The sequence below is a fragment of the Cyanistes caeruleus genome, chromosome 11 (assembly GCF_971803275.1).
Source record: "Cyanistes caeruleus chromosome 11, bCyaCae1.hap1.1, whole genome shotgun sequence".
NCBI classification, from domain to species: domain Eukaryota; kingdom Metazoa; phylum Chordata; class Aves; order Passeriformes; family Paridae; genus Cyanistes; species Cyanistes caeruleus.
This window is the reverse complement of record NC_141711.1, coordinates 21,781,639-21,851,880: the sequence shown is the minus strand read 5'-3', so window position 1 is coordinate 21,851,880 and position 70,242 is coordinate 21,781,639. Positions and strand designations below refer to the sequence as shown.

Below are 70,242 nucleotides of genomic sequence, written 5' to 3'. Positions count from 1 at the left end.
CCGCTCGGGCTGCAGCCAGTGCTGGCTGCCACTAAGGCTGCCTGGCCCAGAGCAGCCCCAGGAACAGCGGGCAGAGGCAAAGCAAGTTCACAATATTTGACAATCATTTCATGATAGGACAGAGGTTATTTAAGAGCTCATGTAAAGTTTCATGGTAACAGTGATGTTACTGGACAAGCAAATTTGCTACAATTCAGTGTTAAAACCAATCCAACCTGATGAAATTTTGGCTTTGGCCTTGAGACTTTGCTCTTTGTGTGAGCCCTGCTCTGGATTGACTCCCAATCCGTCTTGGAGCCAGTTCTGGGTGAAGGCTCATCCGAGACCTGACCCTTGGCAGATTTGGGCTCCAAGGGGCAGCTGAGGCTGCACTGCATGTGACTAGGCTGCATGGCTCCAATATAAAGGGCTTTGAAAAGTGTAAATTACTATATTTTTACTACATAGCTTTGTGTATGAAATTAATTCACTTATTTGAAACCTAGTTTTAAAAATCTTCTTTTCCAGTTCTTTCTCCAGTTATTTGATATAGTTTGTTATTATCCCATGGCAGAATTACGAGGCTGTAAGTACTATAAAATGAAATAATTTTTACACTCTTTTGTCTTTCACAGACTGTTCAAACTTATGTAGGCTTTGTCAGGAAAATTAATCCACGAACACCAGAGGTTTATGTCCAAAAAGGAGACAGAGGAGTCCTTTTTCTTTATTCGAATAAAGGGAGAGACCATGGGGCATTCCCCTGGGATCTCTCAAATTTTTGGAGGGCGCAGCCTCCTTTTTATCCTAATTCCCGGCCACTTGTCCCTTCTCCCTTTCCCCATAGGCTGAGGTACTTGAGAGGTACAGGCTTCCCGGAACGCCTGATACCGGCGGTGATACCTTCCCCCCCCCACCCCCAATGCATAATCCCTTCTTAACTTTTATGGAATTCATAGTGTTCTTTCAGTGCCTCTTTGATCTTCCACTGGAATCCATCTCATTGTTTCTGTCATCTCTCACTGATAGCTACATCTTATCAACTGACCCACAGCTTGTTTGTAAAGACAAGCTCATCATTCCTCTCAATCCCTCCTCTTTTAATTTCTGTTAATAATTGTCTTTACAAACTTTAGTTATCATTGACCTAATTTCTTGTTCTTGGCTCTTTTTTGGCTTTGCAATTATTTGCAGTGGCATTACTTTCTGCTTTTTTGTAGCTATCTCTGGATCAGTAGGCACGGCTACTACCTACATTCCTTTGATCACATGTTGAATGAGTTGTATTAAGCAAGGGATCATGCATGGTAAAAAGATTAGAGTTGCTACAACACATAAGAGGAAAAAAGCATTTGTTTGACTTACAGGCTACCAGGTAAATATGAAAACATGTCCCATTCCCATCCTTTCCATGTTTGGACCGGTACATGGGCTAACTTTCTTATTCCTTTTGTTATTTGTTTTACCATTTTTCCATTGTCATCTATTTGCAAACAGCAGTTTGAGTCATTCAATTTTCCACACACCCCCCCTTCTTCTGCTAATAAATAGTCTAATACCATCCGATGTTGAAATATTGCATTTCTCATCTGAGTAGACTGGTCAGCAAGAAGGTCAAGAGCTGTAGCTGTCTGGTTGATTATTATTTCAAAGACAGCTTGCAACCTAATTATCCGATTTAGATTATAAATGGGTTCTCTGGCACCTGATATTAATTCATTTGGGTTCCAGGTAGCTGGTCCATAGTGTTGTATGATTCGTTCAGGTGGCCATTCATCTTTTCCCCACTTTTGGGTGCTCTTTCCAACCAGGGATGTATCAATGGACCGCTTCTCTCTAATTAGATCATCATATACTTTGATTCTTAACTGATTTCCTTGAACTTGTGGTAGCAGAAAGAACAATGGTCTAATATACCCCACATAACATATCCCTGGCCAGTTTGGAGGTAGCCTGCAGTAAGCATTTTGGCCACAAATTCAGTAGTGCCTCTTTAGAGCCCAGGTCCCTTTAGCGAAGGGACCTTTCCAATTTTCATCATCAACTGGTGGGTCAAAATACAGCTTGCTTCCAGGGCCTAGGGGTCTACCCACAATAGTTGCCTCGCTGTAAGAATCACAATATTTACATTTCCAAGCTCTTACATGAGGTTTCTACTTGCAATCACATCCCAGATCTGTTCTATTAGATCTGGACCAGTGTTCGAGCTCCACTCTGGTGCTGCCACTTCCACTGATAGTCTCGGACAACATGTGTCTGACTTGTGGAATTATCCCAGGGGCAGCTTAAAAATAAAGGGTCAAAAAACTTATCTTTCCCCACTGCTTTACAGCCTTCAAAATCTTTTTGGTAATTATGGAAGGAACACTTTACCCAGCTACCATTAGTGAGCTTAACATGAGTTTGATTCCATCTGCCTCGATATCTGGAACAGTCATAAGGAGGGCAGTTGGGGGTCCAACAATCTAAACCTAAAGTCCAGTCACAAACGCTCTTTCCCACATATGTGCTTCCTGTTCTGTTTAAGCAATAAATGCCTCTTTCAGAAGAATGAAGCTGCCATGGACTTCTTTCTTTGTCTCAAAATCCAGTTCTATTATTGACTTCACTCAGGGTGCTAACCCACCATTTAGGCTCGACTGGGCTGGCCACCCATGGCCAGCTTTCAGATCCTCCTGGCCCTCCACAGACCCAACAGTTTTTAAGGTTAAAGGTCTTTGCTACTTGTTCTCTTAAAGTAAAAAAAACTTATTTTCCCACTTTAGACTCCAACTTAACTGAAAATATAAAGGTAAAATTATTAAGAGAAACATTCTAATAGTGTTATAATCTAATTTCTAATTTTCAATTTCACGTTGTCTTCTACACCACCTGTGGCAAGTGAAAGCACAGAAACAGCTTAGCATAAAGAAAGCAATGACAGCCAGGATTGGCTCCCAGTGGCTGGAGATTTGAGAGTAGGGATGCAGACTATTTCAGCAGGCAGTCTGTGGGGAGGCACTCGGGGCTTCCTCCGATGTCGACGCACCAGCTACTGCTCTGGTCCACTCCTGCGGTGTGTCAGTCGCGGCTCCCCATCCTTCTCCTCCAGCTGAGATGTCCAAACCTCTGGGGCCTCAGAGACCTTGATTCATGTTCAGCTGTCTTGACGGCTGTTTCTGTGGTCAGCAACAGCTGGAAAGGTCCATGCCACTTAGCCACCAGTGGTGCTTCTTTACACTCTTTAACTAGGACTCAGTCTCTTGGTTTTCACTTGTCTAAAGGCAGGGTCTGTGCCAGCAGAGTTTCCTGTCAAATAAATTTCACAAGAGACAGTATCCAGGCCACAAATTGTTCTAAATATACATCACTTAACTCTACTCCTGACTCAGGCCAAGAATTACAAGAATAAGGAATTCTAAACTTCAGTTCAAAGGGAGATAGTTGAATATTTCTCTTCGGTCTGGCCCTTACTCTTGCTAAAGCTAGGGTCAAGAGCCACACCCATGGCATATCAGTTTCTATCACCAGCTTTAGAAGACGCTTCTTTATTTTTCCATTCATTTTTTTTTTTTCAACTCGACCTGATCTTGTTTTAAAAAAAATACTTTAATAATTGACCCTGTAGTTACGGAAACACCTGGGAACACTTCTGGCTACTCATAACAGACATACTATTACCAAAAAATCTCTTCACCCGGGGCATCTCAGTAAAATCCACTTGGCACCTCTGGAAGGGACTACAGCCCAAGGCCTCCCGCCCCTGGCCAGTTTTCTTGTAACTTTGTTATTTGTCTTAGCACAAATCAAACAACTATCAACAGCTCGTTTTGCCAGAACAAAAAGACCCACAGCAGCATACATTTTGAGGAAGGCTTCTGCTATCCCTCGGGAGCCTCAATGACTCCCTTCGTGGAGCTGTTTTAGCAGTTGTGAGGCTAAAGCTTTCGGTATCCACTGCTTACTATCCCTTGTAAACCAATTACCCCCTCTTTCTTCTGCCCCACTCTTGTTAACTATCTCAAGTTCTTCTGGTGGAAAAGACAGCTTCTCTGGCAAGGGGGCAGTTACTGGGAGCAAGGGAAGTAACTTAGAGATTTCTGGCAACAATGCAGCTTTCCGAGCTTCTTCATCAGCCAGTCTATTTCCTACTGCCTCTTCCGAGCACCCTGCCTGGTGTCCCTTGATGTGTATTATTGCTACTTTTTTGGTAAATTCACCACCTCCAATAGGCGGGAGATTAAATTCTCATGAGCCAACGTTTTTCCTCTGCAGGTTAATAAACCTCTCTCTTCCCACAGTTTCCCAAATGCGTGTATCACACCATATGCATATTTAGAATCAGTAAAAATATTTACTGTCTTGTCTTGGTATAACTCACAAGCTCTCACGAGGGCATACAGCTCGGCCGTCTGAGCTGACCAGGTGGCTGGTAACCTCCCCCCTTCCTTTAATTGCTTTCCACTCATGACAGAGTATCCTGTAAATCGTCTTCCTTCTATCACCTTTGAAGACCCATCAATAAACACGTTTTCCCCCTCAGGCCATGGGATGTCTCTCAGATCATTCCTTGCCCTAGTTTGTAGATCTATTACTTGAATACAATCATGGAATTTTCCTTGGCTCCCTTCTTCAGGGCCATTCAAACAGGAGGCTGGGTTAAAACCTTCCTTGTTTTTAAATTCTAAATTTTCTTGTTCTAATAGACAAGATTCATATCTTAGCAACTGAGAGCTGGTCATCCACTTAGAGGCTCTCTCAGTTAACAACGCTTTAATCTGGTGTGAAACTTTAACAATCAGATAACCCCCCCTTGTCAGCTTTCAGGCCTCAGCCACCATCAGAGCTGTGGCTGCGCAGTTCTGCAGACAATGGGGCCAGATTCTGGCTACTGGGTCTAACATTTTAGAAAAATAGGCAACAAGTCTCTGTGTTCTCCCATGCTCCTGAACTAAAATTTCTTTTGCGTGACTTTGTATAAACATGATTTAGTTCAGCAGCAAGTAATGCCACTGCTTTAAGCCAATTACATTACATTTCTTTATTTATTCCTTTTTTTCTTTTTAGTAATTAACCACTCCTTATCTTAATTTTTGCATTAAGTCCATCTTAGGCATAGGGAGATGACTAACAAATTAACTTCCATTAAGGAAACTCTAATATTTATAACATTTTATAACTTTTAACATTTAAAACTTTTATTAAGGAAAGAAACAAAATACTTTCCTTTAAAGTTTTCTTATAATTTCCACAGAGGAAGTGCATGACAAATACTCAGGCTTTCTATAGGACACTATTTTTACAAGGTTGCAGTTACAGAATTTGCTTTAGGGCTACAACAAACCACAGACTGGTGGGGGTGTTCCCCACAAGGTATGACTTGCAGCATTGGCTTCATAACTGAAACTTGCCAATTCTGTCTTTTTACAAAACATACAAAAAGCAGAGGGGTGTGGTCCCCTCCAAACTGGAGCCATTCTGCACAAAACTTCATGTAGACAAATTAATTAAATCTCCAAATTAATTTACTACAATTTTTACAATTCTTTCAAAGAAAGATGGTTAAACTTCTGAGCCCACAGAAGAAACTACAATTCTCACAACTCCTTTGAACGATTAAAAAATTCTTTAGACAATTTTCCCCCTCGGGGATAAAAATTAAGGTGAATCGAGAGGTCTTTGTTTTTACTAAGACACACACCTCTCCTCGATCCAGACCCACTTTAAAAGTTGACAACGGCTCTAGGTTGGTGGATATAATGAGAGCCTTTGACACTCTTAACAATCCATTTCTCTTATCTTCTGGACTTTCTCGGCAGTCCAGCTGTTCTTGGTTTTTTTTTGTTTGTTTGTTTGTTTGTTTGTTTTTTTGCAGACATTGCCGTTTTCAGTGTTGTACGCCCTGAAGACAGCACACTGATCCTTTCCCAGCCACTGTTTGGCTTGGGTCTCCCTTGCTGGGGAGAAAAAGCCTCTGCCACTTCCTTGTGGCCGATCCCGTCCCCTCTGTCCCGGGGGACCCCTTGGACCTTGCGGTTTTTCTTTCTCTGGCCTGAAAAAGGCTATCACCTTCGCCTTTCCTCCTTGTGCTCACTGTTTATCACACACTGAATACCAGAGCCAGTCCCTGTTCTGCCACATTGTCCAAACAGCTCCTCCCTGCTCCAGTACTCCCGGCGGGCACGGCTGGCAGCACCACAGGCGGCCAGGGCGTCCCACAGCCTCAAAGGGCCAGCAAGCTGCTGCTGCCCCTGTCCAGGGCCAGTGGGGTCAGGCACTGCCCAGTGCTGAGTCCCAGCAGCCTCACAGGCCCCCAGCCTGTGCTCCTGGTCCTGCACCTCCACTTCTGGTCCCTGCTTCAACCATATCTCTCTACACTCTCCATTAACCAATTCTGTTCCAGCACACAAACACAATCCATCCATCTCCTGCTGCCAAAGACTCTTTCTTGACTTCCTTTATTGCCCCCCTCCACCTCGGGCGTGGATTCTCGAGATCCCTTCTAGTTCCAGGCATTGATATGATATGCTGCTCCCTTCCCCCTACACCACTGTTGTTCTCAGGTGGAGCTGTAGGGACAGCATTTCCCTGATCCCTTTGCCCTGGAAGGTGAGGATACAGGGACCTGCAGCTGGCCTTAGGTCAGCTGGTACCACCAGAGGACAAGACGGGGGAAGGTGCGGAAAAACATTTTAATCTTCACTGTTTTCGTCTTCCCCACCCCCCGTTTTTCCTCTTCTCCTTTTTTTTTTTTTTTTTTTTTTTCTGAACACATAGATTTCTTTCGTTGTTTGTTTAAACCATATCAATCCACATTCCCTTTTAATCCATTTTTTTCCCAATTCTCCTCTAGATACCTTCACAGAACTCAACACAAATGAATTCTGTTTTCTAAGGTGGCCATACAAGTCCATTTGGCATCTTATACTCTGGCCATACATAATAACAATATTTTACCATCATCTCCATAGTTACCTCTGTGTAAATGCATAATCTGTCCCAAGATCTCAGCATTCTCCCCAAGGGACTCTCCGGGGCTATTATGGGATCGTCATCCCTTTTGCCGAGACCCCTTCCCGGCTGTACCCTTGCAACCCTCCATGGGTGTTCTGTTTAGTCTGTGCTACCCTCCCTGGGTGCCCTCCCAGGCTTGCCTGTGCTACCCTCCCTGGGTGCCCTCCCAGGCTTGCTCCCCGAAGATCCCATTTTACTCACCGGTGAGGTTTTCAGTGGTCCTTCCCTGTGGACCCTTCACGGACCCCCCTGGTCCGCCACTCGTCTGTCTCCTGGACAGTCTCGGGAACCCAATCGATCGCCCGGTGCTGGCCGCCACCAAGGGGAGCTGGCCACCAAAACTGGGTGAGGCGCCTTCAGCTGCGCTCGCTGCCCGCCGCCCCGGACGGTGGAAATATCCCGGACCGAGCCCCCAAAAATTGTCACGAAAATTAATCCACGAACACCAGAGGTTTATGTCCAAAAAGGAGACAGAGGAGTCCTTTTACTTTATTCGAATAAAGGGAGAGACCCCAGGGGAATGCCCCATGGTCTCTCCCTTTATTCGAATAAAGAAAAAAGACTCCTCTGTCTCCTTTTTGGACATAAACCTCTGGTGTTCGTGGATTAATTTTCCTGACAGCTTGATGTGACCAACAGAAGAGTTTTGCTCTGCTTTTAATTCAAACAAGGAGCAGAAAACAATCTCTTCACTTCATAGCTTATGCAAACTACCAGGGTTCTTTTTTTCCGGCTCTGGGCTGGAATTTAAAACTATCCCAGCAACAAACACTCCTGTAAATTAACTGATATAAATTAGGGATTTGGTGTGATTGCTCACTAACCCCTGAGCCCCTCCGAGCTGCAGCTCCCTGTTCTCTTTGCAGACAGAGGCTGGCTATGGATGACAGTCGTGCGTCTGGCCTGCTGCACAGCACATCCACACAGGAGCTAAGGGATCATCCTTGCACAGCCCATCCTGGAAGAAGAGAGTTCACTGATGAATCCGACACCGTTTTATGGCATGGCAGCAGAATAAAGGCTAGAATTGGTCCTGTTTCAAGCCCTTTACATTTTGCTGTGTGTAATGGAGACAGGAACTACAAGTTTCCTATTCATGCACAATTTGCTGTCTGAGAGCACACAGTCCTCAAGGTCACAGGGGCTTGCAGATCTGTGTCTGAGATGACTTTAAAAACAAAACCAACCTTTATGTGCAACACCTGTGCTTCAGAACTTTACAATACAAATCACAAGCTGATTCCAGCCGTTAAGTGGGAAAAAACTAAACCAAAGAACAAAACCAAAATTCTGACCCCAGAAAACAAAGAAAAGAACCACTAAGAAAAAAAACAGAACCAACAGAAAAAGCCCCACAAATCTAGAAAAAAGATAAAAATCAGGTGAAGGAGACAGAGATCCAAGACCAACAAATGGGCAGAGGAACTACAATAAGACAGGTAATAAGAAGGGGCAGATAAGAAGTGGCTATGGCACCAAACTAGCCAGGGCATCTGAGATACTCTTCTCAAAAGCCTTCTGAAAACCATCTGACACAAAAATAAACAGAAAATAAATTATGATGTCTGTGATAATGGGGCTCTGCATGTTTAGCTGTAATCTGTCCACTGTGTGTAACTTCTGTTTTCCTTGTTAATTCACATCATCTGGCAAGGTTGTTTTTCTGTCCAAAGAAAAAACACTGCAGTGCAAAGGAAGCCAGCTTGGAAAATATTAAAAGCGGGAGGTAAAAATATTATGTTGTTTGGTTTGTTTGATGTTTGCTTGTGGATTTTTTGTCTATCTTTGAAAGCAGCTCCTTGGATGTTAATGCAAGCAAGAAGCCTGTCTTGGTTCTGGAAGACAAGTGTCTGCTAGGGAGAGTAGGAACCTCCTTTGGGATGAAAGAATGTAGATTCCCCCTCCCTCTAAATTATTATAATTTTGAAATCAAGGGGTCTTTAGGCAGAGATCTGGGGATAGGAATAACAGTTCTTTACTAGTATATATAACAAGGCAAGCAAACAACAATAACTACAGCATTAGCAAGAAAACAGAATCAGGGACCCTGTGACAGCTTTCTCAGCTGAGACAGGATGGAGGAGAGGCTTTGCTTCACAAACCCCCTCGGGCGGGCAGTCCCGGTGCTCCTGCAGGGCTCTGAGGAACAGTCGGCTGGAACAGCAGGGATGAGCTGAGATTCTGGGCTGGTGGCTGGGGTGTATCAGCAGCTCCGTGGCGGTGGCTGGCACTGCCACACGTCCCGACAGGACAGGAGGTGCGACGCTACCAATGAAGAGGGGAGGAGAAGAAGCAGCAGCTCCATCTGGGTGATGGCAAAATTCCCCTCTCTCTCCCACAGCAGCTCCGTGCCCCAGTAAAACGAAATGTCTTTCCCCGAAGCCAAAAAAAAGCCCGCCAAACTGTCTCCACCCTCCTTTCCTGCCCCCTTCCCCCCCTGGGCCCGGCCACTCTTTGTCCTTTTTCGAGCACCCACTAAGTACCCACAGTTAAGTTGTCCCCGCAACTAATGGGTAAAAATTTCACGGGCAAGCCAGAAAAACAAAGGACACCTAACCCTCAATAAAGTCCATTGTAAAGGGCTGTCTTTGCTAAAAACCTGCCACTTCTGTGATGCAAGACAGAAACAGCTTCCCTTGGGCTACAGCTGGAAGGCTTGAAAATGTGTTCCAGAAACTCGTGATATGACAGAGTCTGATGAACACAATTTAATGTCATGAACTGCAAGATGTAAGTTACCTGATAAAATAATCCGAGTATTTCTATGGCAAGCAGCAGGAAAGGGCTGTGCATTGGAATGACAGGAAACAGCCCCAGAGCGCATGATGGACAAGTTTCCCAGCCAGAGCAGACCAGAAGCACTGGGAGCACAAAGAGACACACCCAGGAGGCCCAGCAGCTCCTTGCTGAGGGCCCATTTCATGCAAGGACTGGCAGTCAGAATATTAAATCAATTAAAAATAAAAGGGTGGGGGCAGGCAGCAGTGAGGTGGCCTCAAAGGTTCACTCTGCTTTTGTTACTGAGAGGAATGACATGTTTGTCTTTACAAGGAAGTTGTGGTTCTGCTGATAAGATGAAAATTATCACTGAGAGATTACAGAAACAATGAGATGGTGTCCTGGGTTGATTATGATGTTAAATTGTATCCCCATTCGTCCACCTAACCCAGACACAGGTTCTATATTCTTAAAATTCCATCTGAGAGTAAAAGTGAGTGGAAAAGAAGCACCAAGTCTGTTATCAGACTGTACTTGCTCCCCCCGCATCGGGAGTTTTGACTACAGCACAGACAGACAACATGACACAGAGTGCCTTGGCTTTCCAGCTAGCCGGAGCAGAGATGTCTTCCTGGACTGTTTTCTTTCCCTTTTTCTGAAACGAATTGTTGTGAATTCATGTTGTAAATATTGGCTTTTCACAATTATTCTGATAAATATATTATATGCTTTCACTATATTCTTTTCTCTCTTAGCAAGTTATAGGCTTAGATAGGAATTCTGAATGGTAAGGATATGTCACATCTGGAGAAGGCAAGATAACTCCAACAGGCAAGACAATGGGAGGATCAAGCTGTGGAAAACAGGCTATTATCAGCAGCAGGAAATGGAGAGCAAACTGTTACCAAAAAGCCGGTACCAGGATGTTGGCAAGGGGGAAAGATATGAAGCCCATCTGCTCTCTGAGGAAGGATAAGGGGCCTGGACTATTATCAACAAGTGACCATCTGCAGCAGAAAGGAAACCAAAAACTCCGAAATAATGCTGACCAGCTAGACCAGCAAAAATTATGCTGACCAACAGAAAATAAAATTGAAAAAAACATGATCCAAGAAGGTGGAACCAGGGAGGGGATATGCTTGAATATGCATTAACCTCTCGCAGCAAGGATGGGATAAAAAGGACACTCCTGAAATACCAGGTGTGCTGTTGGCAGCGCGCCAAGGCACCCGGCCGTATCTCTTTGCTTTACTTTATGTCTCTTATTGTCTTTATTAAACATTTTTAAAATTTTACAGGAGTGAACTTCGTTTTTCACAGAATCGAACCTGCTCTGGACTGGGGACTCGGGAGAGCACTGGGAGCTTGCACCTGTGGACTACCGGGAGCCCAGCCTGGGCAGTGGCATTTTCCAGCGCCAGAGGGACTGATAACAGAGCGAACACCCACAGGAAATAGACCCTCTGAAGTTTGTCATCTCTTCTGAAGGGCGAGAGGTTTTGTAATTTGATATCGTTCATTTTTGTGCTGGGTAGTGCTGTGCCTGTGAAATAAACAGGTTTTTTCCACTTCTCTCAGAGAAATGTCTTCCTGAACTGGTTGAGGGGTGGGAGAAAAGGGCCATGTGGGTTTGCTTCCCGGGGGGGGCCCCATTGGAGGTTTTCTCCCAAATTTGCCCTAAACCAGGACAAATACATTCGTTGGTGCCCAGCACGTGGCACGAGAGTGGAAAAACCCTGTACTGATTGTACTGAAGTGGCAATTACTTTGTATTGTGATAAGTGTAATAAATTAATCTATGAGTAAAAATTCATAAAGGGTATAATAAAATATATATGTAGTTGCGATGTCATAAAATATACAACATGTAATGGGAATAAGTCCTTCTCCGGATCTGGTCGTGATTCTCCTCCGAGAGGCAACAGATTGCAGCCAAGCACCCAGATAACAATCGCAAGCAGGCACATCAGCCCCGAAAGAATAGACAGGACACGGGCCATCGAACGAACAAAGGAACGGGCCCAGATGAGATATCACCGAACCTGAGCACCTCCGCCCTGCCCACCTGTGTTGGAGAAATGGAAAAACTAGACAAAAGAAGAGGAGACAGCCGAGATCGACATCCATCGGCTCCAGGATGGGTCCCGTCACTCCACCCTAATGGCCCGGACCAAAATGATATCAAAAAGACATCCTGGACCTCTTTACGTATGAGGAGCCTCTGCCCAACGTCTATTGACCCTATTCTCCAGTGCCAGGAAATCTATTCTTCGAACAATCAAGAACCTCTTAGCAAAGGGTGCCTGCTTGGAATTTGGCCTCGGGACACAAACTTCCTATAAAAACCCAGGCCAAGGGACTCTCAGGTGTGGATTTGGGAGCACCTATACCTTGCGTATAGACCCTGTCCACCCAGCGCTGCGCTGCTTATTTTATTTTGGTTTTTTCTCTTTGTTCGAATTTATTATTGTTTGATAATAAATTTTCTCTTTTATATAACCCGAAATTGCCTTTGCATTTATAACAATAAGATAAAGCAGTCCCTAGCCATCCAGCCATGCTGTTTGAATTAATAATATCTTTAGGGGTGCAGGCCTTCATGTGTTTCTGGTCGCTAGGCTTTTTTGAGGTTTTAATACCTTTATGGTCCCTTGGTTTATTTTCTTATCCACAACTAGCCCCGGTATTGTCCCTAACACATAGCTTTTACAGTAGAGGGGCACGGATTAGAATAGCTATTGGGCTGGGCCTAGTGATTATGATTTCCAAGAAGTTTATTCAAGTGCTGCAGTCTGTTCCAAATATAAAGGATTCATGGGTATGGTTATGCACCCAGTTTGTTAGAGGAGGAGTAGGGAATGAGGCTTTTCAACCTTTCCTTTCCTTCTTCTCTGAATTGGTTACATCACTATTGGAGAGTGTTCAGTTCCCCCTGAATGTTAAAGAGACCATCTTTCTGGCATTTAATCTGGTAAGTTTCCTCTATACAGTCTTCAGCCTCTCTAGAATGAGGGCTGAGATTTCTAGAGGGACTGATGACACCCCAGAACCAAGCATGGAAAATCCTGAGTGGGGTGGAGAATGGGAGGATATGGGCCAAATCATGAAGGAATTTTCTGACCCTGTAGGTTGGGACTTTCCACATGAGCAAATTCTGAATCCAGCTGAGGTGGGGAAATACCTGAAAGAGAAGTTTTAGGATGATTCCAAGGAAAAAAAGATCATTGCAGTAAGCTGGGACCTAGCATATGCTTATCGCACATTGCTGGATACTGTAGGGCAGCAGACAGAAGAAAGGGGACAGAGAGATAAATCAACAGTTACCACAATTACTCAGGCTGCAGCCAACCCCCTAGTTACAAAAGTAGTAACTAAACCAGACAGCAAGCCTCAACCCATGGCTGTTGCTACTAGCACAAGAAGTAGAAAGTGCACAGACAAAACTGATCGACCAGTGGATGATGATGATGATGATGATGCAGGAGAAGGACCCTCAACGCCTCCTGACACAAAACCAAGAGCCAAAGCAACTGGCACAAGATCAGAGGCTAATATTGAGTCCTTTTCCCTGAAAGATCTTCGTGGCCTAAGGAAGGACTACACTTGACAACCTGATGAATCTATAATTAATTGGTTAGTCCATCTGTGGGACACCACAGGTGAAGCTACAGTTCTGGATGGCACTGAAGCGAGGCACCTGGGATCCCTGTCACACGATCCGGTTATTGACCAGGGGATGATGAGAGGGGCTAACCCTCGCAGTCTCTGGGCACGGGTCCTTGAAAGTGTAGCCCAAAGATATCTGTGTGTAGATAATCTTTACATGCAGCAAACACAATGGAAAACCATCGAACAAGGGATCCAAAGACTGAGAGAAATGGCAGTGGCAGAGAGTGTTTTTTCAGACGACAGACCAACTAAAAATCCAGACTTGGTGCCATGTACATCCGTGATGTGGCAAAAATTGGTACAACTTGAGCCACAAGAACATGCATCTGCGTTAGCAATGATGAAACGGGATGAAAGGGAGGAGACCGTGCTGGATATGGCGAAGAAGCTTCGAGCATACGCAGATGCCGTGCATGGCCCCACACATGCAAGAATCGCAGCTGTGGAAACAGGTCTGCAGAGATTAGAAGATAAGATAGAGGAGAATCACAAGAAACTTAGAGATGAGATTAAAGAGGACCTTGTCCAAATCTCAGCAGTACAGATCAGAGGTCCTGGCACTCAACGCAGACGTTCCCCAGATCGGGAGAGAAGGTATACCCCGCGAGCTGAACTGTGGTTCTTCCTGCGTGATTGCAGAGAAAACATGAGGAGATGGGATGGGAAATCTACTGCAGCTCTGGCACAACGGGTGCGTGAACTGAAGGAGGAGAAGAGTCACAAAGGAAGTTCCACCAAAAGCGAAGCAGCTCCAGTTGCACGTAGCCGAACTGCCAGGTATGATGATGATGACATGTCTGACCCCCTTGAAGGAACATCCAAGACATATACCAAAGGAAAGGATAACCAAGCTTAGAGGGGCCCTGCCTCTAGCCAGGTAGAGGCTAGAGAAAATCGTGTTTTTTGGACTGTATGGATTCATTGGCCTGGCACATCAGAACCACAACAATATGAGGCTTTAGTTGATAATGGTGCTCAGTGCACACTAATCCCATCAAGACACATAGGGACAGAATCTGTTTCTATTGCTGGCGTGACGGGGGGATCACAGGATTTTACCTTGGTGGAAGCAGACGTGAGCCTGACTGGAAATGAATGGAAGAAGCACCCTATTGTGACAGGCCCAGAGGCTCCATGCATTTTGGGCTTAGACTACCTCCTAAGTGGGTATTTCAAAAAGACCCAAAAGGACTCAGGTGGGCATTTGGGATAGCAGCTGTGGAGACAGAGGGCATCCAGCAACTGAACACGTTGCCTGGACTGTCTGAGAATCCATCTACAGTAGGACTCCTGAAAGTGGAAGAACAGCAAGTACCAATTGCCACCTCGACAGTGCACCGCCGACAATATAGAACAACTCGAGATGCTGTGATCCCCATCCACAATATGATCAGAGAGCTGGAGAGCCAAGGGGTGGTCAGCAAAACCCACTCCCCCTTCAACAGCCCCATCTGGCCTGTGCACAAGTCTGACAGAGAATGGAGATTGACTGTGGACTATCGTGCATTGAATGAAGTGACTCCACCGCTGAGCGCTGCCATGCCGGACATGCTGGAGCTCCAGTACGAGCTGGAGTCCAAGGCAGCGAAGTGGTACGCCACTACTGACATTGCTAATGCATTTTTCTCCATTCCCCTGGCAGCAGAATGCAGGCCTCAGTTTGCCTTCACCTGGAGGGGAGTGCAGTACACCTGGAACCGACTGCCCCAGGGGTGGAAGCACAGCCCTACCATCTGCCATGGACTGATCCAGGCTGCCCTGGAAAAGGGTGAGGCTCCAGAACATCTACAGTACATAGATGACATCATTGTGTGGGGGAACACAGCAGCAGAAGTGTTTGAGAAAGGAGAGAAAATCATCCAGATCCTCCTGGAAGCTGGTTTTGTCATCAAGAAGAGCAAAGTTAAGGGACCAGCTCGTGAGATTCAGTTCCTGGGGGTAAAGTGGCAAGATGGGCGGCGTCAGATTCCTACTGATGTCATTAAGAAAATTACAGCAATGTCTCCACCAACTAATAAGAAGGAAACACAAGCTTTCTTAGGTGCCATAGGGTTTTGGAGAATGCATATTCCTGAATACAGTCAGATTGTGAGCCCTCTTTACCTGGTCACTCGGAAGAAGAGTAATTTCCATTGGGGCCCTGAGCAGCAACAAGCCTTTGCTCAGATCAAGCAGGAGATTGCCCATGCAGTAGCCCTTGGCCCAGTCAGGACAGGACCAGATGTGAAGAACGTGCTCTATTCTGCAGCCGGGAGCCATGGTCTGTCCTGGAGCCTTTGGCAGAAAGTGCCTGGGGAGACTCGAGGCCGACCATTAGAATTTTGGAGTAGAAGATACAGAGGGTCCGAAGCCCATTACACCCCAACAGAAAAAGAAATTTTAGCAGCCTATAAAGGAGTCCAAGCTGCCTCAGAAGTGATTGGCACTGAAGCACAACTCCTCCTGGCACCCCGACTACCAGTGCTAGGATGGATGTTCAAGGGAAAGGTTCCTTCCACCCATCATGCAACCAGTGCCACATGGAGCAAGTGGATTGCTCTTATCACGCAGCGCACCCGTATTGGTAAACTGAACCGACCTGGGATTTTGGAAATAATTACAAACTGGCCTGAAGGTGAAAATTTTGGTCCCACAGATGAAGAACAAGAGGAAGTGACAAGGGCTGAAGAAGCTCCACCATATAACCAGCTGCCAGCAGAAGAAACACGCTACGCTCTTTTCACTGATGGTTCCTGTCGCATCGTAGGGATGAACCGGAAGTGGAAAGCAGCCGTATGGAGCCCCACACGACAGGTTGCAGAGGCCACTGAAGGAGAAGGTGGATCAAGTCAACTTGCAGAACTCAAAGCTGTTCAACTGGCCCTGGACATTGCTGAAAGAGAGAAGTGGCCAAAGCTCTACCTCTACACGGATTCATGGATGGTGGCCAATGCTCTGTGGGGATGGTTGGAGAGGTGGAAAGAGGCTAATTGGCAGCGTAGAGGAAAACTAATTTGGGCTGCTAAAGAGTGGAAGGATATTGCTACCAGAGTAGGGAGACTACCAGTGAAAGTCCGCCACGTAGATGCCCATGTCCCCAAGAGTAGAGCTAATGAGGAACACCAAAATAATAAGCAGGTAGATCAGGCTGCAAAGATACAAGTGTCAAAAATAGATTTGGATTGGGAACATAAGGGAGAGTTGTTCCTAGCCCGATGGGCTCATGATGCCTCAGGTCATCAGGGTAGAGATGCCACCTATAAGTGGGCACGAGACCGAGGGGTGGATTTAACTATGGACAGCATTTCTCAGGTTATTCATGACTGTGAGACATGTGCTGCGATCAAACAGGCCAAGCGGTTGAAGCCCCTCTGGTACGGTGGATGGTGGTCCAGATACAAGTATGAGGAGGCCTGGCAGATTGATTACATCACACTGCCCCAAACCCGCCAAGGCAAGCACTACGTGCTCACGATGGTAGAAGCCACCACAGGATGGTTGGAAACCTACCCTGTGCCTCATGCCACTGCCCGTAACACCATCCTGGGACTTGAAAAGCAGGTCCTTTGGAGGCATGGCACCACTGAGAGGATTGAGTCAGACAATGGGACTCATTTCAAGAACAGCCTTATAAACAGCTGGGCTAGGGAACATGGCATTGAGTGGGTGTACCATATCCCCTACCATGCACCTGCTGCTGGGAAGGTGGAGAGGTGCAATGGACTATTAAAAATCACCTTTAAGGCACTGGGTGGAGGATCTTTTAAAAACTGGGAGCAACATCTAGCAAAGGCCACCTGGTTAGTCAACACCAGAGGTTCCACCAACCGAGCAGGTCCTGCCCAGTCTGAGTCTTTACATGTAGTAGACGGAGACAAAGTCCCAGTGGTACATGTCAGAGGTCTGCTAGGGAAGACAGTTTAGGTCAATTCTACCTCGGGCACAGACAAACCCATTTGTGGGGTTGTCTTTGCTCAAGGACCAGGTTGTACATGGTGGATAATGCAGAGAGATGGAACAACACGATGTGTACCTCAGGGAGACCTGATCATTGGGTAAAAGGTTACTGCCATTGTCTGTACCTTAAACCACGCAGAAATGTGTGCAGAGTTGGAATGTTAGTTTTGGCAGTAAGTCGATGATATGGGGATAAGGGGTGGAATGTCCTGGGTTGATTATGATGTTAAATTGTATCCCCATTCGTCCACCTAACCCAGACACAGGTTCTGTATTCTTAAAATTCCATCTGAGAGTAAAAGTGAGTGGAAAAGAAGCGCTAAGTCTGTTATCAGACTGTACTTGCTCCCCCACATCGAGAGTTTTGACTACAGCACAGACAGACAACAAGACACAGATTGCCTTGGCTTTCCAACTAGCCGGAGCAGAGATGTCTTCCTGGACTGTTTTCTTTCCCTTTTTCTGAAATGAATTGAACCTGCTCTAGACTGGGGACTCGGGAGAGCACCGGGAGCTTGCACCTGTGGACTACCGGGAGCCCAGCCTGGGCAGTGGCATTTTCCAGCGCCAGAGGGACTGATAACAGAGCGAACACCCACAGGAAATAGACCCTCTGAAGTTTGTCATCTCTTCTGAAGGGTGAGAGGTTTTGTAATTTGATATCATTCATTTTTGTGCTGGGTAGTGCTGTGCCTGTGAAATAAACAGGTTTTTTCCACTTCTCTCAGAGAAATCTCTTCCCGAACCAGTTGGGGGGTGGGGGGAAAAGGGCCACGTGGGTTTGCTTCCCCGGGGGGAGCCCCACTGGAGGTTTTCTCCTGAATTTGCCCTAAACCAGGACAGATGGATTCTACTAAAGGACGAAAGGGACACTGGGGAATCACCATGAATTCCACAAGAGTTAAGAATTAAGTGGGGGCTTATGCATTATGGGGGAATCTTAGATATCAGGCACTCTGAGAAGTCTGTACCTCTCAAGTACCTCAGCCAATGGGGAAAGAGAGAATCGACATGTGGCTGGGAAATTAGGATAAAAAAGAGGCTGCACCCTCCAAAAATCTGAGAGACCCCAGGGCCTACAGCCTCTCCCTTTATTCGAATAAAATGAAAGGACTCCTTTGTCTCCGATTTGGACATAAACCTCTGGTGTTTGTGGATTAATTTTCCTGACAAATGGTGGCTTTGTCCGGGATATTTGCACCATCCAGGGCGGTGGGCAGCGAGCGCAGCTGAAGGCGCCTCACCCAGTTTTGGTGGTCAGCTCCCCTTGGTGGTGGCCAGCACCGGGCGATCGATTGGGTTCCCGAGACTGTCCAGGAGACAGACGAGAGGTGGACCAGGGGTGTCCATGAAGAGTCCACAGGGAAGGACCACTGAAAAACTCACTGGTGAGTAAAATGGGATCTTTGGGGAGCAAGCCTGGAAGGGCACCCATGGAGGGTAGCACAGGTAAATCTGAGAGTGCACCCATGGAGGGTTGCAAAGGTAAAACAGGGCAGCCATGGAGGGTAGCGAAGGTAAAGCTGGGAAGGGGCCCCGGCAAAAGGGATGACGATCCCAAAATATCTCCAAAGAATCCCTTGGAAGAATGTGGAGTTGGGTTACACATTCTCCCAGAGTTAATTAAGGATACAGATGCCCAAAAGGGGCAGTAAGGGAAAATCGAGAAGGTGTCTTGACACCCCATGCCTGAGGGGGGCAATAAGGGGAGTTGGGAAGGGGTCTCGAAACTCCACACCCGGGGGTGGTGCAATAAGGGGAGAGAAGAAGGAGTCTTGACAACAGGAGATGGAAGGATTGTGGTGGTGTGTTGGAACAGAATTGGTTAAAGGGGAGTGTAGAGAGATATGGCTGCGGCAAGGAGCAGCAAGACTATGTGTGGAGGTGTGGGAGCACAGGCTGGAGGCCTGTGGGGCTGCCAGTACTCAGCACCAGGCAGTGCCTGACCACACGAGCCCCGGGCTGGGGTGCCAGTGGCCACTGGCCCTGTGAGTCCGCCTGTGTTGCTTGCCAGCTGTGCCCGCTGGGAGCGCCGGAGTGGGAAGGAGCTGTTTGGACAATGTGGCAGGACAGAGACTGGCTCTGGTATACGGTGTGTGGTAAATAGAGTGAGCACAAGAAGGAAAGGTGAAGGTGGTGGCAGAATTTTTCTAGCCCAAGAGGGAAAAATTGCAGGGTCCAAGGGGTCCCCCGGGACAGAGGGGACAGGGTCAGCCACAAGGAAGTGGCAGAGGCGTTCTCTCCCCAGCAGGGGAGACCCAAGCCAAACAGCAGCTGGAAAAGGATCAGTGTGCTGTCTGCAGGGCAGAGGGACACCAGGAATGGCAATGTCTGCAAAAACAGCTGGACCCTCAGGAGGAGGAAGTCCAGAGTGTTATAAATTTGTATTGTGACATTGGCTTTCGCAGATGAATATTATATGTTAAATACTTTTTAGCTATGTATGTACTTTTTTCTTGCTAACAAATTTTAAGCTTAAAAGAATTTCCTAGGCACAGGGCAAGGAAACCCCAGAGGGCAAGGACACTGGAGCCCAAGTTGTTATTAGGAGAACAAAAGAACCCAAACTGTTATCAGCAGAAGATATGAAGACCAGCTACCCTCAGGGGAAGGATGACAAACCCGGACCGTTATCAACAAGTGACCATTTGCAAAAGAAAGGAAACCAAACTCCAAAATAATGCTCATCTGCAAGAATAATGATGACCAGCAAAAATAGTGCTGCCCAGCAGAAAATAAAAATGTTCTAGATAGGTGGAACCAGGGAGGGGACATGCTAAATACTTCTTGAAAAAGTTTGAATATGCATCAAATCCTCACAGCAGGAGGGGATAAAAAGAGTGTTCCCAAGATACCAGGTGTGTTCCTGGTCTTAAAAACGAGATTCACTTAATAAATTATAAAAAGAATTTAATATAAGCAAAAGACAATTAGGAGACAAAAGAAATAAAGGGTTAAAACGGCTGGGTGCCCTGGCGCCTTGCCAGGAACACACCTGGTATCTCAGGAATACCCTTTTTATCCCATCCTTGCTGTGAGAGGTTAATGCATATTCAAGCATGTCCCCTCCCTGGTTCCACCTTCTTGGATCATGTTATTTTCTGCTGGTCAGCATAATTTTTGCTGGTCATCATTATTCTAGCTGGTCAGCATTATTTTGGAGTTTTGGTTTCCTTTTCGCTGCAGATGGTCACTTGTTGATAAGAGTCCGGGCCCCTCATCCTTCCCGCGAGGGCAGCTGGTCTTCATATCTTCTGCTGATAGCAGTTTGGGTTCTATTGTTCTCCTGATAACAGCTTGGGCCCCAGTGTCCTTGCCCTCTGGGGTTTCCTTGACCTGTGCCTAGGAAATTCATTTAAGCTTAAAATTTGTTAGCAAAAAAGTACATACACAGCTAAAAAGTATTTAACATATAATATTCATCTGCGAAAGCCAATATCACAATACAAATTTATAACACTGGCAACCCGCCATGGCACCCGGCTGTTTTAATCCTTTGCTTTATTTCTTTTGTCTCCTAATTGTCTCCTTTTTGTTAATATTAAATTCTTTTTATAAGTTATTAAGTGAATCTCGTTTTTAATAAGAGGATAATGGAAATGGATTGCAAAGAGTGTCAAGGGCTCCCATTATACCTGGGACCCACCAACCTGGAGCCTTTGTTAACTTTTAAAGTGGGTCTGGATGGAGAGGATTTGTGTGTCCTAGTAAACACAGGGGCCTTTCGATCCACCTTAATTTTTATCCCTGAAAGGGGAAAAATTGTCAAAAAGATTTTTGACTGTTCAAGAGAGTTGTGAAAATTGTGGTTTCTTCTGTAGGCTCAGATGTTTGAATGCATATTTCTTGGAGAGAATTGTAGAAGTTGTAGTAATTGAATCTGAGGATTTAATTAATTTGTCTACGTGGGGTTTTGTGCAGAGCTGAAGGCTCCTGCTTGGAGGAGACCACATCCCTCTGCTTTTTGTGTGTCTTGTTGTAAAAAACCAGAATTGGCAGGTTTTATGAAGCCAATTCTACAACTCCTGCCTTGTGGGGAACACTCCCACCAGTCTGTGGTCTGTTGTGGAGAGCTAGAATTGGCAGTTTCTAATCCTGAGGCTGATTCTGCACCTGCAACCTTGTGGGGATGGTGTTGTCCTATGCAGACCTAGGTATTTCTCATGCAGCTTCCTCTGTGGGGGCTATAGGAAAACTTCAAGGGAAAGTATTTTATTATCTTTCCTTAATAAGGTCAATTTGTGAGTCACCTCCCTATGCCTAAGATGGACTCGATGCAAAAAATTGGGACAGGGAGCAATTGGTTACCAAAGAAATGTGGTTTGCTTTAGGCAGTGGCATTGCTTGCCGCTGAACAAGATCATGCTTATACAGAGTCGCCTCTTTTGTTTGGGCAAACTTTGCAAAAAAATATTAAGAGAGTTTACTCCACCCTCAAGAGTTAAGCTGTTGCAGTATGTAAATGTTAAACCAAGTCATGGAAAAGGAATTTTGGTGCAAGAGCATGGGGGAACACAGAAGCCTGTTGCCTATCTAAGTGGTTAAACCTGATAGCCAGAGGCTGCCCCATTGTCTGCAGAACTGTGCAGCCACAGCTCTGATGGTGGCTGCTGCCCAAAAGCTGACTAGGAGAGGGTATTGATTGTTAAAGTTTCACATCAAATTAAAGCTTAGTTAACTGGGAGAGACTCTAAGTGGATGACCAGCGCTCGGTCATTACAGTATGAATTTTGTTTAACGGAACAGGAAGATGTAGAATTTAAAAGTGGGGGAAAGTTTAACTCAGCCTCCTGCTTGAAGGGCCCTGATGTGGGAAGTCAAGTAACCCATGACTGCATTCAGGTAGTAGATCTCCAAACTCGGATGAAGGAGGATCTACAGAGCTACTCCCTGGCCTGAAGGAAAAAATGTGTTTATTGTTGAGTCTTTGAGGGTAATGGAAGGGAAACGACTTACAAGATACTCTAAGGTGAATGGAAAGCAATTAAAAGAAAGGTTGCTGCCCACCTGGTCAGCTCAGGCAGCAGAGCTGTGTGGGCATGTGAGAGCCTGTGAATTACACCAGGACAAGACAGTGCATGGTTTTACTGATTCTAAATATGCATATGGGGAAATGCATACATTTGGGAAACTATGGATAAAAAGAAGTTTATTAACTTGCTGGGAAAAATGTTGGCTCATGAGAACATAATCTCCCACCTATTAGAGGTGGTGAATTCACCAAAAAGGATGACAACAATACACATCAAGGGGCACCAGGCAGGGTGCTCAGAGGAAGGAATAGGAAACTGGCTGGCTGTATTATTGCCAGAAATATCTAAGATCTTTCCCTTACTCCCAGTAACTGCACTGCTGTCACTCTATTGGGAACTGGAAGAAGAACGACACAGACTCTCTTGTGCACTGAACAGGAGAGCGAGGTTTATTACTTCAGATCTTCTTTTATAGACCGATACATGAAAGTACAAAAATGTACAACTCTTATTAGTTAGTAAACTAACATATTGCCATCATTGGTCAGCGGGGTACACCACCCCTCGACCTTCTCTTGCAAGATAACAAGGAACAGACAAACAGCACCTGCAAGGCTGTCTTCTATCTCTGAGGGTTGTTTGAATTCCACCTTACGATTTCCCAGGCCACTTTTCTCAGGCGAGACTGAGAAAGTTATGCGGCCTGCTTTTCCACAGGCACTGTGCTGCCTGCTTTTGCTCATAGTTAGCATCCATACACTGCTGCCAGAGAAGCTGTCTTTTCCACCAGAGGAACTTGAGATAGTTAAAGAGAGTGGGGCAGAGGAAAGAGGGGGTAATTGGTTTACAAGGGATAGTAAGCAGTGGATACCAAAAGCTCTAGCTTTACAGTTGTTAAAACAACTTCATGAAGGAAGTCATTGGGTTCCCGGGGAATAGCAGAAGCTTTCTGTTGAAGAATGACTTGCTTCTTGAGGCCATAGCTCCTGAGAAGGCCTGCACAACCCTGATTTTGAGCTAGCATGAGTCCTTGGCAAAATATTGTATCAAAGAAATGAAGACTAATTGTTAATAAGACAACGAAGAATGAGAATTTAGGATGAGAAATCTGCTAAATGTATCTTGTGAATGTATCTTATGAAGTTTGTCAGGATGTGAATTCTGCAAAATATATTCTCTATAACTGCTTAATGTATCTTAATAAGTTTCACTAAAAAGTATCTTATAGAGCTCGGGTGTTATATGAGCTGGACCAATAGAAATGTAGAAGTTAACACATGAAAAATAGCAATTATCCAATCATAATAGAATATAGATCACATGTTACCTTTTCAAAATACTATAGAAATGTAGCTAAGATTGTAATAAATCTGGAACAAGCAGCTAACTCATATTGGGTCGTCTCTTGATTCCTGAACTCGTCTCCTACATCTGTCATTTTAAAATCCTTCCTAATGAGACTTCTGAAACAGTACTTGTGTATATAGGCAATGGATGTGTATGCTTGAGAACTGCTTGTGATAGTATGCTTGTAGAAAACATAGTAGTGGATACTAAGAATCATTCAAATTTTTGTGAATGCAATTTTACGGAGATTATAGGATGTGACTTTTTTCAGAGACTGAGACCCTGAATATCACAAGGGACTTGGTTTAGGGGTTTGGGCCTAGCTGAGGTGGATGTTTGCTAAGTGACTGTTTGCAGGTGGTTGCACAGTACACTGCCCTCGTTCCTGCTGGTGAGCAAAGACTTGCAAGACGTGGTTTGCTTTGTACCCTACACCTGCCCCCCGTGCAATGGAATTCATCACAATGATCATCAATCTCTGTTTTCAGCCCTTTGCCCCTCACTTTGTAAAAGACTATAAAATTATACCCCAAATTTACCTTCCTTTGAAATCTCCCCTACATACAGAAGACTCTGCATCTTTGGACGGCTGAGTGGACATCGACGTTGGTAGATGTAATCCCCTTACTCTCTTTTCTTATGCTTTGCTTTCTCCTCTTTTCTCTCTATCGCATATTAGTGCTGATGAGCACTCAATAAAGTGTGTTTTTCTGTTTAAGTCCTTGGTTTGCTGATAATCTTTTTTACTCTAAGTCTGACTAAAAGAACCACATCAGGAATCCCACCTTGCGGATCGTGACAACTGTACACCCATTCCTGCCCCAAGCCCCTTTCAAAATGTCTCTCTTCATTTCTCCCCCACGTCCCAGCTCCCTGGAGAGGAAGTTAACCTCAGTACAGGCAGTAAAAAAGAAAGTGTGTGTAGAGCAAGGACGGACAAAGCAGAAAAAGCTTGTTGTTGTGAAAATAAAATAGAAACAGAACAAGGGAGGCCAGATGAAGGCTCAAGATATCACAGTTACAACATGAGGTTCCAGGCCAAGAAGAGTCAGCATGAAAAGGACAGAGCTGTTAAACTATTTCCCTTGAGGGAAGTATTGATGGGAGGTGCTCAAGGGGGAATAGGTTTTGTTAATGTTCAATTAACTGCCTCCGAGGTAAGAAATTTTAGGAAGGAAATCAAAAATTTATTGGAGGATCCAATAAATTAAATTCGATACTAGGCATGCTCTTCTGTTCAGAAGAGACACGGTTGATTTGAGGCTGCCATGAGAATCTGGGAACAGGAAAATTGGGCAGGCCCAAGGGGAAAAGAAAAGGCACCGCTCATCCAGCCAAATTGGGACCCAAATGAGTCCAAAAGAAGGAACATGAGAGATTATAGGACATTGATAATAAGAGGAATAAGGGAGGCGTTACCAAGAGCCAACAACGCTAAGCTAGCGTTTGACAGCCAGCAAGAGAAAGATGGGGCCCCTTGTACTTCGCTCGAGAGATTAAAAAGACATTTCCAACTTTCTTCTAGCATGGACCCAGAAAGTCCAGAAGGCCAAGTGTTAGTGCAAGTTCAATTTGTAACTAAGGCTTGGACTGATATCAGAAGAAAGCAAGAGAAGTTAGATGAGTGGCAGGAGAAAGGTCTAAATGAATTGTTGAAGGAAGTGCAGAGAGTGTACTTAAGGAGGGAAGAGGAAAAGACAAAAACAAAGGCCAAAATTATGGCAGCAGTGGCAAAGGAAAGCATAAGAGCTGGGAAAAGTGAGGTGGGGGGAGCAGGAGGTAGTGGACCGTAAGAAGGGGTAGAAGAGAGGACAGATTCAGACAAGGATGGAAGAATCCCATTGATTTGTTTCTACAGACATGATTTGTTTCTATTGCAACGAGAAGGGTCATAGCAGGACAGTGTGTAAGAAAAGGAGAATGGATGAGGTAGAAGCAAAGGAGCAGGATGTACTGGAAAAGATCTTAAAAGGTGAAGATCAGGGGTGTGAGAGGCTCTGTGCTCTGGAGAATGAAATAGGACAGCAAAGAGAGCCTCTGGTAAATTTGGAAGTAGACCCCCAGAGCAAAGAATATGAAGTTTTGGTAGATACTGGAGCTGATAAATCAAGTGTATCAGAGGGACCTGAAGGATGTAAGCTGAGTAACCAAAAGTGCAAAGTGAAAGGTGCTGAGAACAATCCTTTTGATGCTTTTATTGTAGAGAAATTGTCAATAAAAGGAAATTTTAGAGAAGGATGTGCAGACTTGTTGTTTATACTAGGGCTAGAGTGCAATCTATTAGGTCGGGACCTCAAGGAACAAATAAATATAGGAGTGGTGCCAGAAAGGGGATGCGTGGTTGTAAGAATGTTAGTGCTGAAGGAGGAGGATGAGAAAGGAATAAATCTAAAGGTGTGGGCAGAGAAAGGAAATCACAGATTATTATTAATCATGCCCCCCATAAAAATGAAAATAAAACTAGATACGCCTCCTAGAAGACTTAAGCAATATCCTGTTTTGGCAGAGGGCAGACAAGGATTAGCACCTATAATTAAAGAAGGGATTGAAAATGGAATTTTGGAACCGTGCATATCTCCACACAATACTCGTGTACTACCCATTCAAAAGGCAGATGGCAGGTGCAGATCAGTGCAAGATCTAAGGGAGGTGAACCATTACACGTTATCCAGTCGTGGCTAGTCCATACAACCTATTCCATAAAGTACCATCAGAGCATGCATGGTTCAGCGTGATAGATTTGAAAGATGCCTTCTGGTCCTGTCCATTAGAGAAGGAGAGTCGGGGGTTGTTTTCTTTCAAATGGCAGGATGAGGAAACTGGGAGAAGACAACAATTGCAATGGACCAGATTACCTCAGGGATTTATAGAGTTCCCCCATCTATTTGGCCAGGCCCTGGAAGAAATTATGAAGGAGTTTACACCAAGTGGGGAAACACAAGTCTTGCAATATGTGGATGACTTATTGGTTTTGGGGAAAATGAAGGAAGAGGTACAAGAAAGAACTGTTAATTTATTGAACTGTCAGGGAGAAAAGGGTTTGAAAGTATCCAAAAAGAAATTACAGTGTGTAGAATCTGAAGTATTTGGGTCATTTAACTGGAGAAGGTTACAAGAAGTTAGATTCAAATTGGATACAGGGAATACTATTACTATCAGCACCAAAAGCCAAAACAGATATAAGGAAATTATTAGGATTAATTGGATAGTGTAAATTATGGATAGATGGGCATACAAAATTAGTTAAATTTTTACATGAAAACTTAGTAGGGGATGACCCCATAAATTGGAAAAAAGAGGACAAGAAAAAGTTAATGGAATTGAAAGAGAAATTAGCAACAGCTCCAGTGTTAAGCCTACCCAATTTAAACCAATTATTTGAACTGTTTGTAAATATTGAAGAAGGAGCAGCTTACGGAGTCATTGTGCAAGGATGGTATGGAGTCAGAAAACCCACAGCATACCTGTCCAAACTGTTTGACCCAGATATAAGAGGATGGCTGACCTGCCTCCAAGCTGTTGCTGCTACTGTAACCCTAGTGGAGAAAAGCTATAAATTAACATTTGGAAACAAAGTTAAAATGTATACCCTACATGATCTTAAAAGCATACTGAGTAAAAGGGCTAGTCAGTGGGTACCAGAGAACAGGCTTTTAAAATACACACTAATCCTGAGGAATAAGGAAAATTTGGAGTTAGCTACCACAAAGGTTGAAAATCCAGCCCAGTTCCTATATGGGGAACCAGAGGGGGAGCTAGAACATTGGTGCCTTGGAGTTATTGACCTGCAGACAAAAGTTAGCGAGGATCTGCAAGGGCACCCATTAACTGAAGGAGAGGTCCTTTTTATAGTCGGTTCATCAAATGCCATAAACAGGAAGCAGGTTTTGGGATATGCAGTTGTAAATGGACAAGACACGACACCAATCAAGGGGGGAAGACTTCCTACGACATGGTCTGCGCAGTGTTGTGACATTTACGCGTTGTTGAGAGGATTGCAATGGCTCAGTCAAAGGAGCGGAACCATCTACACGGACTCCAAATATGCCTGTGGGGTAGTACACACGTTCGGAAAGACTGGGATTGAGAGAGGTTTTATAAACTCAAAGGGGAAAGCATTGATGCATGAGGGCCTAATTAAAGCAGTGTTAGAGGCTCTGAAAGGACCTTTGGAAGTGGTAGAAGTGCATGTGAAAGGAAACCAGAAGGGACACTCAGTGGAGGTCAAAGGGAACCACTTAGCAGATCAAATAGCAAAGCTGCACTGGGCAGTATTGAGAAGGTCTTTAGAATAACAGATCTAAAAGGCAGAGATGATGGAGATGAAAAGGATGGAGAAGTTCCTGTATTTAATGAAAAAGAATTGAGGCATTACAAAAACATGGTGCTAATAAAGATGGGAAAGGGAAATGGAGAATGCCTGAGGGCAGACAAGTGCTGAATAAAGCATTAAGTAAGAAAATATTAGAAAATCTACATGCTTCAAGCCATTGGGGAACCCAAGTCCTCTGTGATCATTCTATGAAAACTTATGTTTGTATTGGAATGTTTGAAATTGCAACAGTGTTGACCCCAAATGGTATGATTTGCCAATGAATAAATAAGGAAGTTATATGAAAATTGCCTCAAGGAGGAAGAGGATTGGCTAGGAGACCCTTTCAAAATGTACAAATTGATTTCACAGAGTTACCTCAAATACAAAGGTTTAAATACCTATTAGTCATAGTGGATCATCTAAGCCATTGGGTTGAAGCATTTCCAGCTGCCAAGGCGACAGCAGAGGTGGTCAGTAAGATTCTATTAGAAAAGATTATACCAAGATATGGAATGGTGAATACTGTTGATTTGGATAGAGGCCCACATTTTTTTGCAAGAATTTTACAGCAAACAACAAATGCATTGAACATCACCTGGAAGCTCCATACCCCTTGGAGACAACAAAGCTCAGAAAGGGTCGAGAGGGTGAACCAAACAGTAAAGGTGGCCCTTACAAAGTTAGTCGAAGAGATGAAAATGGATTGGCTGAGGTGTCTTCCCTTAGCTCTAATGAGAGTGAGGACTAAACCTAGGATGGACTTAGGGATTCTTCCCCTTTACAAGATGATGTTTGGTTTACCCTTCTTAACTACCCCGGGTAATATTGGAAACTATGAGGAAGGAGAGCAGAGTATAAGAAAGTATATCCAAACTATAGCCAGCACCTTAGAGGAATTAAGACAGAAAGGATATCTACCTCAGAGGTCTCCTATCGGATTTTAAATCCACAAATACCAACCCGGGGACTGGGTTTTGATTAAAACCTGGAAAGCCATTAATTCCAAAGTGGGAATGTCCATTTCAGGTCCTGTTAATCACGGAAACAGCTGTTCACACACAGGATAAGGGATGGACACATGTTTCAAGGGTACAAGAACCTGTCCTTGCTCCTATGCAGCAATCCTCAATTCCACCGACTGGACCTCGATCAAAGAAATGGACACGAAGCTGGTTTTGAAGAAGAAGCAGTGTGAACCATCAGGAGGAACGGAATAACAGATCGTCATTGCTAGATTTGAACCATAAGCTGCAATGATGTTTAATGAGTTATCCTAGCTTATTTAAAAGGTATTGACTTATTTAATTGTATAACTTTTAAAGTTCAGGTGATTTATATGCTTTTAGTGTTATTAACTATAAGATGTTGTTAACATAAAAATATTTCTTAACTTCTGATATTCCTTGTTACAGATCCACAGAGTCTGGAAAGAGGATGGAGCATTCTTCCATGCACTTAGCAATCAGGCTACAAAAAGAGGAACGAGACAAGTGGATACAAGAGAGGAGTGAGCTCCTGCAACAGAAAAAGAAGTAGTAGCCAATAAAAAAGTATTGCAGGGAGCAAGACCGGATCAGGAAGCACTTTAGCCACAGAGTCACAGAACCTTCAGAAAGGTAAAGGATATGGGTGGGAAAGTGTCCTGTACTGGACCCCTGTTAATATCAGTCCTCCTATTAATGAATAGCTGGCAAGGAGAGATCGTGTCGTGTGATAGATGCTACTACCCCCTGTATGCAGGGGACTCGTGGATAGCTGTCCACAGAACACATTCTAATCCAAACCCCTCCTCTATCAACTTTTCACAAATAACAACCTGTCTTGAGCACAGCAAAACGTATTGGCTTTCTGAAAACATAGATTGGGACAATCAATTTGATGAAAACAGAAGCACAAGAGAGAGACCACGGTCCTCAGACAGCCAAATAAATTTATAGGAAGTACCAGAAGCTTAGAAAAATCTATCGGATTTACCAAGAAAGAGTTTAATAATTTGTATTTGTGTAAGAGTTTGATGAGCTTAGGCCCGGACAAAGTTTCAGAGCGAGGAATTGTTATAAATAGTGCAACTCCCTAGTTGGTTAAGAAAGTTGAAGTTCTAATGATGTTTGTTTGTTGCGTATGATTGTCCGGGTGTACAGAAACATGTGGTAGCTGGTTTTGAACAATAGAAGGGGGGGGGGGGTTTGAGGTTAACGAAGGCAGAGCAGAATGGAACCTTCTAGGAAAATGAAGTCACAACCCCAGATGACATGTGGATCCTCGCTGGCCGAAGGAAGGGACCAATGGAGTGTTGAGTTTTGGAAATGATTGGAGGAGGTTGCATGATCTTAAAGACCAAACAAAGGTCTGTATTTAGACCAATCAAACTGTGGATTGAAAAACGCACCAATCCGACATTGTGAGAGACTTTAAACCTCTGGGGTGCCCAGCACCGGGTCTTCCTGAGGAACTCTGTTTCGGAAGGAAGCACCCAGCCTGTCGTGTGGCTGTAACTCTTTATCCAGACTGCCATTTGGGGTCGGGCTTATCTCGTCCTCAGCCCTCAGTGGTTTCTCGTTTTTAAATAAACAAGTTGACTTCTGAAGAGCACCTGAGCATCATTTATCACATTGGACAAACAGTTTTCTGCTAGGAGAGCCCTGCACACTGTTCTGCATATCTTTCATAAATGCCATAAAACCAATTCCAAACACTCCACCTTACAGAAGCTTTCCACACAGGGCTGCCAAAATCCAGGAGAACTGCAAGTGAGTGTCAGAAGACTTTTGTCCTGTACCTGCCAGCAAAATTCTTAATGATCTAAAGCAATTGCATTCAGATGTAACATGGGATCTCTGTTTTCCTATTAAACTGTTTCATGATGAGGAACAAGCCTTGGGAGCATGAGGTGCAAGGCTGACGTATGAAAGCACGAGCATGCCCTCCAAAGTGGGCAATTTAATTGTCCATTTTATTACTCTAATATTTATTACACACTAAGAAGCAAACACAAGCCTTTCTTGGAGGCAAAACGTGCATGGTATACATCCTTCGCAGGGTCACCAGGGTGGGCAGGGACAAAGCAGGCAGTCTGCCTCATTGTGAACCACTACAGAGCTACATCCCAATGTGGGTTTAAGCAGCACGGTATTATTAAGAGTTCCTTTCCTGCAGGAGATACAAAAAGAAGGTCCCTAATGATCTTCTTGCAAGCATGCACTAAAGAACTGATCTTGCTATCTTAATGAAGCTTTGGCTTTGGCAATTACACTCTTCCCATTCACTTTTTGACACAGACACTTCAGGTCTTCCCCCACACTCCTGCAATGCAGAGCTGGCAGTCGCTGTTTCCCATTTACTGTTCTTCCCTAGAGCCAGTACAGTGGTTGCTTTGAAACAAAAAGCCCTGAGATCTGGATATCTTGAAGGAGCATGAAATGCTAATTAAGTGTTCATATTGGTAGCTACCCAGATCTTCACTTCCCCGTACTCTGAAGCACCATCAGGGGGACCATGCATCATTCCCATTTGTGGATGTTCATGTTTGTGGTGTGCAAGAGCAATGGCTTTGAGGAGGGACAAAAATGCCCCAATTCAAACAGTGGATGTGCAAGGAGATGTGAAGTTCCACTGCCTTTTCCAAGATATTTTAGAAAGATCTAAGAGAATACTGCAGCATGGAGTGGGTCCCTCATTTTCTCTCCAGAGGAATCCCCAAAGGACACATTCATTCTGCTGATGATGGCAACCCCATAAGCTCACAGACAAGTTTTCCCTGCAACATGCCACCCTGCCTGGGCTTTACTAGGCCAGGACTAGACTCAAAGTTAGGCAACCACATGCAGCCAAGTAACATGTAGTTTTTGCTTCAGAAAAACTAATTATCACATTCACATGCATTTTCTCCTGTAACATCAGAAGCTGGCAACCATGAAGGCTTTGCTGTCAAAAGGTTCCAGTTTGCACTGGGCCAAGAAGTGGTCTTCCCAAAGGCAACCTAAGTTGAAATGTGAAGTGTAAAAGCCTCAAATGAATATGAAAGGAAGCAGTGAAGAAAATTTTGGAAAGCTATTATTGTCAATGAACATGCAGCCCACCAAGAGATGAAGCTGAACCCAGGATTGCATGTTCCAGCTACGCAGGAATTCATTATGCTGGCAAGCACTGGTCCATGGTAACAAATGATCCCATACCCCTGGGCTGAATGGCACCCAGGTTGGAGTACAGATAGATTTGGGGAACCCTTGTCACCTGTTGAGCTCACAGTCCACTCATCCTTCTGCAAACAAGTTGCAAACAACACACTTGGACTGCTGTCCTGGATAAATGTACATACAGCTGACTTTTCCAAAGCTGTGCATCTTTTCCAGGGAAATACACAACCACTCCTTAGCTATGAAATTGTGATTGAAAACACCTCTGAGCCAGATCAGCGTGAGATTGCAAAGGAATAAAGCTTTGGGATTTGGGCACACTTCTCTTTGTTTCTTTGCTCAGGCCTTTTGTGAGCACAGAATACATGTAGGTAGAAAACTTTTGCCTATACAGGATCTTTTGGGTCTATTGTCCCCCAAACATGTCAGTGGGTAGCCCCATTGTAATGCCAAGTCACGAAGAGCAGCACAAATGACACAAAGAAAACATGGCAAAAGTGGAAGAAGAGAGGCCCAGTGAGGAAAGAATGTGGTGAGACACTGGGACATCAAGTGAGCTGCACTCCCATAACCTTAGCACATCTCCTCTAGGCTAGCAGGTCCTGGTCTCACATTTTCTGCTTGGTTTTTTTAAAATTTAATTTATTTAAAATATATTTATATTTAAAAGATACAATCAAAGCACATTTATTCAAACCTACATCAAAATATCAGAACATATGAACACATGTAAAAACTAACACATAAATCCTATTCTTCAATCACTCTTCTGAGAGGCAGCAGCTTCTTCCTGGACTCGGTGGAAAGAGAGCTCTTCAGGACGGGAGGCAGGACTTTGTGAGTAAGGACACATAGGAAGCATGCAGAGAAAACTTCTTGATAAGGGTAGAGCCTGTCAGGTCTGCAAAATGGAAACACAAATTGTAACAGAAACTGCAGTGCAAACCTAAAGCATCTGAAGCTCCAAATTCCATGGGACATTTCCTGCAGACTTCTAAAAAGCTACACAGGGAAACATGCTCCTGCCTACAGCCACTTGAAGCAGGCCAAGGGGAAATACCTGTCCCACTTGCACAGAGCTACCACAGGAACCCCCTGGCCTCTGGGCTGGCCTGGGACAGCAGGGAGCCCAGAGCCCTGGGCTTTGCAGCCATGGCTCAGCTGCACATGCAGCCTCCTGCTCCTGTCCCTGCCCCACAGCTGAGCAGCCCTACAGCTACACGGGGCACTGGCAGCAGCACAGCTCATTGCAGGGGGCACATGCAGGGCAGAACTGTTCCCTGGGGATGAGCACAGGCTCTCTGGGTTGGCACAAGACCCTTCCTCCTGCCAGAGAGCAGCCCAACCTCCCCTCCCTCACCTGTGTGTGAGGCTGAGCCCTGCTCAGCCTTCATCTTGTCTTCAATCAGAAGTTGCTTCAGGCCCCCCATGCCTTGACTAGGAAGGGCAGTGGAGAGAGAAGGGGCTGATGCAAACCCTTCTTCAGTGTTTCATCACTTTTGAAACAGCTAAAAAGTCACATCTGGAGGTGTCCAACTCAGCTCTTCCTCAGCTTTCTGGAGAGCATCAGGCCTTCACCAGCCCAAGATGCTGGAGAGGTTTTCCCACACATGTGGAGGCTGGCTGGCAGCACACTTCCTCAGCTTGGTGCCCATCACCTCGTAGAGGGCAGAGGCAAGCTTGGTGACCACAGTGCAGACATTGGCACTTCGCACAGGCAGCGCCTTGTTCCCCAGGAAGGACCAGAGCACGGGCAGGGCGTAGTGCTGGACGACTTCAGGGCTCCTGGGATAAACCCACAAGCACTGCCAGGAGAGAGACACAAGCTTCTTAGCCACCAACCTTAATGCAAACAAGGATCTACCTCTAAGTTTTGCCTCGTGGAAGCACCTCTGGCTAAGATCAGAGAAAGAGCACACAGACCCCCATGAGCCAGAAACAGGAAAAGCAGCTGATCCTCCCAGAAACAGAACCACCAAACCCCAGAACTAATTCCTCCAAACAGGGCCTTGTAGCTCTGGCAGACTTTGTACTTTTACTAATCCGTTTCATGATCTGTTTCTGAAGGCACAATGCCTGAAATGACAAATAGCCTTTTATTTCCACTAAGAAGTTGTCTAAACCCACACTGAAAATGGGGTTTGCAATAAAAGGAATTTTTGTGACCCTTGATGTCAAGTGCCAAAAGTCTAATCTGGCTCTTCCCTTTGCTCAGTGGCACACAGTAAAGGGCCCTATTAAACCATACTTCAAAACTCCAGCCCTCTTGAGATAAATACTGATGACACTTGGATTAGAAACATCAGTGACTTGCTGGTGTCATTGGCAGAATGCTTTTGTGGCTGCCAACAAACAGCTGTTTCAATCCTCAGGGTGTCTTAGATAATGACCCAGACCCCACTGCCATGGCATCTGAGCATCTCCACATTTCAATGGCGTTTCCCCCCACAATGTTAATGGCATTTTTCCTTACAATGCAGACAGAAATGAGGAAAGAGAGAGAAAACTGTTACCCAGGGGACTGCAGTTTAACCAAAACATGAGTGTTTTCTCACATTGTGTGAGAAATCTGAAGCATCCTCTCTGCTTCTTTTATGAACTGAACTATATCAAACACAGACAAAAATTGACTACCAACAGGCTCCTTGCACTGCAGATTTGGCTTAGAGATCAAAAGCTGAAATGGTCTGGAGACCATTCTCATTTTCTGAACAGGTAAAATGTTATGTAGGAGCCATTTATTATTCTGTGGTGAAAGAGACTGCATTTTCTCAATGCTATTAATTCACCAGTCATCATCAACATTTCAACAGCTCCTGGAAGTGCCCAAAACCAATGCTTCTAAGTGGGAAAAGGGTTATGGTATCCATTTAAAAATGGGGGTTCATTTAAGGTTAAATGCAATTAAAAATGCTGGTCAGTATGGAAGTCGAGAAGAGAAAGAGCTGTGTGCTCCTACTAAATCTCAGAGAGTGCATCTGCTCTTTCTAAAGTAGTCCTAATTTATGTTTAATTCCTTCTTTTGAAAAAGAGATCAAAATAACTGCAAAATTAAACTCCCTATTCCTGGAGATCTACTTTATTCAACTGTTCTTTAATAGGCCTTTGACATTCCCAATCGCTGAACATGCCCTTTTGAGATTCATAATGGAGACACAAAGTGCATTAAACCTTGCATTTAAAGGTGCTGGCAGAATTAGTGGTGGATTTAGCCCCAGCAAGGCCATAGCAAGGCCATAAATCATCTTCTCTACTATATATTGAGATGATCACATTTCCATTCCTTGGCTGTTGCTGCCATAGCAAGCTCCTCTGAGGAATCAATTAGCAGCTGCATTTGCAGCATTTTGGGCAGTGTTGACAGAGGAAGACAGTGTTTGCACTCCCTGAAATGCTCAGCTCAATGCCACTTGGACAGCACAGGCAGGGAGCCTCAGCACTCTGCTTCTGCCCCTCTGCCAACAAATGCTACCCTTGCACTAAATCTGTGCCTCTAATATGTGTGTTGAGCTTTGACCTAAGCTGTGAGCCCCAGGCCCTGCAGGGTTCAGCCTCAAAACCTTCCAAGACCAAAATAAGGATTCTGTGAGGACAAAACAAACTGATCCCCTGAAACAGCATTTGCCACCACTTTCCCTCAAGGATCACAGATGCCCCTGAACTTCCAAGAGAGGAGCCAGCTAGGGTATTTTTAGCCCTTCCCTTTCCTGGAGGTGGGTTCTGACATGCCCCAGTGAGAGCTCAGCCCCGAGGCCGAGCGCTGCCCCCGTCTCAGATGCTGCACACCACGGCAGCAGCCAGGAAAACCTGCCCAATACACCTGCCATGGGTGTTGGGCAGGAGGGACAAGCTCAGCACCTCCTGATTTGGAGGAGCTACTCTACTGTCTATTCACAGGCATTCCCTGTACATTCTCCCTTGGAAGACCTCTTGGCTTAGAAGGGTTGGCCATACCTGTGATACACTCTGTGACATCCAGCAGAGCTTGGCCACTCAGTTGACCCCAATGGGGGCTAAACTCTTTTATCAGTGATACATTATCTACAAGAGAAACACACGTTTCTGCTCACTTTTTGGAGAGAAAGGACAATGAGGTAGGAAAGGGCAGGGGCAAGCCCATTTTATAAAATAAAATTTTATTTTTGAATCCTTTTCTTCTTTCCTTCCAGCCTCCTTGGGAGGGCTTTTAATTCCAGAAGAAAAGCTCTCCTTTCACATTTGTAGATCCAAAGTCGTCTGCTGTACCAGGAGCTACATTAAACATTTCACACCAGGGACCTCAAGAGTTCAATCACATGTAAACAGTGGAAAGGGTTTGCATCCCAGAGTAAAAAGGAAGAACCCCATACTTGGAACACAGAAAGGCACTGAGTCAGGCAGTTCATGTGCTCACAGAGCAGCTGAGGTGGAGAAAGTGGAAACTCCCCTGGAAGACCTGCCTTTTTAACACTTCATTGCTCAGGCACATTCCCCAGTGCGGCATTTTCAGAGCTGACATCAATCTGTGTGGCAAAGGAATTTGCAGCAGCCCTTGCCTAGGTAGCTATTTGCTACAGCCATCTTGCCCCATGCAAAACAACATGTGGAACAAGGCATCATTGACAGCTGGATTTCTACCTGTTTGTTATAAGGAAATGAACTTGGTGAATTAAAAGGTCTCCTTTGAAAAAAGAAGCCAAAGAAGAAAGGTGGGAAATGGGCAGCGAATGCCTATAATGTAGAGCCTTCCAGGAGGCTGCTCTGCAGAAGCTCTGATGGGCCTGTGTCCCTTCATGCCAACAGCCAAGCTATTCATTTGGGGAGTCAAATGGGGCCCAAGCAAACTCCAAAACCCCCTTGGCTCTGAATTCTAGCAAAGCTGTAGTCCAGGGCTTCCTCTTCAGACAAGCAGCACAGAGCCAAGGGCTCCTGGGACCTTTGGGAAATGCTGATGCACATTCAAGCCTGTTGGGGGACTGGTGTGTAGGGACTGCAGCTCCACAGCTTCTGGTGGATGTCAGCTGCAGCGTTCCACAGACAACAAGAGCTACCAAAACTGTTAATATATTTTATATATTAGTAAAGGCCTGTCTGCACAAACCAGTCTTTGAAATAAGTCGTGATATTAAAGGCTAAAGTTCTTGAAGACTTCCTGCAGAAGAGAGAGTAAAGCAAAAAAATATCCTTGTGTATAGGAGAAAAAAACATAAACCTGTGTGTGTTAGCCAATAGTAGCTTGCTCTGCCCGCGGACCCTGTAGAACCCTATAAAAGGTGTGCTAAAGATAGAAATAAACGGCGTTGACATTTACTTCTGTGAAGAGTGGTGAATAGCTGGCGGACTCTCAATATCTGGCTCCAGAACAGGGACACCCTGCGGGCAGGGGGGCTTTGGTGGGTCCACGCATGGTGGGACGGAGCCTTGGACCAAGGTTGGTGGAGCGGATCTGAGCGCAGATAGTCACTGCCTTGGATTGGTACCAGATAGGCAGCCCGCGGATAAAGGGGGGAGAGTTGCTGGGGGAGTCCGAGGTGCGGGGTCGTTGTAGAGGGGTCACGACCTTCCCCCTCCTGGTTCACCGCTAGCATGGATGTGGAATCTGCGGCAGCGAAACAACTGCTTCTTAGCATTCTCGTTAAATGAGGCAAAGCTGCCCGGGAAAAGGACCTGGATATGCTCATTATATGGGCTAATCGTCATGGGCATTTGGCAGTGCCACCACTGCTTTTTGCAGTGAAAGAACGGACTGATATATCGGTTCTGATATGGGAAACAGTAATTACGGAAAAGAGCAAGGACACTGTGTCTCTCAGTCAAACTTGGCAGATTGTAATTAATACCTTAAAAAACAGAAAAGCAAGCTATGCTGAGGCTGTGAGCCCCGTAATTCTACCTGCGTCACAGCGGCAGATGCTTTTACCTCCCACTGCTGGGAAAGCACTCATATCTACGCTGCCCTTGGTGAGAGGGAGGGAGAGTCAAAGAGAAGAAAATGCTGAGAAAGAAGTTCTACAGTGGACGCTGAAACAATGAACAGAATCTGTTCAGTTATGGCAGGATGTGATACATCCAGAAATATTTGCTTCATTTTTGGAGTAACTTTTAACACTACAGTCTTATTTATATTCCAACTTTATCACCCTGGAAGAAAAGAAGCCAAATTTAGATTGGTTTCCACCCGAACCAGGGGGACATGGGGGAGCACTGAGGTGGGTGCAGAGAACAAAGGCACCCTCGGGGTAGAAGCAGCAGCAAGAAAAGTTCCAAGGCCACGCTGATAAGCTGCAATGATCGCCGCTGTCAGCACCTGGCCGTGAGAGACTTTTCGTGTAACATCGCCTGCTTTTGTAAAATCGTGCCCTTTTTACTTCTATCTGCAAATAGTGAGAGAGAAATTGAGAGAAAAAACTGTATGTGTTAGTTAACTTTGTGAGGTTTTTTATTTCTCTCCGTTTTTCCTCTCTGCTAGAGTATGTGGGGGATGACAAGGAAAGATAACAGCAGCAGAGAGCAGCAGCAGGGTGGGCAGTCCACCCTGCCACTCCCTCTCTAAGAAGAAGTACCGGGATAATACCCAGTTTGTTAAAAAGTCATGATTAATTGGGTTTTTTAAAATGTTTTTATATACCCTTTTAGAGTTAATTTTGTTTTAAATAATTATGAGTTTATGCAATTGCAGTTTTTAGAGTTCTACTAGAAAATTATTGTGATTCTTTGAAAGTTATAAAAAAAAAAAAAGGCGTTTAAGGTGAATATTAATAGAAGTTGCCTTGCAATAATTTGTTTTAGAACCTAAGGTTAAAACATGGTATGATTTACATCTTCTAAGAAAACCTTCCAATTAATGTTATCTACAGAAGAGATTTGTAGTTTAAAAAATAATTAGTTAAGAGAACTTTACTGTACAAGACAAAGTTAAGTTAAAGCATATATTATCTCTTTGCTTGTTTTTTCCACAATTTTAATAAGGTAATTTCAATGGAAGTCCTTTTGTTATATAAAACACATATAACTGCATATATACCAATTTGGATTTTGGTTTTTAGTTTAAAAATTGGACTTAATGTTTCTGAAAGTGCTACAAAAGCTAAATGGCAACTTGCCAAATCCTGTGTTGCTGTGGTTTTTCTCTAGAAAAACTACACTTTCAAATCCTAACCAATTTAAGCATATACTAGGTAAATTCCTGTTATGAATAAGTATTTTTAGTAACATCTGCAGTTATTGTGCGTTATTCTCAAAGCTAGATGACAGAATTGTGATGTATTTGTTACATTTTTATAATCTTTATAGTGAATCCATGTTATTGTAATATTGTGTTTAAAAGGTATATATCAAACTTTTAGTTGCTTTTTTGTAGTAACAGAATAAGGTTAAGTTATGTTTTTATTTAATAGAGATTAAGTGTTAATAGAATTAAGGATAGTCAAGTTTTATTATGTTTAGGTTTGAATGTTTTTAAGTTAAGTTGTATAACTTAGATATTCTTTTAAGTTTTGTTATTTCCTTTTGTTATAAATAATTATTGTTAGGTTTAAATATTGTTTAATTTAAATTGTTTTATGTTTTATTGGAGACACTTGTTTAAACTGCAAAGTATAGTTATTTTCCTAGAGAGATGAAGACAGCCACAACTGAAACAGTTGTGATAGAACACTGATGAACCTGCTTGTGGATAGAAGTGAATGCAGTCTGTGACACCCTTGATTTCATCGGGAGTTCTATTGTTTGTTGCAATCTCTGCAGTTTTTGTTTGTTATAGCTTTCTTATTTCTCAGTGTTTCCAGAATTTTAAGATGTACCATTGCTGAAGATCAGCTGCCATGGGAGAGGCTTCAGATTAAACCAACTGCTGAATGGTTGAATTGGTCTGGTACCTGAGGCTTCTGATCATTTGCTTTGTACAAATGCATTTTAACAGTTTGCTGTGCTGTAAGCATCTCATAGCTGCTACTATTGAGAACCTTGTTTTAAAAATGAGTTAAGAGACATCTTTCCAGTTTAAAGTCTAAGGCCCTGGCCAAGCCTTGACTTTACCTGGACAGAATGTTTGTCAGCAGATCCAGATGTTTTCTGTACCAAAAGAGTATTTGAGTCACTTTTTAACTCAACAATTTGACCCTGTTAATATGACAGCTGGATCAATTTTGAAGGGAGCTTGGAGAATCATTTCCGAAGGTGATTTTCCAATCCTTCACTGATTTTTTTTGTTTCTGTTTGTTTGCTAGCTATGGGATGCTGGTGCAGTGTTTTAGTAATTAATAGTAGTTTTATATTACATATGTTATTAATAATGTTTGATTTAATTGGTTTTTAACTGGTATAAGTTCTTATTAATTGTGTATATGGTTTTGTGTTGATGTTGATTTTTATAACAGAAGTACATCTCAATTTTATTTTTTTTTTAAAGAAAACGGGGGAGATTGATGCCCTAAAAGCATTTGATTAGTGTAATTTATTAACTTCAAGGAGAGAAGTGTCTTGTTTTGTTGGCAGGTTCAAAAAGGTCACCTGTTCATCTGACCAGACTGTCTGCCTTTGAACACATGAGATCCAGTGAACAGAGAAGTCACCACACAGCCTTGGTACTCCAGACATGGATCAGAAGTGGAGCTGTCAGGACACAGTTGTGTCTGAACACTACACAGACAGTTGCCAACAGAACTTTTATGTTGTTATTATGATGTTGTGTCTCTACCAATTTTTCAGTTATCCTTTGTTTTAAGATTTAGAAGGATCTGAAGAACAACCTGAACATCCAAACCCTCAGTCACGGATCAGCTGCCAGCTGACATCACGGGAGCAGTGAACGTTCCAGGACTGAATCGTGTTAGAGAAATGCTGTAGAAGATCTAATAAAAGTGTAGAGACTTCATCTAACTGTATATAAAACAAATTGTAGTTGTGTGTTTACCCTTTTAGCAAATTGATTTCATGCTTAGACTACATATATACCAAAGCACGTGTGTTAAAGGTAGTTACATAATAGATTAAGATAAAGAGTTTAGCCTGTGTAGTAATTGTTATGTTAGTATAAAGGATAAGTATTCCCCCTTCAAGAGCTAGTGTAAGCATCTTTGGAAGTTCATTTAACAATTGAAGTTTTATCTGTGAGTTTGCAAGTATGGTGTCATTTACATGGAACAAACTGCTTATGGTAATTGTGATGTGTATAGTCCTGACCAACTGTCTGCTAACTGACATCCAAAAGTGACAGAACATATGGGTCACTCTAGCACACTGAACTGGCCAAAGGTCAATGTGTCTAAGCCTAGCCACCCCTAAAGACCTTTTCGCACCTGTCTCATAGGCATCCCTGAATGGGATCCTCCAGCATTTAAAGGTTTAATTAGTAATGAGACTCGACTGAATCGATTAGCAATGTGCGACTGCACTCTTGCAACAACTTGGCTCTTGCAACTATTGGCTTTACATTAAGACAACTTGAAGTCTGTTGGCAAGCAAAAATTAGCAAAGTTCTCAATGTTACAACCCTCAGAAGAATTAGATTTGTTAAGTTCCACCAATACCTCAGGTGGATGGATAATGTTTGAACCCCCGACAAAAAGTCATTCTAACAAAGTAATGCGGCACTGAGCTGCAGTTAACCCTATAGCTGATCTCGTTACTACCATTGAAAGTAAAGCCTTTATTCACGGTGCAATCTCACAGGACAATTACCAAAGCGATTACCTAGTTCCATATTCCTAATCTGTGGAGATAGAGCATGGAATTAGATTCCTGGTAATCTACATAGAGGACCCTGTTATCTTGGGAAACTTACTTTGTTCCATCCAAGCTTACACCAATTGCTGAATGCAGCTAGCAAAGTGAAAAACATCAAACACTCAAAGCAAAGCCTGAATGAATTAAAGCTTAGCAACTCTAAAAAGGCTCGCTTGCTAGACTAAGGAAGGATTGAACTTAACATCCACAATGTTAAGTGAACTTTCAGCTGACGTGAGTAGTGTACATCATGCAGTATTGCAAAATCGAGCTGCAATTGACTTTTTGCTCTTGCACAAGGACATGGTTGTGAGGAGTTTGAAGGCATGTGCTGCTTGGATCTTACTGATCATTCAGCTTCCATCCATAAGCAACTACAACAGCTACAGGATGGGTTACATGCCCTGAAAGAAGATAGTGACACCATTGGAAGTTGGTTCGCCAGCTGGGGCATCACTGGATGGTTGAGGTCTCTTGTGCTAGAAGGGGGGCGGACTTTACTTATAATGTTAATCAGGATGACAGTCTAAGTTGTATGTTATCTTATCCAAAGCCTGGTTTGTGCAAAAAGAGAAAGGGGGAATTGTTGATATATTTTATATATTAATAAAGGCCTGTATGCACAAACCAGCCTTTGAAATAAGTTGTGATATTAAAGGCTAAAGTCCTTGAAACCTTCATACAGAAGAGAGAGTAAAGCAAAACAATATCCTTGTGTGTAGGAGAAAAAATGTAAACCTGTGTGTGTTAGCCAATAGTAGCTTACTCTGCCTGCAGACCCTGTAGAACCCTATAAAAGGTGTGCTAAAGATAGAAATAAACGGTGTTCACGATTACTTCTGTGAAGGGTGGTGAATAAGCTGGCGGTCTTTCAAGAACTGTGCATTAGCATGGCTGTGGGCAGAAGACTCTTGGCTTTGTGTGGTATCCAGTGAAACCATCTGCTGTGGTGAAGCTGTTGTTTTTTCCAGCTGTTGTTGGTCTGCTGCAGCTGTATCGCAAAGCGAATTCAATTTTAAAAGTGCCGCTGCAGCGCTTGGCGCAGGCTGCGGCTCTGCTTGTCCACCCGCCTGTGCCCCGGCTCTGGGCTGGGCACGGAGTGACGGGACCACACCTCCCTGTGTTGTCGTGGGCACCCCGATGAGGGCTGGCCTGGGGGCGGTGCCGCAGGCGGGGTCTAGAGCTGCGGCTGTGGTTGCATCACTGCTGACGTCACTTTGACTGACAGCTGTGGCTCCAAGCCCTCCCCTGGTAGGCGGGGCGCAGGGGCCACCGTGCCCATGGAGGTCCCAAGCTGCTCTGGCTCGGGCTGAGCCCTCCCGTACCCTCCCAGGGGGGGACAGGGCTGTCCCTTCCACCCCCCTAGGGCCGGAAAGGGACTCGGCTGCTGGCAGGCAGACGGCCAAAGAAATTTCCCCTCCCTCTTCTGCCTGCAACAGCGCACCGAGTGCTGGAACAGCTCCAAGAGAACCCAGACATTCTTGCAAAAGCTCTGAGCCGTCGGAACCCCTTTTTTGCAGATTCTGCCCAAGTTTTAGAATTGCCTCCTCGTCTCTGTATAGTTGTTTCTCTGGGCTTTCAACAGGCTTAGACATTCCCTTTGCTACGGCAGAATTCAGGAAGGCTCGCACAAACTTTACAGAGTGCGGGAATATCAAGAATTCCGCATCTGACTGTAACAAGCCCTGTTTTTCTGGACCCATAGTGTCCCTTGCCTGAGTTTCAGAGTCCCATTTACTGGCAATGACTTCATAAGTCACTGCAAAAGCCGTTAGCAGTTTAGTCGCTGCCTCATCTCTAAGAGTGGTTTTTTAATATATTCTCATGTTTATCTTCTCCCACAGGCTTGGGGTAAAAATTTTCTGTGAACCCACGTTAGGGAATTCTGCCCGTACCCAGGATAGAAGGCTTTTAAGCTCATCCGTGGATACAGAGATCGGGTGCTCCTTTACCGTAGTTTCCAAGATAGCCAAAACCTCCCCCTCAGGTTTGGACATGTTTCCCATATTTTTGCTCCCTTTTGACCTCAGGGTCAGCTTTCTCTCAGCTCCTCTATCCGTGATCCATTCCACAGCTCACAGATGTCTGGCTTGGCTTGTCTGCAAATCTCACCAGCACCGGGATTACCGAGATCTTCTTTTTCCCCTTTCCAGGGAGTTTTCCAGCTTTCCGCTGTCTTCTTTTTTTTTTCCTCAACAGGAGCCTTCAGCTCAAAGTGCCTCAAATTTGGGAGCCATTTGTCTGATTAAGGACTTTTGGGTTTGGGTTCTTTTTCCCTTTGAACTGAAGATTGACGAGAGGGAGGCAGTTTTCTCTTGTTCTGTCTCAGTTGTTTATTCTTTTCTTATCAGCATTACAAGATACAAGAAGTTATGTGCACTATTATAGACAGGGGTAAAATGGCTAACAAAGATTCTTTTCAAGGTCTTTTGTATGTCCATTTACTCAATTAACAGATGCCAACTAAATTATTTTTCTTAGTGACCCAATGACCCAACAGCTGTGTGTTGCACTGTGGCATTTTTTACCCAATCACTTACTACCACCCAAAAACCCCTAGGAGAAGAACATGAAGAAGAAAGAAGAAAGGACAAGAGACAAAACCCTAAATTCTCCATCTTGTCTCCTGTTCTCTAAACTAACTTTTTCACCCAGTAATTTTAAAAAACTTTCTAATCTACACACTTACACTTTTAGATTTTCTATCTAACTTTAACATTTGTTTTCATGTATCAACATGAAAACATGCTCATGAATTTCATATTATATGAGATTCAGTGTTTTTCTGGATCCTAGAACTAAGTATTAGAAACAAGGGCACACACTCTGTATCTCAGACTCTAACAAGAACATACCTGGGGGTGGCCCAGAGGGCTTGAAACCTTCATACAGCCAGGCTAAGGGCGGAGCCTTCCCAGCAATCCCATCTAGGAGTAAACAAAGATAAGAATCATTCCCATGGTGTGCCAGGGCAGGCTGTGGCAGGGCTCCTGCTTGGAGCTGTTCCTATGCCTTGGGCCTCTGGGCACTCAGGGCCAGCTATGGGAGCAGCTGCAGTGGGAGGCATGGTGATCCTCAAATCCTGTTTCTCAGGGGGTGGGAAAAAACCTCCTCCAGCTTTGGCTGCCACGGCCCTGGGGGGAGAGCTGCTGGCACACAGCCCCGCCGAGGGCTGAGCCCAGCACAGCAATTACCTCCTGTGTCTGGGCCCGTACTCATGTGTGCCATCCCATTCCTTCCTGCAGCAGAGGCTGCCGACGAGTGACCGCTGCCTGCAGGAAATGCTGCCTTCCACAGAACCTGTATGTCCATGTCTTGAGAAAGAAAGGAGCCAGCTGGATCATATGGAACTGTTCCCCATTTGGGTGGTGGCATCTTCAGGAGCCAGTATTTATCAATGACAGGGACCAGGAAAGTGCCCAGGTTATTTGGCCTGGGCCAGGGCCCTCCCTCCTCCAAACAGCTGCCCTTTGTAATCTGCTCAGAGACTGGGGAATTGCAGGGGATCTCAGGGTGTGCATGGCCTGTGCTGCAGTTTGGGCTCCCTGTCAGCTGATGCCAAATGCCTTCCTGCAGAGGCTGGGGAGAACCTGCAGCCAGGCCAGGCTGGGAACGAGCCTTGCACAGCATGAAAGCAGCAGGGGGCCGTGCAGGGCACAGCGTGTCCTGATGGGTAGAGAAAGCCCCTGGCTGCTGAGTCTCAGGAGGAGGCTTAGGGGGACATGAACCCACCAGGCCCTTTCTGCAGTTCCTCCACAATTTGTTTCTGGATGTTGTTTGACTCCAGTGATTCCTTCTCTCCTGTACGTTTGTCCTTGTCACTCGGAGGACCTCAACAGAAAACATTTCCATTTCCCAGTGGTTCCCACAAAACCAGTGCTCATCCTGTGGGGTCAGCAGGGAGACACTACTCACCCCTGCGATGGAAGTGGGGCTTCTGCACACCAATCAGCAAAGGAGCTGGGAAAGTCCTGTCTGCAGACACACCTGTAACTCAATAGTCACAGAAGCTGCTGTCAGCTGGTTCCTGACACGTTGTCAATGATTATTCCTTCATGGGACACTGAGAACATACCTGCAGGAGGCGTAGAGGGCTTCAAAACTTTATGCAGCCAAACTAATGGAGAAATGTTGCCCTGAAACTTATCTGGAAGGGAGCACAGATGAGAACCTTTTTCAGGGTGTGCTGGGAGCCCTTTCTGCCTTAGGGAACTGGGCACTGCAATGGGGCTGGGTAAGGCCATGGGAGCCTGGTGAATGGACACGGCCAAAGCTGCAGGGGGGCCAAGGGAGACTGCTGTGTCTCAGTCACTGTGTCCCCAGGCCCTCTGCTGAGCTAGCCCTCTCCTACAGTCAAGTTCAGTCCATCAAATTTGGCTTTCCTCTCTGATCCACTACCAGGACCACAAGAGCACACCGTCCCGAGGATGTAAAAATGCCTGCTCTTGCTGGAACACTGTTGTTGCGTGTTACCCCTGAAGGCAGTGCGGGCATCTGTAGGGATGTGAACTCGTTTCCCTCGTCTCAGCTGCGCTGCACACAGCAGAGCTCCTGGGTGTTGGTGCTGGCTGGAACGACACCATTGGCCTCACGTGGAGTTAGAAAGAAAGTGTCTTCAAGGAATCAGCACACATTAGAACACACTGTTTAGCCTGGGATTTGAAGTTGTTTCTCAGTTCTTCTTTAAAAAGGCCTAAAGAAGTCTCCTACGAATTGTTTCTCTCCCTGGCAAGTTCAGTTGCAGCCCCAAATCGCCTCAGCATTCCCAAGGTGCTCACTCGGAGCCCCGTTCTGTGGGGAGAGCGCGGCACAGAGCGAGCCGCTCCCGCCCGGGCTGCCCACAGGCCCGGAGAGCCGGGCAGGCCCCACGGCTGCTCTGGCATCGGTTCTGTTCCCCTCAGCGCTGGCTGGGGCCCGGTGCCACCGCTCTGCCGGCTGGGCTGTCTGTGTTCCCAGCACAGATGGAGGCAGTGCAGGCCATGGCCCCTTGTCTCGGGGTGCTCAGCACCGCCCGAGCCGTGCCCGTGCAGCAACCACCTCGGCCCCTCGGCACGGCCATCCCGGCACGGCGGCTGCCCCTGGGTGCCCCTGGGCCGTGGCAGCTCCGAGCCGGACCTGCCCCAGGAGGGACCCCGGGAGGGACCCCGTCCCCTGAGTGCCTCAGAAGAGACTCCAGCCCCACTGTGTGCAGCAGGAGGGACACAAAGCACCAGCAGGCTGATGGGAGCCCACAGCCCTCTCCACATCTCAAATAAGAATGCAAACCCCCCTCATGTACCTCAGGAGAGACCCCATCACCCTGCACACCTTGGGAAAGATCCCAAACCCCCTGTATGCCTCACATAGGATTCCAAATCCATTGCATGACTTACAGGGAACTCCAGTGCCCTCCATACCTCGGAGGGAACCTAAAATATCCCTGTGTGTCACACAAGGGACCCCAGCCTCCCGCACAGGAGTCTCATGGGAGACTCCAAAGCCCCCACGTGCCTTACAGGGAAGCCCAGCCCAGCTACACCGAGTGTTTTGACCTGGAAATCAAGTGTAGTTGCAGCTGGGTTCTTGTGCCTCCAGTGTTGTTCGTCACCCCATTGGGGCCCACAGCTACATGGCCCTTCCCTTCCCTTCTGGCCCTTGCCCAGAGCAGCTGAGCCTGTGCAGCACCCTGCAGGATTGGTGATGGCCCACCGGTTAGGTCCTATCAAGTGTGTGTTAACTGGGGAGAGACTTTGTTTTGCCTGCTGACACTGCTGGTCAGGCTGTGTCCCTAGAGATGGTCTTGATGGTTCCCTCTTTGCCTGGGTGTTGTAGTGCATCTAAAAATCTCGGTACCTCCCAAGGGTAAAACTCACCTCTGGTTTGTGTAATGTTAGTTCCTACGTGAAAACCTTCTTTCCCCCCACCCCCCCTTCCCATTGGCTGTGACCTCCCTGCATCCCCTAATCATCCCTGCCACCTAGTATAAGAGATAAGACCCAGAGCATTTCGCTCTCTCTCTTGCCCCGGATGGACGACAGACAATAAACCCGGGATTATTCCAGCAAGTTTGAGACTCCTGTGTCTAGATACTTTGAGTCTGTGTTGTATCCACTCCAGGACCCCCTCCACCGCCTGTGCCCTGAGAGGAGCAGGGCTCTCACCATGGGGGGTGGGACAGAGGGGTCCCATCGGGGATAAGGATAGCAACAGACCTGGGCATGCCAGTGGAGGAGGTCAGGTGATGCCAGGCCCAGGTGATGCCACTGAAGGAAATGTGCCCTCAGCCCAGGGACGCTCAGCTTGGACTCCCCCAGCCCCTCAGGGCCCCGCCGCTGGTCACAGCAGCCCCTGCCTGGCTCCTGCCTGCCCACACCGTGGTCAGCCCTGGCTGCCCCTGGACATGGAGCTCAGCCAGGGCTGGTGCCATGAGGAGCTTTGCTGGCGCTACCAGCCAGACACAGGGGTAACAGCTACATTTATTTATTTGAAGAGAAGAAGGGGCCATCACCTACACTGGCAGATGGGCTCACTCAGCTCAGTGCTGTTTAAGGGCAGGGCCAGGGGGCTCAGGGACAGAGGAAGGACCATGTTGGTCCCAGCTGGGGCCGGAGGTTGCTGGGCTGGTCCTGGGGTCTCTACAAGAACTAAGGATGGGTTAGGTTGGGGCAGAGGAAGACCAAAAAAGGAAGTGAAGGGACCTTGGGGATATCCATGGGAAAAAGAGAGGGCAGTGGGATCTACAGGGTTATAAGAGGTTTCCTCAGAGATAGTGTTCCGGGATCCTCCTCTCAGAGTTCTTCAGAGGGCTGCCCAGGCCCTTATTACTCCCAGAGGTGCTGCTCGAGCTGTCTGGGTGTTTAGTGCACCCACTGTACTTCAAATGCTGTTCAGCAGTCCTCCTGTGGAGAGAGGGTAGAGGTGGCTTAGGCCCCCAGCTGCCACTGGCACACAGAGACCCTCCTGCACAGCAGGGCCCAGAGAATCCAAGGCTCCCCAGCACGGCTGCAGCTGCTGGCACAGCTTGGCACAGCTGGAGAGCTGCCCCTCAAGGCCCCGGCGAGCAGGGGATGGCTCTGGGCAGGGTCCCTGGCCAGGAGTGGGCCCCAGAGCACCTCTACTTTTCAAGGGCAATCTCGCTCCCTGCTCTTTCCCCTGCCCACCTTGCTTTGCCTCTGCCCGCTGCTCCTGGGGCTGCTCTTGGCCAGGCAGCCTCAGTGGCAGCCAGCACTGGCTGCAGCCCGAGCGGGCTCCCCAGGACAAGGCCCCTCAGTGAAGAGGCCAAAGAAAGCAGCAGAACTCTCAGTGGAGTTATTTGGACAACCACTGACTACCCACAAGTCCACAGCAGTCTCACTGAGAATATTTCCTGTCTGCAATAGACTTTCAAAAGAAGCTATTTGTGGGAAAGATGAACAAAACACTCACCGTTTTCTCTTACAGGCATACCAGATTCCAAAGCAGCACAACATGATGATAAGCTCCAAACATAGCACGCCTGCTATTAGCTCTATCCAGCAGAACATTCCCTGACAGAAAGCCCTTTCAATGTCCTTCTTTGAATCAGGAACTTGTGTTGTGCTGGTTGTATCTGAGGAAGCAATGGTCAGTGAGAGCTCATGCTGTGCTCCACTGCTGAGCTGGCAGCATGCTGGGTATGTCCCGTACATTCTCTGTTTCCCCCAGGGCTAGGGTCTGCAGGCACCTTGCTGCCCCTTGGCACAGGCTGTGCCACCCAACAAAGCCCAGAAGGCCGGGAGCAGAGCCCGGGGACAGCGCAGCTGCTTGGGCAGTGGCTCCTTCCAGGGACACGACTCAAAGCCATCCCTGAGCAGCCACAGCCACCCCTGACCCTCCCTGCTCTGTGACAGCTCCCCCAGCCCAAGGGGACAGAGCCAGGCCATGTCAGGAGCCAGTGCAGGCCCTTCCCAGCTGGGAGCCAGGGCTGGCTGTGGCCCTGGGCTCATGGCAGGGCTCCCACTCGGAGCTGTTCCTATGCCTTGGGCCTCTGGGCACTCAGGGCCAGCTCCGGGAGCAGCTGCAGCAGGAGGGATGTTGGTCCTCAAGTCCCCTTTTCCAAGGGCTGAGAACGAACTCCAAAGGCCTTGGAGCTGAAGCGCCTCCAGCTTTGGCTGCCGCCAGCCCTGGGGGGAGAGCTGCTGGCACACAGCCCTTCTGAGGGCAGAGTCCAGCACAGTAATTACCTCCTGTATCTGGGCCTGTGCCTGGCATCGCCTTCTTTTCTGCAGCAGAAGCTGCCAATGAACCACTGCTTCCTCCGGGAAATGCCTCCTGGAGCTCAGCCTTTTGGTCCACCACTTGGGAAAGGAAGAGGGACAACTGCATCAGATGGAAACATTTTCCATTGGGGAGGTAGCATCTTCAACAGGTAATGCATGTCAAAATCACAGGTAAAGATCAGAAAAATGTCCAGGCTGTTTAGGCTGGGCCAGGGCCCTCTCTCCTCCAACCAGTTGCACTTCCTGATCTGCCCAGAGACCAGGAAATTGCAGGGGATCTCAGGGTGTGCGTGGCCCGTGATGCACTTGTGGCTCCCTGTCAGCTGATGCCAAATGCCTTCCTCTGGAGGCTGGGGAGAAGCTGCAGCCAGGCCAGGCTGGGAAACAGCCCTGCAGGCTGTGAAAGCAGCATCAGGACTGCAAAGCCACCATGGATCCCTTCCTGCTGTTCCGGGCACGGTGTGTCCAGATGTGCAGAGAAAGCCCCCAGCTGCTGAGTCTCAGGAGAAGGCTGAGGGACATGGACCCACCTTGTGCTCCCTGCACTTCTTTCTCTGTTTGTCTGTTTGTTGAGACTTTTTGGTTCCATTACCTTGGGTCTTGCTTTTTGGACGAACTTAATAGAAAGTATTTAAATTTCCCAGGAATGGATCCCACAAAACCAGGGGTCAGCCTGTGGGGTCAGGAGGGACACACCACTTACCCCTGCGATGTGAGATGGGCTTGTGTGCAGTAACCATCCCAGGAGCTGGCAAAGTCCTCCCTGCAGACACACCTGTAACTAAACAGCCACAGAAGCTTCTCTCATCTCTGCTGATCTGCACAGGCAGCACTGAGCTGCAGGAGCAGTGAGGGGATCACACAGGCCGAGGGCACACACGTGCACGGCTCTGTCCTGGCACCTGCAACAATGCCACCCTGGCCGAGCTCTGGGCTCTGAGCTGGCAGCTCTCCCTGAGGGGGAAAAATATTGACCTACCCTCATCATCTCCCAGAGCCTCAGTCCTAGGTGTGGGTTGGGAAGCTGCATCACCTTCATCTAGAGGCTTGGCTGCAAAGTAAGGTAGGACAGAAGAGCTCCCGTGGTTCTGTAGGAGATCCTCAGGCTCCCTGGGGCCAGCAAAGGAGCTGCACAAGGCACAGCCCCGGGGCACAGCCCTGGGCCTGGCCCCTTCCCTCTCTGCTCTTCTCCGTGGCTGCACAGAGCACACAGAAAGAGACACTGGTATTGCACATGGGAAGAAGATTGACAGCTAAATGCTCCTTCCTCCCACTGACAGCAATCCTGTGGGATCCCTCCAGGCTGCAGGAGGCAGTGGGGCAAGATTTCCAGAATCCATCACCCCTGAGATTATGTTAAGGGAAATGGCACATGGCTGAGCTCTTGCCACCTTGACATTGATTATTCTGTAAGTAAAAAGGGCAATTGAGAACTTGCCTCCAACATCCTCCATGAATTTCAAGCCATTTTCCACCAGGGCTTCCACATAATCCATATCACGATCCCAATCTACAATGGAGCACGTATGAGAACCCTTTTCAGTTGGGGATCCCCTTCTGCCTTAGGGAACTGGGCTCTGCAAGGGGTTTGGGGAAGGCTGTGGGAGCCAGATGACAATGGACATGGCCAAAGCTGCAAAAGGGCCTGGGGGGCTCTGGGCTGGCTCCTGGTCACTCTCCATCCTCTTGCCATGCCCTGTGCAACATCCCTGGAGAGTATAGTGAGGCAGCCCAGGGCTCCTGGGAGCTCTCTCCCATCCCAAAGAAGAAAGTCTCCCTAAAGCTCTGGGGAAAATAGTAGCAGGCAGTGCCACAAATATCCCGTCGCTGCCCCCCTCCTGCCATCCCTCTGCTGGGACAGCTACTGCAGCCAAAGGGGACAGAGCCAGGCCCTCTCAGGATGCAGTGGAGCCTTGCCCTCCCCCTCTGCCCATTCCCCACCATGGGCACCCCTTTGCAGCCACTTCCAGGTTTTGGGACATGTCTCTCATGGAGGGACCCCAGAAGGACTGCTCAGTAGCCGAGTGTCCTGAGCCTGCTGGGGATAATTCCTCTAGGCTGTGCCAGTCTTGTCCAGGCTGTGCCTGCACTGCCAAGCAGCAGAGATGGCAGCTCAAGCCTTAGCAGGGCTCAGGCACAGAGGCACAGCAATTACCTCCTAGGACTGTGCCTGGCATGGCCTCCCTTCCTGCAGCAGAGGCTGCCAGTGAGCCACTGCTTACTCCGGGAAACACCGCCTTCAGCACAGCCTCTTCATGCACTTCTGCAGAAAGGAAGAGGCAGAGCTGGATCAGATGGAAACATTCCCCACTGGGGAGGTGGCATCTTCAGAAGGCAATGCTTGTCAAAGGGCATGGTTAAGGATCAGGAAAATGTCCAGGCTGTTGGGGCTGGGCCAAAGCACTCCTTCCTGCAGGGCCAAAGCTGCCCCTCCTTATCTACCCCAAGACCAGGAAAATGCAGGGGATCTCAGGGTGTGCATGGCCTGTGGTGCACTTGGGGCTCCCTGTCAGCTGATGCCAAATGCCTTCCTGCAGAGGCTGGGGAGAAGCTGCAGCCAGGCCAGACTGGGGAACAGCCTTGCAGGCTGTGAAAGCAGCAGTGGGGCAGCGAGGCTGCCATGGATCCCTTCCTGCCGTGCCGGGCACGGCGTGTCCAGATGTGCAGAGAAAGCCCCCGGCTGCTGAGCCTCAGGAGAAGGCTGAGGGACATGGACCCACCTTGTGCTCCCTGCAGCATTTTCTTCAGCATTTGCCACATGACTTCAAATGACTCCAGGGATTTCTTCTCTGAGGTGTATTTGGTCTTTTCTGTTGGAGGAACTTAACAAAAAATATTTCAACTTCCCAGGAATGGATCCCAGAAAAGCAGTGCTCAGGCTGTGGGGTCAGCAAGGACACACTACTCACCGCTGGGATGGGAGTCAGGCTTGTGTGCAGCATCCAGCCCAGGAGCTGGAGAAATCCTCTCTGCAGACACACCTGGAACTAAACAGCCACAGAAGCTTCTGTCAGCTGTCTCCTGCCGGGTTGTCAATGAATATTCCTTGGTGGGACAGTGAGAACGTACCTGCAGGTGTCCCAGAGGGCTTCAAATCTTCATATCTCAAAGCAAAGGGAGGAGCCTTCCCAGCATCCGAATCTAGAAGTAAACCAAGATGAGAATCATTCCCATGGTGTGCCAGGGCTGGCTGTGGCCCTGGGCTCTCAGCAGGGCTCCCACTCCCTGCTCCTGTGCCTTGGGCCTCTAGGCACTCAGGGCCAGCTCTGGAAGCAGATGCAGAGGGAGTGATGTTGGTGCATGAGTCCCATTTCCCAAGGGCTGGGAATGAGCTCCAGAGGCCTCGGAGCTGAGGCACCTCCAGCTTTGGCTGCCGCCGCACTGTGCAAGGGCCGGCCCTGGGGGGAGAGCTGCTGGCACACAGCCCCGCCGAGGGCTGAGCCCAGCACAGCAATTACCTCCTGTGTCTGGGCCCGTACTCATGTGTGCCATCCCATTCCTTCCTGCAGCAGAGGCTGCCGACGAGTGACCGCTGCCTGCAGGAAATGCTGCCTTCCACAGAACCTCTAGGTGCATGTCTTGAGAAAGAAAGGAGCCAGCTGGATCATATGGAACTGTTCCCCATTTGGGTGGTGGCATCTTCAGGACCCAGTATTTATCAGTGACAGGGACCAGGAAAGTGCCCAGGTTATTTGGCCTGGGCCAGGGCCCTCCCTCCTCCAAACAGCTGCCCTTTGTAATCTGCTCAGAGACTGGGGAATTGCAGGGGATCTCAGGGTGTGCACGGCCTGTGCTGCAGTTTGGGCTCCCTGTCAGCTGATGCCAAATGCCTTCCTGTGGAGGCTGGGGAGAAGCTGCAGCCAGGCCAGGCTGGGAACGAGCCTTGCAGGGCATGATAGCAGCAGGGGGCTGTGCAGGGCACAGTGTGTCCAGATGGGTTGAGAAAGTCCCTGGCTGCTGAGTCTCAGGAGGAGGCTTAGGGGGACATGAACCCACCAGGCCCTTTCTGCAGTTCCTCCACAATTTGTTTCTGGATGTTGTTTGACTCCGGGAATTCCTTCTCTTCTATACGTTTGTCCTTGTCACTCGGAGGACCTCAACAGAAAACATTTCCATTTCCCAGTGGTTCCTACAAAACCAGTGCTCATCCTGTGGGGTCAGCAGGGAGACACTACTCACCCCTGCGATGGAAGTGGGGCTTCTGCACACTAATCAGCAAAGGAGCTGGGAAAGTCCTCTCTGCAGACACACCTGTAACTCAACAGCCACAGAAGCTTCTGTCACCTGGTCCCTGACAGGTTGTCAATGACTATTCCTTCATGGGACACTGAGAACATACCTGCAGGAGGCGCAGAGGACTTCAAAACTTTATGCAGCCAAGCTAATGGAGAAGCTTTGCCAGGAACCTCATCTGGAAGGGAGCACAGATGAGAACCTTTTACAGGGTGTTCTGGGATCCCCTTCAGCCTTAGAGAACTGGGCACTGCAAGAGGGCTGGGTAAGGCTGTGAGAGCCAGGTGTCAGTGGACAAGGCCAAAGCTGCAGAGAGGCCAGGGGAGCTGTAGGGTACCTCCTGGTCAGTATCAACAACCTTTCCATGCTCTGTGCAACATCCCTGAAGGGCAGGCACTGCCAAGCAGTAGAGATGGCAGCTCAAGCCTCAGCAGGGCTCAGGCCCAGAGGCACAGCAATTACCTTTTGTTACTGTGCCTGGCATGGCCTCCCTTCCTGCAGCAGAGGCTGGCACAGAATCAATGATTCCTTCAGTAATTGTTTCCTGCTGCACAGGCTCTCGTTTCATTTCTGGAGAATGGAAGAGGGACAGCTGGATCAGATGGGGCTGTTCCTCATTGTGGAGGTGCCATCTTGAGGAGAAAATATTTGTGAAAGGCAGGGACAAGGATCAGAATCCACTCTGGATTTCAGGATTTGTCACAGGTTAGTCCCTTCTCAAAACAGCCCCTAGACCTGATCTACCCAGAGATTGAGAAATTGCAGGGGATCTCAGGGTGTGCATGGCCTGTGGTGCAGTTTGGTACTCCCTGCCCGCTGATGCCAAATGCCTTCCTGCAGAGGCTGGGGAGAAGCTGCAGCCAGGCCAGGCTGGGAGACAGCCCTGCAGGCTGTGAAAGCAGCAGCAGGGCAGCAAGGCTGCCATGGATCCCTTCCTGCAGTGCTGGGCACGGCGTGTCCAGATGTGCAGAGAAAGCCTGCGGCTGCTGAGTGTCAGGAGAAAGCTGATGGAAATGCACCCACCTTGTGCTCTCTGCTTGAATTCCTTCAACATTTTCCATATGAGTTCAGATCTTTTCAGGGATTTCTTTTCTGCTGTATCTTGTGTCTTCTGTCTTGGAGAACCTTAGAACAGAATACTTCCATTTTACAGTAATGGATCCCACAAAATCAGTGCTCAGCTTATGGGGTCAGGAGGGACACACCACTCACCACTGTGATGGGAGCCAGTCTTGGGTGCAGTAACCAGGTCAGGAACTAGGGAAGTCCTCCCTGCAGATACACCTGTAACTGAACAGCCACAGAAGCTTCTGTCACCTGGTTCCTGACAGGTTGTCAATGATTAATCCTCCATTGAACAATCAGAAAAGTACCTGCAGGAGGCACAGAGGGCTTCACAACTTTATGCAGCCAAGCTAATGGAGAAGCTTTGCCCCGAGACTTATCTGGAAGGGAGCAAAGATGAGAACATTTATGAGGGTGTGCTGAGCTATCATTCTGCCTTAGGGAACTGGGCACTGCAAGAGGGCTGGGTAAGGCCATGGAAGCCAGGTGTCCATGTCTCATGGCCAAAGCTGCAGAGGGGCCAGGGGAGCTCTGGGCTGCCTCCTGGTCACTCTCAACACCCTTTCCATGCTCTGTGCAACATCCCTGAAGGGCAGGCACTGCCAAGCAGCAGAGGTGGCAGCTCAAGCCTCAGCAGGGCTCAGGCCCAGAGGCACAGCAATTACCTTGTGTTACTGTGCCTGGCATGGCCTCCCTTCCTGCAGCAGAGTTAGGCACAGAATCACTGATTCCTTCAGGGAATGTTTCCTGCTGCACAGGCTCTCGTTTCATTCCTGGAGAATGGAAGAGGGAGAGCTGGATCAGATGGGGCTGTTCCTCATTGCGGAGGTGCCATCTTCAGGAGGCAATACTTGTGAAAGGCATGGATAAGGATCAGCAAACTCCCGGGATTTCAGGATTGTCCCAGGTTGGTCCCTTCTCCAAACAGCCCCTCGACCTGATCAAGCCAGAGACTGAGAAATTGCAGGGGATCTCAGGGTGTGCATGGCCTGTGGCCTGTTTGGGCTCCCTGTCAGCTGATGCCTAATGCCTTCCTACAGAGGCTGGGGAGAAGCTGCAGCCAGGCCATGCTGAGAAACAGTTTTGCAGGGCATGAAAGCAGTACTGGGGCAGCGAGGCTGCCATGGATCCCTTCTCGCTGTGCCGGGCACGGCGTGTCCAGATGTGCAGAGAAAGCCCCTGGTTGTTGAGTGTCAGGAGAAAGCTGAGGGACATGGACCCACCTTGCCCTCCCTGCAGCATTTCCTTCAGCATTTGCCGTATAAGTTCAGAACGTTTCAGGGCTTTATCTTCTGCTGTATTTTGGGTTTTCTCTCTTGGAGGACCTTAGAACAGAATATTTTCATTTTACAGGAATGGATCCCACAAAATCAGTGCTCAGCCTGTGGAATCTGCAGGGACACACCACTCACCACTGTGATGGGAGCCAGTCTTGGGTGCAGTAACCAACCCTGTAGCTGGGACAATCCTCCTTGCAGACATACCTGTAACTGAACAGCCACAGAAGCTTCTGTCACCTGGTTCCTGACAGGTTTGTCAGTGATTAATCCTCCATTGAACAATCAGAAAAGTACCTGCAGGAGGCGCAGAGGGCTTCACAACTTTATGCAGCCAAGCTATTGGAGAAGCCTTGCCCCGAGACTTATCTGGAAGGGAGCAAAGATGAGAACATTTATGAGGGTGTGCTGAGCTATCATTCTGCCTTAGGGAACTGGGCACTGCAAGAGGGCTGGGTAAGGCCATGGAAGCCAGGTGTCCATGTCTCATGGCCAAAGCTGCAGAGGGGCCAGGGGAGCTCTGGGCTGGCTCCTGGTCAGTCTCAACACCCTTTCCATGCTCTGTGCAACATCCCTGAAGGGCAGGCACTGCCAAGCAGCAGAGGTGGCAGCTCAAGCCTCAGCAGGGCTCAGGCCCAGAGGCACAGCAATTACCTTGTGTTACTGTGCCTGGCATGGCCTCCCTTCCTGCAGCAGAGTTAGGCACAGAATCACTGATTCCTTCAGGGAATGTTTCCTGCTGCACAGGCTCTCGTTTCATTCCTGGAGAATGGAAGAGGGACAGCTGGATCAGATGGGGCTGTTCCTCATTGCGGAGGTGCCATCTTCAGGAGGCAATACTTGTGAAAGGCATGGATAAGGATCAGCAAACTCCCGGGATTTCAGGATTGTCCCAGGTTGGTCCCTTCTCCAAACAGCCCCTAGACCTGATCTACCCAGAGATTGAGAAATTCCAGGGGATCTCAGGGTGTGCATGGCCTGTGGTGCAGTTTGGTACTCCCTGCCCGCTGATGCCAAATGCCTTCCTGCAGAGGCTGGGGAGAAGCTGCAGCCAGGCCATGCTGAGAAACAGTTTTGCATGAAAGCAGCAGCAGGGCAGCGAGGCTGCCATAGATCCCTTCTCGCTGTGCTGGGCACGGCGTGTCCAGATGTGCAGAGAAAGCCCGTGGTTGTTGAGTGTCAGGAGAATGCTGAGGGACATGGACCCACCTTGCCCTCCCTGCAGCATTTCCTTCAGCATTTGCCGTATAATTTCAGATTGTTTCAGGGATTTCTCTTCTGCTGTATTTTGGGTTTTCTCTCTTGGAAGACCTTAGAACAGAAGATTTCCATTTTACAGTAATGGATCCCACAAAATCAGTGCTCAGCTTATGGGGTCAGGAGGGACACACCACCTACCCCTGCGATGGGAGCTGGGCTTGTGTGCAGTAACCATCCCAGGAGCTGGCAAAGTCCTCCCTGCAGACACACCTGTAACTGAACAGCCACAGAAGCTTCTCTCATCTCTGCTGATCTGCACAGGCAGCACTGAGCTGCAGGAGCATTGAGGGGATCACACAGGCCGAGGTCACACATGTGCACAGCTCTGTCCTGGCAACTGCAGCGATGCCTCCCTGGCCAAGCTTTGGGCTCTGAGCTGGCAGCTCTCCCAGGGTGAAAGGCCTTGACCTACCCTCACCATCTCCCAGAGCCTCAGTCCTGGGTGTGGGTTGGGAAGCTGCATCACCTTCACCGAGAGGCTTGGCTGCAAAGAGAGGCAGGACAGAACAGCTCCTGTGGCTCTGTAGGAGATCCTCAGGCTCCCTAGGGCCAGCAAAGGAACCGCACAAGGCACAGCCCCGGGGCACAGCCCTGAGCCTGGCCCATTCCCTCTCTGCTCTTCTCCGTGGCTGCACAGAGCACACGGAAAGAGACACTGGCATTGCACATGGGATCAAGATTGACAGCTAAATGCTCCTTCCTCCCACTGACAGTGATCCTGTGGGATCACTGTCCCACTCCAGTGGGACAAAGTTTCCAGAATCCATCACCCCTGAGATTATGTTAAGGGAAATGGCACATGGCTGAGCTCTTGCCACCTTGACACTGATTAGTCTGTCAGGAATGATGTATTGAGAACTTGCCTCCAACATCCTCCAAGAATTTCAAGCCATCATTCATTACTTCCAGGTAATCCATGTGATGATTCCAATCTAGAACGGAGCGCAGATCAGGATCATGTCCATGGTGCATTCTGGGATCCCCTTGTGTTTTAGGGAACTGGGCACTGCAAGGTGTTTGGGGTTGGCCATGAGAGCCAGATGTCAATGGACATGGCCAAAGCTGCAGAGGGACCTGGGGAGCTCTGAGCTGGCTACTGGTCACTCTCCACCCTCTTTGCATGCCCTGTGCAACATCCCTGGAGGGGCAGCAGGACCAGCCCAGGGCCCCTGGGGACTCTCTCCTTCCCACAGAGGAAACCCTCCCTTAACCTCTGGGAAAAATCATTCCCAGGGCTTCCCAGAGAGAAGGAAGTGCTGTCCCAAGAAAGGGAAGCCAGGCCGCCTGCTCACCTGCTCCCTGTGCTCGCTGTGGAGAAGCCTGGGCAGCCCTGTCAGGCAGGGCCACTGCCAGGAGGAGCAGGAGGAAGAGGCGCAGAGGAAAGGCCATGGTGCCTTGCCCTCTGCCAGTCCTCCAACTCTTGCTGCCACCACTGTCCTCACACCGCTGTCCCAGTGTCAGCACTGCTGCCGTAGCCGCCGATGCTGCTGCAACAGTCGCAGTCAAGGACTGACTGCTCCGTCCTTGTGGTGCTGTGCAACCACGGGGCTCTGCAACCTCTATGACCTCAGAGCCTGCCGTGACCTCAACCTGTGTAACCCCAGAGCCTGCTGTGACCTCACAGCCTTGGCTGTACCCCTCGAGTGTTCTCCCATCTGACTGCCCTGATTGTAAATCTTTTACTTCATCAAAGGGCCATTGCTAAACAAAACCTTGGTTTTGCCTGCTGACATTGCTGGTCAGGTGTCGCTAGAGGACATGAACGAGGGTTCTGATCACCCACAGCAATCATTTTTTTTTTCATGAGGCAAAAATCCTTTTTTTGGGTTTTTCAACCCTTTCATAAGGTGTTCTGATACAGGTTATCTTGACTGGTAGAAAGAACAATACCTCCCTCATCCCATTGGTGGGACAAGAGAAAAACACTCTCAGAACATCTGTGTCTTGTTTTGGGAGACCAAAGCTTATTTTCATAAACAATCCTTGAGAGAGAAAAACTCCTCAAAAGACTTTATCTTGGGAACAATGAGCGCCTGAGAGCTTGAATGTCTCTCAGGTTCAGAAAATCATGTCCACAGTCAGGCTGCGTCCCTGGTGTTGCTCTTGATGGTTCCCTCTTTTCCTGGGCACTCCAGTGGAGGAGGTGCAGGCCCAGGTGATGCCACTGAAGGAAATGTGCCCTCAGCCCAGGGACGCTCAGCTTGGACTCCCCCAGCCCCTCAGGGCCCCGCTGCTGGTCACAGCAGCCCCTGCCTGGCTCCTGCCTGCCCACACCATGGTCAGCCCTGGCTGCCCCTGGACATGGAGCTCAGCCAGGGCTGGTGCCATGAGGGGCTTTGCTGGTGCTACCAGCCGGACACAGGGGTAGCAGCTCCATCTCTTTATTGGAACAAATAAGGGGCCATTACCTACACTGGCAGATGGACTCACCTTCAGTGTTGTTTAGAGGGCAGGGCCAGGGGGCTCAGGGACACAGGAAGGGCCATGTTGGTCCCAGCTGGGGCCGGAGGTTGCTGGGCTGGTCCTGGGGTCTCTACAAGAACTAAGGATTGGGCTAGACTGGAGCAGAGGGAGATCAAAAAAGGGAGTGAAGGGACCTTGGGGTTATCCATGGGAAAAAGAGGGGGCAGTGGGATTCACAGAGTTATAAGAGGTTTCCTCAGAGATAGCTGTTCCGGGATCCTCCTCTCAGAGTTCTTCAGAGGGCTGCCCAGGCCCTTATTACTCCCAGAGGTGCTGCTCAAGCTGTCTGGGTGTTTAGTGCAGCCACTGTCCTTCATCTCCTGTCCAGAAGTGCTCCTGTGGAGAGAGGAGGTGGCTGAGGCCCCCAGCTGTCACTGGCACACAGAGACCCTCCTGCACAGCAGGGCCCAGAGCGGCCAAGGCTCCCCAGCACGGCTGCAGCTGCTGGCACAGCTTGGCCCAGCTGGAGAGCTGCCCCTCAAGGCCCCGGCGAGCAGGGGATGGCTCTGGGCAGGGTCCCTGGCCAGGAGCAGGCCCCAGAGCACCTCTACCTTTCAAGGGCAATCTCTTCCCTGCTCTTTCCCCTGCCCACCTTGCTTTGCCTCTGCCTGCTGCTCCTGGGGCTGCTCTTGGCCAGGCGGCCTCAGTGGCAGCCAGCACTGGCTGCAGCCCCAGCGGGTTCCCCAGGACAAGGCCCCTCAGTGAAGAGGCCAAAGAAAGCAGCAGAACTCTCAGTAAAGTTATTTGGACAACCATTGACTACCCACAAGTCCACAGCAGCCTCACTGGGAATGTTTCCTGTCTACAGTAGACTTTCTAAAGAAGCTGTTTGAGGGAAAGATAAACAAAACACTCACTGTTTTCTCCTCCAGGCATACCAGATTCCAAAGCAGCACAACATGAAGACAAGCTCTCCACCCACCCCCATGGCCGTTATCTCTAGCCAGCAGCATGTTCCCTGAGAGAAAGTATTGTGGTTGTAAAGCAGTAACTAAAAAATTACTAGAAAACTTACTTATTTCTTGCTGTGAGATATGGATTAGAACAAGAGCAAAACAGGCTTAAAACTTAAAAGGAATAAAGAAAGTTTATTAACAAAACTACAAGAATAAGAACGCCAGAATAAACCTCCAGAAAACTCCTTTATCCCCTACTACCCAACCATTCCCTTGCTCACATGACAACATAGAGACTGGAACTTTGGTGTTTAAAACAGTCCCAATTCCTGCTAGAGTCTTTTCATCAGTCTTTGTAGAGAAACAGAAGTCTTCTGCAAATCTATGGAGTTTCTCACAAGAAAGCTATTTCTGTTACAGCTTTCTGTCTTTCTGATGCCAGCTGCCCGGAAATCTGTCATCAGTTCACTACTCCCATTTCACATCACTCTGAGGTGTGCCCTTCTGGGAGTCGGGAATATGTGTTGTGGTGCCGGCTGCATCTGTGGGAGCAATGGGCAGTGAGAGCCCGTGCTGTGCTCCGCTGCTGAGCTGGCAGCATGCTGGGTATGGCCCGAACATGTTACCCTGAAAACTCAGCTTCTGGGCTTCCTTTAGTTTTCTAAAGACTTTCCTAGGACAGTAACTAAACATAGATATGTGTACATTCTTCTGTTACACGTCTTGTGATGGACATCTCTCATGGCGAGTGCAGTGGGAAAGTGTTATCCTGATCATCCAATCCCTGGCCATGGTCAGAAGCCTATAAATCCTGGGAGGAAAAATAAACTCTCTCTTCCTTTCACCACACCTCAACCTGTGTCCGTGTGATGTATTCAGCACCAGAGGCAACATCTGGTGAACCCTGACGTGTGCTGCAGGTGATGGTTACAGGGTACTGTCTAGCCTGTGGATATGGCTGTTTTTGGGCTCTCTCCTATGGAGGGCCTGGTTATGGAAATATGGCGTGCGGTGTTTGATAAGAAAGGGATTGATGTTCGGATGCTCACTTTCAGCAATTGTACGAGTACGGGAGAATTGAGGGGCTTTTCCCTGTGGTTGAGGAGATTTTTTTTGAAGTCGGCTTGGGACGCTTTAGGACATTCCCTGCTCGAGGCTCTGCTGGTCGATTATGAGCCCCGGCTGGTCCAGCTGCTGGGGATCTGGTGACGGTACATCCGCTTTCTGGGTAGTAGCTCGTCCTCTTCTGCCAGATCGAGAGCTGTTTCCTCTGCCCTGGGTGAGAGGTCTGGCTCTGGCTTCGGCTCCGGCTGTGGGAGCAGGGTGGGGCTCTCCCACTCCTGCAGTGACACAGAGCCGGGGGGCAGCTGTATCTCGGGTCCTGAGGTCGGCTCCCCCAGGATCACTGGGGTCCCCAGCAGGTTGAATGGGGGTGCCACAGGACTGGTGGGCTTGACCTCACCTCGGCCGGTGCCCTGGAGGTGTAAGCCTGAGGCGGGGTTGGATCCTTGCCAGCGAGCAGTCGGGGGCGCTGCCGAACCGGGGGGCATAACGTTGCCTCGGCCAGTGCCCCGACGGTGTAGGCCCGAGGCAGGGTCACCTCCTTCGTGTGCCCTCCCGGCGCAGACCGATGAGGGGCTGCCTGAACGGGGGGTGGCGCCGGCCCTGGGGGATACCTCAGGGTCGGTCCCATGTCCCTGCTGCGGCTGGGCTGTTCCCTGCCCCGCGGTGTGGGACAGGATGGGCCCAGGCTCCACGCCGGCGGCCCTGCACACTGTTCCAGTGGAGGAGCGGCCGGCACGGCTTCTTGGACATTTAGCCCCTGAAGAATCACTGTTAGGGGCGATTCCAAGTGCTGCCCATCCCGCTCCGGATTTGTGGGGTGTGGGGATGGGTGCTGCGAGTGGTGCGGACGCCAGGCTGGGTTCTGCTGGCCTCATGCTGTGGGATTCCCCTCCTGCGAGCCTGGGTTGTTCCCTGGCATTGGAGCAGGATGATGCCACGGCTCTGTGGGCTGTGCTTCTACCGCCGCCTCGGTCCTCCTGGTGCTGGAGGTGGGTCGTGCCGAGCTGGCTCCAACCCACCCCGCCTCAGGTTCCCAGGCATCACCTGAGCCTGCAGCTGGAGGCAGCCCTCTCCCGTCGCCTCCTGCAGCCACGGCAGACCAAGGTCCTGCACTGGTTACTATTGACTCCAGTGGTGCTGCTGCGGTGGCGAAGCCAGTGGCCTCCACAGGCAAAGGGCCCCAGGCTGCTGGAGCTTCTTTGGCTGGCCTGTGGACTTTGTCCTCCTGTAAAATGACTGTGCAACTGAGCATATCAGGCATTCCATGTGCTTCCAAATGCTTTGGTCCGGTGGGTGAGGCCATGAGCGCTCTTCTTGTGGCGTGGTTGAATACCACTGCTCAGGGCATCATTGCTCACCTAGGGGACTTTGATTCGGATTTCCTGGGGTGCATTTCTGCCATGGGTTCCACACTCCTGCCTCCTGTTCCTATCCCTGCGGGACCCGGATTTGCTCACCTTGTGCCTTTTGAGTCTTGTGTTTGCAGAGCTGAGAACCAGCTGCGGGGAGATGGTGGCTTCGGGTTCCCTGGACCTCCCTGGGTTCACAGACTGCTGTTCTGACAGCCAGGGATCATCCTGAATGGGTCTGCACCCTGTCCATCCTTGGTGAGATGCTGTCAAAGATTAGCCTCCGCGGGCTTCTTGACACTGGCATGGACATCATAATTGTCAGGTTTGCTGACGGGCCCCCAGAGTGACCCTTGGACGCGATGCTGACACATTCAACGCAAAGAACTTGAGACTGACTCTTTGTTCAGCAGATTCTGTTGTTTTCTCTCATGATAGACTAGTCACCCTCTGTGACTTGATGCAGGAACAGTTGGATCACAGTGATCTGGAGCTTCAGCCAGTCCCTGGGACATTCTGGTTTTCTGTATCAAGACAAAGTCTGGGAAATGGAGGCTGCTACAATACCTCCAGAAGGTTAATGCTATGATGGAAAGCATGGGGATGTTGTAGGCTAGCATGCCTTCACCTGCCATGCTTCCTGCTGACTGGCTAGTCCTCATTGTGGATCTGAAGGATTGTTTCTTTGCAATTCCTTTGCATCCCGATGACAGACCGAAATTTACCTTTCTGGTGCCAGCTATCATTAATGCTGAGCCCACACAGAGATATCAATGGAGATTTTTGCCGTAAGGCTTGTGAAAATTTGCCAGCATTTGCCGATGATATGGGGCTCTAGCCCTCTCTGGAGTTTGCGAGCAGTTTCCTGCTGCTCATCTCTACAGCCTCCCTGAAATTATTTGAGGGTCAAAATAATTCTGGGACGAACAGTCCCGCATCTGGAGGTGCAATTATTTTTTTTGCATTCAGTGCAGACACTGCATGAATGATGTCCAGATATTAATGGATTTCTACATGGTTGTGTCTCTATATGGGACTGACCATGACACAACTGTCTCCCTTGTTTGGTCTATTAAAGGGGGACTCTGATTTAAAGTCACCTCTGACACTGATCCCACAGGCACAGTAGATGCTGGAGGAGGTTCTGCGAGCAGTTTCTGCTCATCAAGTTCATTACATTCATCTCTCCATTGATGTTGCCGGGTTTTTTTTTTATTGCCACTCCAGATTTGCATTCCACAGGTATCATTGGCCAATGAAAACACTGGAAATGCCATTGCTACCTGGAAGGATGTGATAGTAAAAGGCCTTAAAATCTTAGAAAATTCAGGGACTTAGAAAAAGTTAGGTTTGGAAAGCCCTGGGAAAAGCAGGCCCTGGAAACGTTAGGCCTTGTGCTTACTAAAGACCAGGTCAAGCTGCACTTGTGTAGTCAGTATATGATAAATGATACAATTGTTAGATGTGATTAGATATAATTATTGTTTAGAGAACATGGGGAACCATGTTAGGGGGCTAAGGGGGGATTACGAGAAATTCATGCTTGGGTAAAAACAATGTATACAATAGAACAATGTAAGTTTAATAATTAATATGTAAGTTGCATAATGATAGAGTATAAAATATGTTCAACTCGAAACCCAAGTGGAGTCAGATTTGGGTATGTGTACCCCTGACACCCAGAGCTCTTTAAATAAAGCACCTTCATATAACCATTCGTGGTTATGTGTGTTCCTGAACGCTAACATTTTGGCGACCCAGGTGGGACCTTGTGAGTGCTGCTGAGCGAACTCGCGACCCGATCACGCTCCAGCCGGCACCGAGGGATTCTCGGGGAGCCCATCAGCCGCGACCGTCTGCGCTGCTCACAGCGTCCCCGGGAGAGAAAGGTAAGGTGCTTTACTTTGGTTTTGGTGCCTGCCAGTTAGACGCGGTGAAAGCTGCGCGTGGTTGGGCTAAAGGAATTCCTCTTGGTAAAGCCTAGGCGCTGTCCGTAAGACGACTGCGAAAGCGTCGCAGGTTCGGCATTTGTGGTATATTATAGTTATAATACGGAGAAGGGTTTTGGGCTGCTATGCTCCCATACCAGGTACTTCTCCTTTGGGGTGCTTATTAGCACATTGGAAACAAGGTAACTTTGGAGAAGAATTACATAAGACTAAGATAATTTCGGCCAGATCTCCCACAGAAAAAGACCCCAGCAATCCCGTCTCATCTGTTAGTAGCTATAACCTCTTCTCTCTTTCTTTACTTTGCTTTCCTTATTTCTCTCTCTCTCTCTCTCCTCTATCGCATAACCCTTGTTGTTGGCACTAAAATAAAGGTACATTATTGTTGTTGTGATTTAAACTGAAATCCCTTTGTGTCCTTTTGCACTCTGAGATCAAACGAACCTCTCATGAGCCCCACTTGCATTAGCGAATTATGACATCTAAATTGGCATCATGGACAGGATTTCTGACAGACAGAAGGGGCTGCAGGTTTGTTGTGCAGTCTGTATTACGGGAAAGACGTTTTGCTCCAGCCGCACCTAGCCCGACACTCCCAAAAGAGTGAGCGGTGTCTAGAAAGCAAGGGGGGCGAGTCGGATTTCCCACAAACTGCACACGCCGAGGTAAAAAGCACCCCACACTCACTTGAGGGCTCTGTCTGCAGAATTTCACAAAAGCTCTCTTAGTGCCAAAGGGCTGGATTGTTTTTGTTGTTGTGTGTATGAATTTTGACTGTTTGGTGTAGCAAAGAGACAACCAGAATTTTAAACTGAAGGAGTGCCTTCCAAGCAGATTTGGTCTTTTTACCCATACAGGGAAGCAAAGTTGTGTGTGTGTGTGTATAGTTTAAGTTTATACCTCCCTGTAGTGGTTTTTCTTTTTGTAAAAATGACTGAAAACAGCAGTGCAAAAGTTAAAACTGCATTTTATGCATGTTATGCTCTGTTAGCAAAACACAGTGCCAGACCTTCTCCAGGAGGGAAAAGTTGGTGCTCAGTAATTGGTTTAATTTGGAAAATGTGATTGATAGAGTATGTTCTTTACAACATGAAACAAAATTTAAACTGGGAAAAAATGAAACAAGAGAGGGAAACCCCTCTCATTAATCAAATTTACCCGCAAAAAGAGCTAACTTGGATAAAATTGTGGGGAACACTGCTGTCCTAGTTTGAAGCCTCTAATTAAAAATATAATTTTTAATTAGATAATATAATTTTATAATATAATTATATTATATATTATATTATATATTATATTATAATAGAATATAATATACTATTACTACTATATTATAATAGAATATAATTATATCAATGATAAGGATCTTGGTCTGCATATAACTACTAAAATAGAAATAAAAATAGGAAAAAAAAAAAAAAAGGAAAAAAGAAGAAAAAGAAAAAAAAGAAAAGAAAAAGGGAGTATGGGTGTCTCCTTCACGAGTCAGAGACAGAATACGTATTTCGAGTGTCTCACTGAAGGTGATCAAATTCGGTTGAGAGAACAGGAATCGAATGAGCACTGGGTACATGAGGTCTTCTTAATAGCAAGAGACAGACATAGCCCATGGTCCCTAACTCAGCACACAGCTTATTGGGCTGAGGGGCTTAACCCCTTGGAAAGGGGGGACTTGACTGCTATAGTTTGTACCCCCAACCAACTACTGAAAAATATTTAGAAAGCTGTCTGCTTACAAATGATACACAAAAGAAAATTAATTGTTAGTTATGAATCACCAATGCTGTTACCTGTGAAAACTGAAATTATGGACCTGTAAAAATCCCAGAAGGAAAAAATCAGAGAAAGCAAAGGGTGATAGATACATTGGTTCTCTTAATGAAAACCCAAAAAAAAAAAAAAAGAGAAAACAAATCTCTAATTGCCAGTATTAGTGGTCACTAGAAATAAAGAAAGGGGTCTCCAAAATATAATGAGTGGCTTATCACTTAAAAGTTGAGTAAAGTAGTCATTAATTGGCACTGTCCCAGGTTCATTGTATCGAATGCCCCATTGTATAACCCAGCACACCTCCACAGGCTCTGGGCTGTGAGCCAAAGCCGTCTCCTTCTCAGCTTCTGGGAGTGGAGCCCAAACAGCTCTAGAATCAGGGAAACTGGTAACTCTGCCTCCCATGGGTGAGCAGAGAGGTGGAAGTTAGTTTTATTTAAAATGCTCACTAGAAATAACAAAACTGGAGACATACTGATTATAGCAATAGTGGGTCCTAAACATGCACCTATTACTTCTGTAGTTAACACTAGAGCCCAAATTTTGTATTGACCAATACAGACTAGTACAGGATTTAAGAGCAATAATAGAATAACTGAAGATATTTACCCAGTGGTAGCTAATCCTTGCACACTGTTAACATCCGTAAAAGAGAAATAGAAGTGGTTTACTGTAATTGATTTAAAAGATGCCTTTTTCTGCATACCCCTTGACAAAGAAAGTAAGAAACTTTGCCTCTGAATGAGAAAATCCAGAAAATGGAAGGAAAACTCAGCTCACCTGAACATGACTCCCACAAAGATACAAGAACAGTCCAACCCTATTTGGAAGCCAGCTGGCGAAGGAGCTGGAAATTTGGACCGAGAATGGGCAAGTACCAGAAAACAATACTTGTTGTTACAGTATGTTGATGATACACTGACAACTACAGAAGAGAAAACAACCTGCATAAAGGTAACAATTTAAATTTTAAATTAGCTGGGAATGAGAGGATATAAGGTGTCTAAAGGAAAGGCACAAATTGGCCAACAGACTGTGATTTACCTGGGGTGTGAAATCTCACAAAGGCAATGTAAGCTGGGTACTAATCGTATTCAAGCTATTTGTGCTATTCCAGAGCCCCAGAACCTACATGAGCTGCGAGTTTTCCTCGGGATGACAGGGTGGTGCCGCCTGTGGATCACGGACTATGGACTAATTGCAAAACCCCTGTATGAAGCCCAGAAGACACAGCTGTTTACCTGGGGCAAACCACAGAAGGAGGCCTTCCTCAAGCTGAAGAAAGCATTGACAACTGCTCCAGCATTAGGATTGCCTGATTTATCCAAAGACTTTAAGCTGTTTGAGCATGAAAGATCACACCTAGCTCTGGGAATACTAACCCAGCGTCTGGGAAGCTGGAAAAGGCCAGTAGGCTACTTCTCCAAACAACTTGACAACGTGAGTGCCGGATGGCCTTCATGCCTGTGGGCAGTTGCAGCCACTGTGATGCTGATCCAAGAAGCCAGGAAACTCACGATGGGTAGACATATAGATGTCTATGTACCACACATGGTGACCACTGTTTTAGAACAAAAGGGGGGCCATTGGCTATCTCCAAGCAGGATGATGAAATTCCAGGTAATCCTAACTGAGCAGGATGAACTCACACTAAAGACAATTAACCTCTTGAATCCAGCTTTTTTCCTAGGTACCACAATTGAAGAAGGCCCATTAGAGCACGACTGTGTAGAAGTAATAGAGTACACCTATTCGGCAAGGGAAGACCTAAAAGACATCCCACTAGAGCAACCAGAATTGGAGCTATTCACAGATGGAAGCAGCTTGGTGGAGAACAGGACCAGATACGCTGGATATGCGGTAACAACAGTCAGTACAATAGTGGAGGCAAAAGCATTATCACCAAGTACATCTGCCCAGAGGGCAGAACTGGTTGCCTTAACCAGAACATTAGAATTGAGTAGAGGGAAATTGAAAAGCAGACTGGACAGCCCGACAGATTGCTCGAGAAGTGCAAACAACAATGGCATTGATACCTTTAAAGACTAATGTTTCTCAATTTAATTTGTCTCCAAAACCAAAATATTCAATAAAAGATGAGAAATTGAGACATTTGCTAAATGCACAAAAGGATTCAGAAGAATGGTATGTAACTGCACAAAGACAAATAGTGTTAACCCCCTTGATAATGAGAGAAGTTCTACAAATGAAACATAACAAATGTCATTGGGGTTCAGAAGCATTGGTAAAATTGCTAAAGCAAAAATTAATCTTAGTACGGATGCTAACAATGGCAAAATCAACTCAGTGGCAAGACACAGGCATAAGTAGGAAAGATTAGGATAGGAATAGAATCAAGATGACACTTAGCAAGAACCCTCTAGCAGAGTGAAATTTGGGTGGGCCCTAGAGCAAATAGCAAACTGTCAGAACAGAGAAACAGGTCAGGTAGACAGACTAGCAAGAGTCACCTGGGAAAGATTTAAAGAATTAAACGTCCAATTACAACTTATTACTTTTGAAAGAACATGGAGAGTGTGAAGTTCTTTTTAAGGGGGACAGATTGATCATTGCATCCCAATGCAATGGGATTGCAATCCACATCCCAAATGTAACTGCAGATGTAGAACATGACATCAATCAGTTGCAACAAATAGAGCATGAAGCACAGGAAGAGCAAAAGGATTTGACTACAAGTTGGTTAGGTAAAATCTTCAAAGGGTTAGGGTGGAATGTGAATTCATGGATTAAATCTATCATTGAGAATGTGATAATTTTACTAATTGTATTTTTAGCAATTTGGTTAGTTTACAGCATCTTAAAAAGAGAAATACAGAAGAAAACGTCCTGGAACCAGAAGATAATAAAGGCACTGACGCGAGATCTACACCCACCATCCTCTAGCTCTCCATTTCGTGACAGCATCCA

The 70,242-nt window shown here is 47.2% G+C and overlaps 3 protein-coding genes across 18 annotated transcripts in view; 2 read left to right on the top strand and 1 right to left on the bottom strand.

The window, feature by feature from the left end:
• The window catches only part of LOC111945046 (uncharacterized), a 12,847-nt gene extending 4,839 nt beyond the window's left edge, over positions 1-8,008 (top strand). Inside the window, exons 10-11 of one of the 3 annotated variants that reach the window (XM_086845809.1) lie at positions 508-565; positions 7,839-8,008. In XM_086845809.1, the coding sequence (XP_086701935.1) occupies positions 508-532 (25 nt within the window). In that variant the 3' untranslated portion in view covers positions 533-565; positions 7,839-8,008. Of the gene's footprint in view, positions 1-507; positions 4,506-7,838 lie in introns of those variants that run through there. The other 2 variants (XM_086845810.1, XM_086845811.1) reach the window with 2 other exon arrangements.
• A 1,426-nt stretch (positions 8,009-9,434) lies between these two features.
• On the top strand, positions 9,435-14,215 carry LOC147651127 (uncharacterized). Its single transcript, XM_086846676.1, is given in 1 exon segment — positions 9,435-14,215. A coding segment is annotated over 1 exon segment (1,968 nt). The 5' UTR covers positions 9,435-12,247.
• A 26,130-nt stretch (positions 14,216-40,345) lies between these two features.
• On the bottom strand, positions 40,346-60,621 carry LOC111945624 (uncharacterized). Of its 14 annotated transcripts, none has more exons than XM_086846407.1 (28): positions 59,115-60,621; positions 58,686-58,754; positions 58,235-58,306; positions 57,961-58,038; positions 57,772-57,873; positions 57,217-57,324; positions 56,860-56,931; positions 56,698-56,775; positions 56,509-56,610; positions 55,951-56,058; positions 55,594-55,665; positions 55,433-55,510; positions 55,244-55,345; positions 54,683-54,790; positions 54,327-54,398; positions 54,167-54,238; positions 53,984-54,082; positions 53,446-53,565; positions 53,057-53,128; positions 52,897-52,974; positions 52,708-52,809; positions 52,143-52,250; positions 51,426-51,497; positions 50,967-51,038; positions 50,691-50,768; positions 49,952-50,065; positions 49,176-49,338; positions 48,215-48,649 (listed from the first exon to the last, which is right to left on the bottom strand). In XM_086846407.1, the coding sequence occupies exons 1-28, from the start codon at positions 59,209-59,211 to the stop codon at positions 48,511-48,513; spliced, it is 2,607 nt and encodes an 868-aa protein (XP_086702533.1). In that variant the 5' UTR covers positions 59,212-60,621; the 3' UTR covers positions 48,215-48,510. The 14 variants fall into 14 exon arrangements, with proteins under 14 accessions (XP_086702547.1, XP_086702533.1, XP_086702536.1 ...); XM_086846410.1 differs by having other exon boundaries at positions 52,708-52,797; XM_086846409.1 differs by having other exon boundaries at positions 55,433-55,504; positions 59,115-59,379.
• Positions 60,622-70,242: the final 9,621 nt, after the last annotated feature.

Bases quoted from the DNA above. Each gene is read 5' to 3' on its own strand.
- LOC111945624 (XM_086846407.1), bottom strand. From the start codon at position 59,211: ATGGCCTTTCCTCTGCGCCTCTTCCTCCTGCTCCTCCTGGCAGTGGCC. The intron at 53,566-53,983 runs GTGGGTTCATGT...TTCTTTCTCAAG, and splicing joins GGAACTGCAGAAAGGGCCTG to ACATGCACCTAGAGGTTCTG. The intron at 50,769-50,966 runs GTAGGTCAATAT...GTGGCTGTTTAG, and splicing joins GGCTCTGGGAGATGATGAGG to TTACAGGTGTGTCTGCAGGG.